The sequence below is a fragment of the Lactuca virosa genome, chromosome 7, assembly GCF_052849685.1.
Source record: "Lactuca virosa cultivar CGN04683 chromosome 7, Lactuca_virosa_CGN04683_v6, whole genome shotgun sequence".
NCBI lineage: Eukaryota > Viridiplantae > Streptophyta > Magnoliopsida > Asterales > Asteraceae > Lactuca > Lactuca virosa.
The window spans coordinates 107208960-107281048 of record NC_136432.1 but is presented as its reverse complement, the minus strand read 5'-3'; positions in this window follow the sequence as shown (position 1 = coordinate 107281048).

Below are 72089 nucleotides of genomic sequence, written 5' to 3'. Positions count from 1 at the left end.
TTCTTTATATTCAGTTTTTCATTTGATCTTTAAATGTGGTTTGTGTGTATTACTCAATCTTGAATGTGACTCTCCAAACATCAATGTTTTGCTTGGAATAGCTTTCTGATTCTTCTTTTTCAAGAAAAACATTTTGATTTCAGGTTAGTAAAGAATTGTCATCAAGTTTCCATGGTTGAATGGTGTTAAATGAAGAAAGAAGATTCAGAAAACGGATATAGGTTTTTTTTAATAAAGTAGACGAATGTTAGTTTTTCCTTTTGATTTAAATGTATTTTATGTAACATTTTTATTTATATATTCAACCATCTAATGTTCTTATTTATTTGATTGTAGTTTTTCTATTTTGATTATGTTTATTTTCTATTATTATTTTGTTGGGTTATCTTACACAACGTATTTACAAGACAATATTTAAAAGATAACATAATTTTTAACATTTGATATGTAATTATGATTGACTTATCATGATATGTTCTTCATATGAAAGTAATTTATCCATATTACTATGACAAGAATTACATATGACATTTACGAAAATATATATTATATGTGATTTGTTTAACATATATATGCACCTATATATGTTATAAATTTATAATTAAATATCTTTATGTTTAATAATTGAAGGGATTAAAATGATGCATCAAAACCAATTATTTAGACGAATGTAATAATAATAATAATAATAATAATAATAATAATAATAAATACACATTTCAAGTACCGCATTCATTTGAAACTCACACTACAACTCTAGACTTTTCTAATTTATGTATATTTGTTAGTTACAACTCAAGAGTTTTTAACTTATGATTATTAATTAGTAATCACTAATAACTTTTTATTTTCTTTTATTTTATAAGGTTGTAAAGTTTTGCTTATTACAAGCATTAATGTATTTGAAGAGATTTGTGATTTAAATATGTAGAGGTAATATAAATGTTATAATAGATGTTTTAGTGTTTTTATGTTATTAAAAGTTATAGTGTTTATTTTTCATATTCTTTATTATTCGTTGTATATATATCTTTTTTAATACAAATGTTATAATAGATGTTTTTGTATTTTTATGTTACTAAAAGTTGTAATTCATATTTTTGTTCATACATTTTGTTACCTGCTATATATAGATTATCATACGTTTGATATATAATTTACACAATTTTAAACGGTTTATAAAATTATCAAAAAATTGTATATATCACAATGACTTCAAAATTAAAACTATAATAAAAGTAATATGTTAACTATATGTTTGCTTTACTACTAACATTTTGTTTCAAAATAAAAATATTAAATAATAATTTGGTAATAGTTATTATTTTAACTATATAATTGTATTCTCGCGCAATGCGCGTGGATTCGCTTAGTAATAATAATAATAGAGGCATATTTCCAAACACCATATGCATTTGAGACTCTCACTATAACTTAAAAATTTTCTAATTTATTTAGATTTATTACTTATAAGTAAATACTTTTTAACTTATGGTTATTAATTATTAATCAGTAATGACTTTTTATTTTCCTCTTATTTATAACTTTATAACTTGTATTAGTAGTGTATAAGTAAGGCGTTGCTTGTTATTCTTAAAAAACCTCTTCAAAACTTTTATTGCTGCGCGACGCAGCACACGCGCAACACTTTTTGTCCCGCAGCAGATTGTTTTCCTGAAGTCTTCGGGGCTTAAAACCTCTGCCCGTGTGCTTCTTGGTGAATTACTTGTTGTACCTCTTCCCACCTCCTCCCATCCATTCAAACCTAAACCTAAAAAAAATCCAACCCAAAAAAACAATCGGACGCTTTTTTTTTTCCAAAAATAGAACAACGACGGGTGTTGTTAAACACACCCATTAAGTATATTTAATATTACGTTTATGGTCCTTTACTTATATACTATATTCTATTTTCATCCCTTTAACATTTAATACATTAAATTTATATCACATTAACTGTTTTCTCCCATTTGATTTACATAAGTTAATTCATTTTAATGTTGTTTTTTAAATAAATGTATATAATTTCATTTTTTATTTTCATTTTAAATAAGTGTCTATTATTTTGTTTTAATGATGAAATAAAAAATAAAATGGAAAAACATATTATAACAAAAACATATAACATATTATATTTTACTACTTTTATTTTTGAACATATTTATCTTGTGTAATTTTGAAAAAAATAATCTATCCTATCTATAAATAAATTTTACATCTATAAATAAATGCAGTCGTTGATGATGATGAAGATGAGATTCCAACACATAATACTGCAGCGGACCGTGAATATATGACCCAGTTACGGGATGAAATTGCTGAGTAATTGATGCAAAATATCGAATGAGAATTATTAAAGTTTGGTTGTATAACTTTATTGCAAAATGTTATTGTAAGACTAATTTGATTGTGTGAAATTTATTTCAATGTTTTAAAACTACAATTATTAAATTTTCTCTGTTTAAAAATCATTTTCGGTTTATTAAATTAGTTTATTTTAAAATTTTAATGTCTGCAGCAGTCTGCAGATGTTAACAAAAACAAACACGCTTCTTATTACAGTCTACAGCCGTTTGGTCCACTTCTTCTGCTGCAGAGGTTTGCAGAGGTAGTCCGCAGACTTTTTGAATTTTTGCTTCGGAAAAACAAATAGCACCTAAGTTTGCTCACTACAAATGTTTATTTGTTTAAAGAGATTTGTGATGCAAATGTGAAGAGTTAATACAAATTTTATAATAGATGTTTTCGTGTTTTTATGTTATTAAAAGTTATAATGTTTATTTTTCATATTTTTTTGTTATTTATTGTATATAGATCTTTTTAATATAAACGTTATAATATATTTTTTTGTATTTTTATGTTATTAAAAGTTATAGTTCTTATTTTTTTTCATACATTTTGTTATTCGTTATATATATATATATATATATATATATATATATATATATATATATATATATATATATATATATATATATATATATATATATATATATATATATATATATATATATATATATATATATATATATATATATATCATAATATGTTTGATATATCAAATTATATATATCACAAAGACTTACAACAATAATGTTTAATAAAACCAATAGTTTAACTATACGTTTGTTTTACTACTAACAATGGTTTTCAAAATAGAAATATTAAATAATAGTTTGATGAGAGTTATTATTTTAACTCTATTATCGCGCAACACGTGAGGATTCATCTAGTTTTTTTATATAACGAATAACAAATTATATAAAAAAATAAATATTACAACTTTTGGTTATTTTGTACATCGTTTTAAGCTGTGTAAATTATCAAACATATGATGATTTCTATATATAAAGAACTATATATAGCATAAAAATATTATAACTTTTAATGGCATAGAAACACTACAACATCTACGATAAAATTTATATAAAAAAGAACTTATTAAGCATTTATAAATCCTACAAAAAGAATAGATAGAAATCAACATACATTTGACATATAGAAACATTATTATCCCAACAAAAAATTGAATTACAATAAGCATTGATGCGACGAGTCTCATTTTTTTAACTCTTCATATTTGAACCACAAATCGCTTTAAACACATGATTTTTTTATGACCAAAACTTACTTATATACTACTAAAATAGTTAGAATGTGTATATTTATGTGGAAAATAAAAAGACATTATCAAGTAATAATCATAAGTTAAAATACTCTAGAATTGTAGTGACTAATTACTAAGTTTTAATTTGAAATCATAACTATACATAAATTAGACAACACTTGAGTTGTAATGGGAGCTTCAAATTGATTTTGTCTAGTAAATTTGCCTCTATTATAATACAGTTTGGATGTTGGAATATAAAATGGAATCTGGAGTGCCAATAATGGTAACTAACATAACTATCGTTGTTGATTTTCAAAAATTATTATTTATTTTATAATTATATATCTTTTTGAGAATTATATCTACGTAATTAAATAAACGACACTATAATTCTTGCTCGTAAGTTTATAACTTTACTAATAAAATCCAACGATATACATTAAACCTAATATTGCATAAAAAAGTCAATGTCTTGCCTTACAAAATTAGCACATTAGTTATATTATTTTCCAAATACTAAATGTAAGCATATATTTTAATGAATGAATTTAAAAGTAAATAAAAAAGATGAACTCTTGAAGGTTAATGCGTTGTTCTAGAAAAGATGAAAAATGGAGTTTAAATTATTTTGGTATATCTAAACAATTGATTAAATCCATTACTTAGATAGTTCGATGGAATCTATTTCCTTAGTTTTTCAACCACCCTTGTTATTAATTAGAGAATTCTACGAAACTTTTCAACAGTTGATTACATCCATTATATATATATATATATATATATATATATATATATATATATATATATATATATATATATATATATATATATATATATATATATATATATATATTGATGGAATTTATAGGTTACAAAATCAATGTCCATCCAGAAAATCACTTAACACTTAAGGGTATATGCAACCTATTGGATCTATGTCTTTTAACAACCTAATAGCAACATACTTATGAAACTAAAAAAAAACCCTAGGTGTAATCGAAAATACTAGTTAAGATCACATATCTTTGATATTGCACTAGTAGACAATACCCTTGAATCACTTCCTGATCTTTAGAAAGTTCGCAACAAAAATATGGCTGCCTCTATTGGCTCACACCCAAAAATCCGAGAAATCTTAGAATGAAGAGGAGAGAGGAGAGATGAGGAGAAATTTGAGCTCTACCTTGTGTGAGGTAAAAGCCACAAAATTTATGACCTAAGGGTCATATTTATAACTATTGGATCTCCAAGATAAGCACTGATTTGAATAATTAAATATTCATATTTAATATATTCATGTCCTTATCATCATCAGCTATCAGGAGGCTTCTTCCAGACCTCCCAAAACCGTCCACCCCATAGTAGGTTCTAGAGTTGCTTCTTTTGTTCAACTATTGAACAATTATAGTTCAACCCTTGCATATTTATTTAATTCCATTTAATCCCGAATTAATTGTAGATTAATTATGATCAATAATTAATTAATTACACTTACTTATAATTAATTTATTATTCATATAATAAATTAACAAATCATTTTATCTCTTTCCTAATATCATTCTTAGTTATTTCTAGTTATGAGGGTAACCAAAAAAAAAACTTTACTATTATTCTATAAAGTTATACCAGTTTAGTTTTGACTTTGACCAATTTAGTTATAACCTTGAACACCTATTCCAACAGTCTCTCACTTGGACAACTCATCAACGTCAATTTTAAATATAGACTTTGAATAACTAGCAATGTGCGCTTTCCAAAGCCGCTATCAAACCCTACTATAATCAAACGTTGGCCCTTAGATAAGGGATCAACTATTCTTTCGTTCTTCAAGATATTGAATGGACACGAGACATGGATACGAATCAATCTTATAGATTAAGATTCTGTTTCCCAATTTCTGATTTATGATGATTGGTTTCAGACAACTAATCGAACACATCAATTTAGTCCGGGCAAGGCCTTGCACACAAATGTCAACTTCAAATCATCGAGGGGCCCAAAGATATCGCTTTTCATTTTTAAGGAAAAAGGAACGAATAAACTTCGACTTCATAATTATACCTTTTACTCATCATGCCATACATGGAACTACGTTTTATAACATTAAGTTATGGATGCGTTTACGTAATACCAATGCCCAACGGACTTGCAAACTATAACTTATGTATCTCCATTTGAAGAATAAAAGATATTATCGTCTTAGAATCGCGATTAAATCCATGAAGTACTCTCTCTATCCCATATTTATCGTCCACTTTTGAATTTTGAAGTCATTATTCTTCAATTTTGACCTTAAATATTTTCTTTTTCTGATATATAATAATTGATACAAAATATATGAATGGATTGTGTTTTAAATTTCTTTTCGTATTATAAGTTTCATCAAGTAATATATAACACAAATAAAAATATTTAAGGTCAAAGTTGAAGAATAAAGACTTCAAAAGTCAAAAGTGGACAATAAATATGGGATGGAGGGAGTAATCTCTAAGCGTGGGTTTAGCTAATACTTAAAATCCTCACTTAAGCACTCAAGAGTATAACACCAATATCTATTCCATGTCCAATCACTATGGACAATCTACTAATACTCCATGAAAATCTTAAATCATTACCTACTCCCAAAAGTATGACCGACCGTGGAGTTTCGAATAAATTAATTACGCAGGAAGTAAACATGAAAAATGAAACATAATAGTAAACTATTGTCTATGGTATCATACGGTCGAATATTAATAAATACCTATTAATTAATCACCATACAATTACATATTTATTGATTTATAAATGTTTCGGGGTAATTCACTTAACATCTAAATTATTCATCATTTCTTATACCTATGCCCTTAGCATTCATATCATGGTTTCCTTTGGTCATTACTATCACAAATGCATCATCGAAAGTGTAGAGTCTTATGTTGTTGAGTGAGAGTTGAAAGCCAAATCTTTCATTTGTTGTCTGTATGTGTCAAAAGCAGTTGCACTTTCGACATAGTATCTATTTACAAGGCATTGTATGTTTCGTTATGTCACGTTTAGTCCTTGTACTTTTTGAGTCTATTGTATCCTATAAATATGATAAGTACCTAGAGTTAGAGGAGTGATTAAGATATTCAGTCAACATATTGTACTCTCTCTCTCTCTCTCTCTATATATATATATATTCTTCAGACAATATATTGAGCCAATCAGATCTTATTTATATCTCGTGTCTTTTATTACTTTTTCTGAATCGATTACCACTTTAATCAATTAGAAGACACTTCAATCGGTATCAGAGCAGGATTCATATCATCGGTTGAAGTTTTCTTGTATTTTTCATCTTTTTGAACTGATTGTTAAAATATTCCGCAGATTGAAACTAAAAACTTGTGTCAATCAATTGATTTGTATCGATTCTGTGTTTTGTGTGTTAAATCGATTGATCTCTAATTGATTTCTGGTTCATTTTTCCTTGATTTCTCTTCGATTCAGAAATTTCTTTCTTCTAAATCCATACAATAATGGTGAACTTCAACATGAATACGATGACTAATTTCTCTCATCTGGTTGGATCTGCAACAAAAATTCCTATGTTGATCCCAGAGTACTATGAACAATGGGCTTACAGGATGGAGGATTACATGAAAGGTATTGATGAAGATCTGATGAGATCCATCAACAAAGGACCATTTAGTCCAGGGATGTTAGTCACTGTTGGAACGTCTGCAACTTCTGAGGACATGATCACAAGAGGAAACAAGATGACGGAAAACGATAAGAAATGCATGTGTGAATTATGTGGTGCTCTTCCACCAGTAGTTTACAATTATGTACAAGGATGTAACTGCAAAGAAAATTTGGGATACTCTGAAGGTGAAATATCAGGGTAATAAGAAGTCGAAGAAGAGTTTTGTAACACAGTGTTTGTTGGAATTGGGTGATTTCAAGAAGAAAGAAGGTGAATCAATGGAATCATTTTATGATCGATTGAATGAGTTTATCTTCAAATGCTCTTGATATGGAGTTGCACATATTGGGTTTTGAGCACTATAACACTCCTATGGTGCACATGCAACCCTAAATGCTTTGGATCTATTTTTTCTCTATTATACATGAATATTGAAGGACTTGTAGTTCTTGACCCTTGAAAGCTTGAGCACCTCAAGTGTGACGCCTCTAATGGTTCACAAACACCAATATGCAAGAGGATGATTTAAGAGAATAAGTTACTAGTCTCAATGAGAGGGTGCATGTATGTGTAGCCGATTTTGGCTCATGGAGGGTTCTATTTATAGTGTTGGACATGCTAGGGTTACACTTGGTAAATCCTAATAACCCATGACTTTCCATTTTCTCATGTTCCATGGGTTTAACCTCCATGGACTATCTATGGATTAGTTTAGCCCATAATCATGGATCATTAGCCCATACTACAAGAATGATTAATTTACATAATAAATCCCAATATATTTAATTAGTCTCTTTTGATCACAAAATTAATAAATTAATTCTTGATCAATACTAATTAAATAATTCCGTATTAATATATTATACTTGTATTATATTAATAAACCATAAATAACCTTATTCTCAAAATCCATCCTATCAAATTGCACTGGTGAAGGCAACCCAAAAGGACCATGCTACAATCGGGTCAAGTATATACCAGTTATAGTTATGAGCTTAGACACCAAATTCAACAACACGTTCGTCACTAGAGTACAATTTGACATTTCTCATGGGATTGAGAAAAGAAAGGAGGAACATAAGTTTGATGATAAAAGCACAAGACAACTTTGATGTTTATTTACTCTCGAATGTTTACAATATCTTGAAGGCTCATGAAAATGAAGTTAAAGATATTGCTGAACAAAAAAAATCAAGTCTGGGTGGACCAATGGCATTGATGTTGAAAGTTTCTATGAAGGAGGTTAAATCTGATGAAGAATCGAAAAATGGTGAAGAAGGATTTTTGTTTAATTTTGATGATGAAGCCGTTGCATACTATTCAAATAACAAGGTGAAGAAGTTATTTAAGAATCCATTTAATCCAAAGTTCAAGAATAGCTATGTGGTTAAAGGAGGTTGGAAGTCTGGAAAAAGTGTGTAGGAGGATTCGAAAGTGGAGAAGAAGGATGTCGAGAGTTCGCATGAGAAGAAGAAAGGGTTGAAATTGAAAGGAGACTCAGGTTACAACTGTAATTATTGTAATGGGTCTAATAATCTAACAAAATATTGTATGTTGAGGAAGAAGGAAGAAAAGAAGGAGAGAGTTAAAGACAAAGATTACTACGTGGAGAGGCTAGAAGAGATTCGATCTTAGACGAAGAACATTTCGTTAGTTGCAAGAGGAAATGATGAGGAAGATGGAACCTATCAAATTTGGTCTTCGAGATCAGATGATGAGGAAATGCACCATGCAACTCATGGTGCAATTTATGCGAAACTGGAAGAGGATGAAGATGAGAAGGTTGTTTCAGATGAGGAGAATGAAGAACAAAGGATTTCAGGAAGGTGTTTCATGTCGACAGACTTGACTAAATCACTAATGACTGCAAAGGTAAGTGATATTCTTAACTCATTTAAAATACCTTCATCTTCTTATAATGATATTTTGTCTGAGTTTTATAATACTTGTGCTTATCTTTATGACATGTTAATCTCCATGAGTAGTGAAGCAGAAAATTCCAAATCCATATTATATGAAACTAGGAATAGACTTGAGAAAATAAGGTATTAGTGGAGTCTGTAGACTTAAGAATAAAGAATCTTTTAGTAGATAGAGACACACTTAGAATGGACAATATGATGCTTGTCAAACAGAGGAACATTTTTTTGTAATTCGGATAAACGTCTGTATGGTAAATTGGCTGAATTTTAACATTCTGCGGACATCTTTGATGAACATCAGTGGAGGTTAGTTCATTTCCTTTCATATAAAAGAGAAGAAATTGATGAAACAACATATGATTGTGAATGTAAGATAGTTGATTTTGATAAGATACCTAATGACTCGTATGCGTATGGTATTGTCAATATTGATGAATGTTTGAATGCTAATGATCTTGTGAAAATTGTGAATGAGACAGTAACCAAAAATGAACAAGTTAAGATTTTGAAATGACTGAGAAGTTGACATAAAATTCTTCACAAAATTTTGCTGATATTGAAGATAATTCTGATAATATTAGTGAAATTGAGGAAGATGAATGTGTTGATTGCTCACGATTGTCAGTGATTAATGTCAATTTAATGGCTAAAGGCAATGATAATAATGATCCAATGACAAAGTCAAACAATGATCAATCTGTGACTACCAAAAACTATGATTTTCATGATATTGTTGTTGTTGAGGACTATGTGAGTGATGATGATGATGTTTCTAATGAGAAACCAATTCCACGAGTGGTGGAAGATCAAGTCTAAGAAGACTCGAAAGAATATACAAAAGTGTTGAAAGACAAAGGAGCACGTTATCTTGAATTAAATTTTGTTGTTTATCCAAAGTTTAAGGATACTAATAATGTTGTTTTTCCAAATCAAGTCTTCGTAACCAAAGGAAATGGAGACAAGGTTAATCCTGAATTGAGCAAGTTGGTAAATGAAGATAATTCGAATGTGACAGATGAAGGATTTTACTCAAATAAACGAACTCTTGAAAATGGTCTGAACAAACCAGCACAAGAATTTCAATGTCAAAACAGAATAAAATGTGTTTTGAAAATAAAACCAGAAAAATCTGTTATAGAAAATAAAAATAAAGAAAAATGTGTCGAATCTTTATCTAGTGATCCAAAACATCAAGAAGCAAAGACACAAATTTTCAAAATAATAGTGGAAAAATTGGCATCTAAAAAAGGAATTTTGAAACTAATAGCTCGAAACAAAGTGTATTGGAAAAATGAAAAAGATTTTCATAAACAAAGAGTTTTCAAACAAAAATCTCATGAGGTTTTGAAAAATGGAAAGAATTTTCAAAACAAATCTTTTCAATAGAAAAATGGTTGTCAACAAAATTAAAATCGTGTTCAAAATAACTTTCGACGTCAACATAAAAATTTTCAAAAGCAAAATTGTTTTTTAGGATTTGCTCAAAATCATGGACAAAGGATTTTTTCTCAAAATTAGAAAGTTTTTCAACAAAATTCACATTTTGGTTGCCAAAATAGATATCAAAATTGTTTTTAAAATTCATCTCACAAAGATCATTAAATCATTGGAACTTCTTCACATTGACTTGTGTGGACCTTCAACTGTTGAGTCACTCAAAAATAAGAAGTATATACTAGTTATTGTTTATAATTTTTCAAGGTTTACTTGGGTTTTCTTTCTTCGACAGAAGTCTGAAACTGCTTAAGTGATGATCGATTTTATCAAAAAGATTGAATTGAGCTTGAAAAGAAAAGTTCGAAAGATAAAAAGTGACAATGGAACAAAGTTCAAAATTAGAATCTTTGATTCGTTTTTTATAGAACTAGGAATTTCACTTAATTTTTCATCTCCATACACACCATAACAAAATGGTGTTGTCGAAAGGAGAAATCGGTCATTATGTGAAGCGGCGAGAACAATGCTCACTTATGCGAATCTGCCTGAATACTTCTGGGTTGCGACTGCTTTCTTTACAAAAAAATCGCTCTTTTATTCATCGTCGTTTCAATATTACACCCTATGAGATTATAAACAAAAGCAAACCTAATGTTAAATTTTTGCATGTTTTTGGGTGCAGATGTTTCATCATGAATCTCAAGGATAATCTTTCCAAATTTCAAACGAAAGTTGATGAGGGAATTTTCCTCGGATATTCTCATAATTCTGTAGCCTACAGAGTGTTGAATAAGCAAAATAGGAAGATTGAAGAAACTTTCAATCTCACATTTTATGACTATTATGTCAAGAGAGGTGAACAACCTTTCATTCAAAAACCAATAAATTCTGAATCTAATGATGAGTCTGAGCAAATATTTACATTTGATGGTGATCTTGATTTAATTTTAGGTATTCCTGATAGGTAATTTAATGCAGAGATCAATGCTGCAGATAATCATATTCCGGAGGTAGTGAAACAACATCAATGGGTGATTTCGCCGGCAGCAGGCTCGTGGTGGTGGCTTCAGTGGTTGGCGACCTCAACGGAGGTGGTGGTGCAGCGCCGGAAGTCGAAGGAGTGAAGGTGGCGGCTGGAAATATGTTCCTTAGGGTTAAGGTTTGGACGAGGGTGACGGGTTATATACCCCGATCCCCCATAAACTTATTTCCATAATGTCACAAATGGTCCCTCCCTTCACCTTTTCTTTCAAAGTCAGTCCATAATTTACGCTTTTAACCTCCAACATTAAAATCCAATTCAATTCAGGTACAATACTTACCAAACAACCCTCCGTTTTCGAAATTCTTTGCAACGCCAGTCCAGAAATTACACTTTTAACCCCCAAGATCTCAATTATGACATATTCAGCCCTTCCTTCTCTTTTTCTTTCAAATTAACTTCAAATTTACCCAAATAGCCCCTCATCTGCAAAATATTTTCAATATAAGTCCACGAACTACAAAACGAGCCTAATTGATTATCCTTTAGCCATATGTTCAAGTATTCTTTCCACTACGAACCCCGAAAGCACTCTTTAGTCCTCCAAAAAAAATTATAATGCCAATTGCACACTTTTTCACTAACCTCTTTATTTAAATATATTCATATATCGGAATAAAATAATACTTAAAACACATCTTCAGATTTTAGGGTTTGACTTGGAAACGGTGTGTTACAACTCTCCCCCACTTAAATTAGATTTCATCCTCGAAATCTTTCCTTGCCCTCCCTTACACGCCAAACCACTCAAGTAACATGGCCACAACCCCGGGCACGCCCTAACCTTCCCAGGGTAACTATAACCAACCTTCGCAGGGTTCTAAAACCCGAAGATAAATGAATTCCTTGTATTATGATCACGTGCACTCCGTCTGAGAACTGTAATCTCGAGATGGTCTGACTCCCTGACAGACCGGACATACTGAATCATTATCGTTGAACCCAGTCAACTTGTCTCTCAACTGACTACTCAACTGCTGATAACTCGAGGTACCCACTGGAAAAACAGAGTCACAGAGCTAATTATCCTTTCAGATCACTTATACTTGGACAAGGCTCAGATAATCCCACTGTGAGTAACTTAGCATAACCCAATCAATTTGTTACCCATCCATACCTGAAATTCTAAAACACTAATACTAATACTGCCAAAACACTTAAACTGCCCGAAACAGTATGCTGCCACATGGCTACTTTCCAAAATCTACTGAGACCTCCCTGGCCTCAATTCGTTCACCATTTCTCTGAAATACTGGGTTCCGGCCCGGCTGCGGAGCCAAAGAACTCCCACATAGTCGCCTCACACGACTTCCAAACAAAATCCTTCGCTGTAACTAGTTGCCACTAGTTATCATGCCACTGTGGCTCTAACGACCTTCTGATCCAACCGTGCGGGTTCATACATCGAGTCCTGACGTCACCAAATCCAAGGCCAAAAGTGATTGCTACCTGACCGAATGGTAGCCTTATATCATAAACGACCTTAAGCAGTCCATTCCTTCCTTGATCTCATATCTGCAGTGGCGTTCCTACAGTCTTATCACTGGCTCAACCAGGTCTAATCCCTCTAGGGAAATCCTTTAACCAATCTGTGGATTTTCCACGCCCTCACTGCTTCACCCAAACTGGTGGGTACTATTGTTCCTTCCGCGTTCTACCAACACGCTCATGCTATATACCAACCTTATGTATGATACGGCTACACCCGCAGACTTACAACACTCTAGCACTATCTGCCAACCTTGTGAATGCTACGGCTACACCCGCAGACTTACAACACTTCTAACACTATCTGCTTCTAGTGAATGCGACGGCTACCCCCGTAGTCTTACAACACTTTCCATACTATCTGATTGCTAGTGAATGCTACGGCTACCCCCGTAGTCTTACAACACTTTCCATACCGGGTCGAACACGCACTCAACCTAACACTCAACTGAACTTGAATTCTAATTAGACCTCTAACCTGGTTCCCTAAATCTGTGATCCGATGCCAAGGAAAAGCGTGAACCAAATGTTGGAACGTATTCCGAACTCCTAACTCACCCAATCCTCAACCTAGACGGCCACTCGACCGCCTTCCTCCCTGACGAGGATGTGAAACTCATCCTAGTCTCACACCTATTTCTGCTCCTGAATACCTGATCGGTTCTCCCCCACTTAGATTCAACTAAGTCTTCACGGCACGTGAAAATTGAAGGATTCCAAATCATTCTTGCTTTATAATAATCCACTGATGACAACCTGTGCTTACTAATGCTAGCGATCACTTATCAGTTAAACCCTAAGATCGCCCATCCTCTGAAATCTTGAAGAGTACTCTTGAAAAATGGTCTAGTCTGACACCTCAATCCACCTCCTATGCTGACAACTGGAGGCCTTAACCTTCACCCTGGCTTACGAATCCTCGCTCTCACTTCCACGCTCGCAGCACCACTGAACTCTAACCAAACACAGCCCATGCGTAAGTATAATTCTCTTGAAAATCTAATAACCAACCACTTATGCATCTAACACCCGCAACTGACACTACCATCTTCATGCTACCAGTCCTGTCTTAGCAACAGTAGTGCCTTGAACTCCAATTTTCTTCCATAGGCAATTGTCCACCATACTCGAATAACTGATAGAACCATTGAACTCTGACTTTACTGCAGAACTATCACTCTAACCCTGACCTAATATCCTTTAAATAATGCTCCTGCACAGATCCCGATAAAAGTCTAGAATGATAACGGTACATGCGGAACCCACTTCGCAAGATACATCCCTCTGTGGTTCATCAAGGACTTTTAGGCATGCAGAAAAGCATACAACAATCCTTGATAACCCAGACAATAGTAGAGAACCAACCCGAGATCTGACTTATCCAAACTCACTCATAATTTGAAAGCGAAAGGAATTCTCGACATCCACCTGGAAGTAGTAGAAAGTACACACCCGTGGTCATCTGAAGGATTCCTGATCACCTCCTCTTGAGATACCTGGACCATTCTGAGGACATGGTGCAAAACTCCCTTCCAATCTTGATGACAGGAACTAATAATAGGATCCTCCTTTGTCACACCCCCAAACCGGAACGGCAGAAACGTTCGGGGGTGGAGGACGTCATGTACAATATCATAACAATGCACATTAGTAAAACAAGCAACAACATCCATTGCATTAATAGAATAGTTAATACATGTGTGTTTCTTAGTATAGATGCAAGACACCAAAAATGTATATATCAAAATAAAAGACGAGTCTTGAACATGCTCCGTCTTCTCAAAACCTGGTCCAGTGTACCTGTCTACTGGTTCCCTGAGAATACAAGTTATTTTGAAAGAGAGAATCAACATTTAAGTTGGTGAGTTCATAAGTATTTAGTGTCAAATGTTTGTAGTTGTATCATGAAAATGTTTGTATTTGTTTAGTGAAATGTTTGTATACTTCCCAGAAAATCCTATATTTTCTTCTAAAAATGAAAAGTAGTCTTCAACCCAAGACCCAACTCTTTTGTATGTTTGTTCTCTTGTAATAGTGTAAAATGTATGTTTGTACTTGAAATAGTATAAAATGTATGTTTTCCATATTTATAAACCATCTTTACTAGAAAAATAGTATGCTTTGGTCATGTGGGAATATCACTGTATGAATGTAATGGAAAACGAAGGTTTACAGTAGAATTGTATAAAATAAAATACTGATGCATTAACTGTCTTGTAACCAAACTGGTTTATTAAGGTTAAATGTGATTAGGTTATAACCATGCTTGATTAACTAGTATAAAACACGAGGTTCTTCAGGCGTCGAAAATTATATGACATTTGTCACCCATAGACCTACAGGTCCCACTTTAGCAAGCAGCAAGATGTGGGATCTTCAATCCAGTATAGATCTATACACAAACTCACGCTCTACCTCCAAGAGACTCTGGTTACAAAACGTGACATAGCAAGAATATTGCTATGCCATGAAATAGTATCTCACATTCTAGTTATCTTGTTCTTGTTATAGTATGTAAGTTCCTTGCTGTTCTTGTAAATGAATAGTATACTTGTAATGAATAGTAATAGTATGTATGTATTGATTCATGTACTGTTCCTCTGTTCTAGAAGATAGTATGTATTGATCCTCTAAACTATACCTATTATAGTTTACTAGTATATTTTTTTGTACTGTAATGATTTGGAGAAAAGACTCAATTGCCTGACATATGCAACCGAGTTAAGTATGTTCTTTAAAAATGGGGTTTAATATTCATGTATATATTTAGCATGCATAATTACGATTTAACCGACAGTCGGACTAGTGATCCTACCCTAAGCCCACAACCAAACAACGAACAGGAGTCAAGGTATTTAGCAATAGTCCTAAGTCTGTTAAAGCATACTTATACATAAATATATAAATGAATACGATTTTGATAATAAACAACAATCTAAAATAGTTTAAAAGAGTTTTTGAAACGATTCTAACAACTTATAAGAGCATAAGAAATCCTTTGTTTTTTTCACATGTAAATGATAACACAATTCTATTGTGTTCTACTTGTATTCCCCCCCCCCCCCCCCATCCCCAAAAAAAAACATTAAAAAAAAGTAAATTGTGGGGGTATGAACTCACCTTGTGCGAGTGATTCGTTTGGATGTTCGATATAAGATGATTGTTTCCACAAGTTAGATCCCGAAGCAAAACCAAGGCCTAAATAGTAATTCACGCGATATATATATATATATATATATATATATATATATATATATATATATAATTAGTGAATATAACCTCAAAGGTGTTAAGGAAACAACCTAGGATGTAAGAATTAGTTACAAAAGACGTGTGAGAAGCGAAATCGAGTGACTGCTTGGAGTTCACGGCTGGGCTTTGGTGTTTACGGCCGTAAACGCTTCACGGCCACTTGAATATTCAAGTGTTTTCTGCTAGAAACACAAGTGTGTGATCTTGGTGTTATTGGTGAAACCATGGAGATTCAAGGGTTTACGACTGTAAACCCAGAAATGAAGGGTGTTTGATCGATGAAAAGAAGAACACTAGATGTTCTTATCAAGATCCGAAGGGGAATCAAAGATCCTCAGATGCTAGTTGAGAGAAAACTAGGGGTTTTCGGTTGAAGATCTTGAGAGAAAAAGCTTGAGTTTTCGGCTAGAAGTGTAGAATTGAGGATTAATTCAGTCCAACATATATATATATATATATATATATATATATATATATATATATGGCAGAGTTTGCGTTCTGAAGGGGTTTACGGCTGCAAACCGTTTACGGTCCGAGGGTTTACCGCCCATGCGAGGGTTTGCGGCTCATGCGAAGGTTCTCTGTTCCAAATGTTTCCCTTCTTAAACACACAACACCTTTGAATGTATGGTCTATACACCTAGCTCATTAATCTAACCATATTAATATAATTAAAGAAATAAGTTTGACCTTTATTTGATATGTTTGACTTTTGTTGACCAATATTGACTTTTACAAGAATTGAAATTACGGGTTGTCACATCATCCCCCCGTTAGAGGGAATTTCGTCCCGAAATTAAGTCTAAGAGATACACATGGAGTAAGGGAAAAGGAACGGATACTTATGTTTCATTTGATCCTCCCGTTCCCAAGTGAATTCAGGTCCCCGCTTTGCATTCCAACGAACCTTCACTATTGGGATATGACTTTGTTTTGTTTGATTGACTTCCCTATCCATGATTTCTACTGGTTCTTCCACGAAATTGAGGCTCTCATTGATCTCGATTTAATCGAGTGAGATAACAAGAGTCTCATCAGATAGGCACTTCTTTAGGTTCGATAAGTGGAAGGTAGGGTGTACGTTGCTAAGTTCTTGTGGTAGTCGAAGTTTGTAAGCTACAGGGGCCGATTCTAGCGAGAATCTCAAAAGGCCCAATGTACCTTGGATTCAGTTTTCCACGCTTTCCGAAGCGTATCATACCCTTCGAGGGTAAGACCTTCAATAGAACAAGGTGACCAACCTGAAATTCTATGGGTTTCCGTCTTTTGTCAGCGTAGCTTTTCTGTCTGTCTCTAGAGGCTTTCAATCGTTCATGAATTTGTACAATATTTTCAGTCATCACCCTGATGATTTCCGGACCAGTAAGAGTGTTGTCAGGAACTCGTCCTTTAGCTAGTTGCATGTCACCCACCTCAGCCCAGCACATAGGGGATCTGCACTTCCGGCCATAGAGGGCTTCAAATGGAGCAGCTTTGATACTAGTATGGTAGTTGTTGTTGTATGAAAACTCGACCAATGGTAATGGATATTCCATGCTTTACCAAAGTCGATCACACAAGCGCAGCATGTCTTCCAACGTTTGTATAGTCCTCTCACTCTGTCCATCTGTTTGTGGGTGGTAGGCTGTACTCATGTCCAGCCTAGTTCCCAGGGATTTTTGTAGTGACTGCCTGAACCTTGAGGTGAATCTACTCTCTCTATCAGAGATAATAGATATGGGAACACCATGCAGTCGTACTATCTCCCTAATGTATGTTCTTGTCAGTTTCTCCATCTTGTCGGTTTCTTTGATTGGCAGGAAGTGTGCGGATTTAGTTAACCTGTCAACGATCACCCAAATGGTATCGAGACCACCCATTATCTCGGGAAACTTGGTTATGAAGTCCATTGTAATCCGCTCCCACTTCCACTCAGGTATCTCCGATTGTTGTAGTAAACTTGAGGGCTTTTGATATACTACTTTAACTTTGGCGCTAGTAAGACACTTTCCTACAAAGGTAGCAATATCTGATTTTATGTTAGGCCACCAATATAACTTTTTGAGATCCAGATACATCTTGTCTGAACCTGGATGAATGGAGTATCGAGTATTGTGTGCTTCGTTCATGATAACGTATCTGAAACCACCGTACTTCGGTGTCCAGATCCGATCCATGAGGTATAAGACTCCGTCACCCTTGACTTCTAAGTTCTTATCCATCCCTCTTAGGGTTTCACCTACCACATTTTCAGGTTTCAAGGCTTCCTGTTGAGCCTCCTTAATTTGTGTGGACAGATGTGAATGGATTGTCATAGTCAATGCCTTGATTCTACGACCTGAGTATTCTTTCCGACTTAGGGCGTCAGCTACTATATTGGCTTTACCGGGATGATAATGAATTTCACATTCGTAGTCATTTAGTAGCTCGACCCACCATCGTTGTCTCATATTGAGCTCCTTCTGGTCGAATATGTGTTGGAGGCTTTTGTGGTCTGTAAAGATGGTGCTTTTCGTACCATACAGGCAGTGTCTCCAGATTTTCAGAGCAAATACCACTGCTCCTAACTCAAGATCATGAGTAGTGTAGTTGATTTCGTGCGTCTTGAGCTGTCTTGAGGCATATGCGATAACCTTTCCTCGTTGCATAAGAACACAACCAAGCCCTTGGTTGGATGCATCACAGTACACCACGAAATCCTCTATCCCTTCTGGGAGGGACAATATCGGTGCGCTGCATAAGGCTTGCTTCAACGTTTGGAACACCTTTTCCTGTTTCTCTTCCCAGTCACAGGTCACACCTTTCTGGTTCAATGTGGTAAGTGGTTTCGCAATCTTTGAAAAGTTCTGAATGAATCTGTGATAGTAGCCAGCGAGGCCTAGAAATTTACGAATTTCCGTAGGCGTCTTTGGTGCTGATCAGTTCTCAATGGCCTTGATTTTGGAAGGATCCACGTGAATCCCGTCTTCGCTAACCATGTGACCCAAGAATTCGACTCTTCGAATCCAAAATTCGCATTTAGAGAACTTTGCATAAAGCTTCTATGCTCGTAGTATTTCCAAGATCTGCCGTAAGTGTCGACTATGTTCCTCCTTACTGCGTGAGTAGATGAGTATGTTGTCAATGAATATAATCACAGACTTATCTAAGTAAGGACGGAACAATGAGTTTGGAAGGCTGTTTTGGGAACATCTTCCTACAAACTCGTAGTGACCATAATGAGTTCGGAAGGCTGTTTTGGGAACATCTTCCTCTAAAACGCGTAACTGGTGATACCCGGATCATAGGTCGATCTTTGAAAAGTAGATCGTTCCTTGTAGTTGGTCGAACAAGTCGTCTATCCATGGTAGGGGGTATCAGTTCTTAATGGTAAGTTTGTTTAGCTCGTGGTAGTCGATGCACATACGGAACGATCCATCCTTCTTCTTCACGAACAAGACCGGTGCTCCCCAGGGTAAGAAACTCGGTCTAATGAATCCCTTGCTTATCAGTTCGTTCAGTTGACTGGATAGTTCCTGCATCTTAGCTGGTGCTAGTCGATAAGGCGATTTGGCTACTAGGGTATCTCCTGGAATGAAGTCGATTCTGAATTCAAATTGACTTTGTGGTGGTAATCCTGCAAGATCTTCGGGAAAGATGTCGGGAAAGTCGCGTACTTCTGGGATGTTCTTTATGTCATTCACCTTTTGGCTCATATCTACCACGTGAGCAAGGAATGCATTATATTTCTTTCGTAAGTACTTCTGGGCTTGAATACTCGAGATGATTCGAAGGTTCGTGCCTGGTTTGTCGCCATAGATAACTAGGGCTTCACTATTTGGTAGATTAAGACGAACGACTTTCTCAAAACACATGATGTCAGCACGATGAAGACTCAACCAATCCATGCTGATAATGACGTCGAAAATTCTAAGTGAGACATGCATGAGGTTGATTTGAAATGAATGTCTATCTAGAGTTAGGGGTCATCCTATGTATATTTCGTTAGCGCTCTCAGTCTTCCCGTTAGCCATTTCTACGATGAATGTTTCTTTTAGTGCTTGTGGTGGTTGTTTAAGTAAGTGTTTAAATTTTTGATTCACGAAACTCCTCTCCGATCTACTATCAAATAGTATGCATGCATAAGAGTTATCGAGGAGAAACGTACCCGTGACCACCGTAGGGTCTGCCACGGCTTCATCATGACCAATAGCGAGTACTCTCGCTACTCCACCAGTATTCCCTGCTTTCGGGTAGTTCCTCTTGTAGTGTGCAACTTCACCACACCCGTAGCATGCCTTGCCTACTCCAACACCAGGGACCTGGGTGATTGGTCTTGCCGGAGTCTTACAGAAACGGGCCGTGTGCCCCTTCTTGTTGCAGTTAGCACACTGCATCTCCCGACAGGGGCCGTTATGGTGGAAGTTGCACTTGTTGCACTTCGGCAAACTCCCAGCGTACTGTTTTGCTGGTGCAGGGACAACAGGGTTCTTCTTTCCGTCCCAAAACTTCCTCTTGTTGTCGTTCGTTTTGGCTAGTTCTGGGACAGGGGTTGTTGTTGGCGTGCGGACTCCATGGTCAATGAGTTGTTGTGCCAATCGTTTGGCACTGTCGAATGTAGCGGGGTTTGAAGACATCAAATTCCCCTGAAATGGAGGTACTACTCCCCAAATGTACCTCTCGATCTTTTTTCTCTCTGTAGGGACCATCCCCGGACATAGAGCCACTAGATCACTAAACCTAGCCGTGTAGGCTACTATGTCAGAGCCTTTCATGGTCAGGCTCCAAATTTCCTGTTCGAGCTTCTGAACTTTGCCCTTCGGGCAGTATTCTTTTGTCATCAGTGTCTTTAGATTTTCCCAGCCCAATGAGTTAGCCACTATGAGAGTTAGCGACTTAACATGGCCATTCCGCCATGTGAGGGCCCTGTCTGAGAAGGTGCAGGCAGCAAATTTTACTTTGCTTCCTTCTGGGCAGGAGCATATCACAAATATAGACTCTGTTTTCTCAAACCATTGCGATAGAGCAATGATTCCACCACTACCGTTAAAGGCTTTGGGTTTGTAGTTGGTGAAGTCTTTGTATGAACACTCCCTAGGGTGCCCGTGACTTTCACATTGGGTGGAGTTAGTACCCGTTCCACCTCCGCTAGTACCGCTAGCGTTGATCTGAGTTAAGGCTGTCGTTACAGCCGCAGTCACTGCAGCTTGAAAAACTACAGGATCGAATTGTGGAGGAGGTGGTGGTTGAGTTGAAGTTATTGGTGGATTGCGTCTGCTTGATCTACGAGGAGCCATCTTTCAACTATAAGTTTATATACAAAAGAAGATAATGGTAAGGTGTCAATAGTGAGAATAATGAGAGTGTTCCTTGAACTAAATCACCATAGTTCAACATGTAATTGTTTGAGTGTTTTCAATAAGGAATTACCACTAGAAAGATGAAAGAATTTGGATAAAAATTTTCTAAGAGGATTGGATGTCTGTCAATATCGTTGGAATTATAGATGTATATACTGTTGGCTTAGTGTGTAAGTCCATAACTATATTTGGTATGTACTTGACCCGGTTGTGAATGGTCCTTTTTGGGTTGCCTTCACCAAAGCAACTTGACTGGAGGAATTATATAGAAAGAGGTGATTATGGTTTATTAATATATTATAAGACTAATATATTAAAAGAGAAATCATATTTGTTTAATTAACATTGGTCAATAATTAATGAAGAATTAATTTTGTGATCAAAAGAAGTTAATTAAACTTAAGGGTCTGAACTGTAATTATAAGATAGTTACTAAGTTGGGCAAGGAAACCCTCATAGATAGGGTGGATGAATTCTAGGGATAAAGCCTTAAGAATTCGTCCATGATAGGGATTCTAGAATTATCTTATGGGCTGCTTAGTGCCTAAGTAACTAGATAAGGATAATCATTGAAACCCTAATTCCTACACCTATATAAAGGATCCCTTGCCATGGGAATTTCGGCCACTTGAACCCCAGAAATCCTAGAGCCTAAATTCTCCTCTCCCCTCTCTCTGTTGTTTCCTCCAATTGCTATTGGTGTTTGTGATTCACTAGAGGCACAACACTTGAGGTGCTAAAGTTCTCAAGCCTTCAAGATCTTCAATCAACAACAAGGTAAACATCTAGATCTGATTTGTGATGTTAATTTCGATTACATACACTAGATCTAGGGTTAGAAAGTCTTGGATGAATTACATGTACAATAGAGAAACCTAGATCAAAGCATTAGGGTTTGCATGAGCACATAGGATGTTTTTTTGTCTCAAACCCATCAGTGGTATCAGAGCCTAGTTTGGTTTCTATTGTATTGATGCCTTGTATGTTCATTCATGCCTTAAAATTGTTTTTTGGGCTTTCTGTCTGATGAACTCGATGAGTTCCATTTAGAACTCGACGAGTTGGATGAACTCGACGAATTCCAATGAGAACTCGACGAGTTTAGCTGTCAGACAGAGAGATTTCCGGGATTTCTTGTTGTTTTGCTTAAGGATAATTACCTAAATCATTTTTGACTAATAAAATCCGAATTTTATTACTGTTTTATGATTATCCTTACCAAATCAAAAGATAATGACCAATTGTTTGAATAATAAATTCCTTATTTGATAATATTTGATTATTTAAATTAATTGTTGAATTATCTTGCAAATAAAATTGATTAGGTCAAATTTAGATAATCATTAAATTAAATGTTTAATTTAAATTATTTGCTATTTGATCCTCTGTGTTTTGAAAAGTTAAAAACTTGCCCTCAAGTTTTGAAATTTAAATTTTGATTAAAAGTTTAATTTAAACTATTTAAATTTCAAACCCTAGAATTTTACAAGTTTAAAATTCAACCTTATACTTTATAATATTATAAGATTAATATATATATATATATATATATATATATATATATATATATATATATATATATATATATATATATATATATATATATGTATAACTTAAATGCTAGTCTTACCGTTAGTAGGCCTCATTCACGAAGCTGATCTATAAGAGGGGTATAAGGTTATGGCCTATGAATTGGCCGTTTAATGGGTGTCCACTATCACCCGCCGCTTCCTTGATTGGTGGAGGGTCGTTAGCCGAACGGGTAGGATTGGGCAAACCCTTTCGTCATTAAAAGTATAATGAAATTATAAAAGTAACTAAATGTTTTTATAAAATTCTCATTCTTAGTTACTTTAGGCAAAAGTGAATTGATGCAATTCCATGAAATTACACTTTGTATCCTTGCTAAGTCGTTAGTGGAGCGTGTGTGGTTAACCAGCACACTAATTGGGTTCTAAGAAAACATGGCAAAGGGTGACTCATTGTTTGTCATAGTTCGATGGAGCGTGTGTGGTTAACCGGCACATCGAATAAGTGACTGTAACATTGAGGGCACCATGTACATTTGCATGGTTATTCATACCTGCTTTGTGATCCTCGGCATCCCAGTCACAAAATAGAGGGGCATATCGATATTTAAACATGCCATTGAAAAGTTCAATGAATCTCAAAAGATCTAGGAGTTTTCAATACATTTAAAACATAGCTTTATTTGTTTTACATGGTGGAAAATTAGTGAATCGTCATTCACTTACCTTCAAATTATTTGCTTGTTAGATTACGGCATCCCTCTTCTAAATTTGTAAATAATGTTGTTGGATCCCAGCCCTAATTTTTCATTTGGGTGTTTAATTGGGGATTCATTTCTAATCAAACTTTGTTCTTTGTTCCTTTCAGATGTCGAACGTCAAGAACAATGCTTCTGGTTCAACTTCCTCTGGCTGATTCTCACTCATGAACTTGTGTGAGAGAGTGATCTTTGACGGGTCCAATTTCAATGATTGGATCCGCAACATTCGAATGGTCACTCGTTACGAGGACAAAGAGTATGTCCTCAATGAGAAGCTAAAGGAGATTGACATCAACACTGCCTCTGATGAAGAGATCGCGGCCTTTGAGGCCCATGAGCATGATGTCACGAAAGTCCATTGCATCATGCTAGCGACTATGACAGCAGAACTCCAGAAGTCCTATAAGGACATGTACCCCTATGAAATGCATCAGGATCTGCTGGACCGGTATCACCAAAGTGATAGGCGAGAAAGGTATGAGATCATCACTTCGATGATCACTACCAAAATGGGTAATGGAGAGTCCCTTACTGCTCATCTGAAAAAGATGCAGAGATATGTCGATCGCCTGCTAAAGTTGAATGTGAACTTTGATGAAGAGCTGGCAATTGATATCATCCTTCATTCCTTGCCTCCCTGCTATATCCAGTTCCGCATGACCTACCACATGAACAAGGAGAAGGTCTCTTTGAGCAAGCTTCAGGGCTTGTTAAGGATTGCTGAGAGCAATCTCAAAGATAAGTCTGTTGCATCAACTCCAACTCTCGTTGCTGCCCCAGTCTTGGCAATAGGGCAAGGGAAGGGTAACAAGAGGAAGGCTCCCTCGAAGAGCCACCACAAGGGAAAGTCCCAAGATGGTACCTCTTCTAGTGGAACCAAATTTGGTTCTGCTAAACCCGACTCTAACCCTAAGGAGGCAGAGTGCCACCACTGCCACAAGATAGGGCATTGGAAAAGAAGTTGCCCCCAATATCTACAAGCTATCAAGGATGGGAAGATCAAGATGTCCTTCTCAGGTATTTACACTATTAAATCTAATGATTCATTGCATGCTATTTCTTGGTTTCTTGATACAGGATGTGGTTTTCACATATGTTCTGATTTGTAGGGACTAAGAAGAAATAGGGATGTGGATTGTGGAAGGATAAACTAATCATGAGAAACAGAAGATCGTCGCATGTCACCAAGATTGGAGTATATTCCTTAGTGCTTAGTAATGGATTAGGTTCACATTTAAATAATTGTTGCTATTCGCCAGATATGGCAAGAAACATCATTTCATTTCATGGTTTATATATACAAGGAGAGTGTTGGAGTCATTCGACCTTAGGGACGATGATGTGTGCGAATCTTGTTTACATGGAAAGATGACCAAGTCACTCTTCACTGGCACTTGTGCGAGGGGTGAGGGTTTATTGGACCTCATACATACAGATGTATGTGGACCATTTAGATCCACCACAAAGGATGCCTGCCGCTTCTACGTGACTTTTATCGATGATTATAGCAGATATGGTTATATCTACTTAATCAGGCATAAGTCAGAAACCTTTGAAAAGTTCAAAGAGTTCAAGCAAGAACTGGAGAATCAGTTGGGCAGGAAAATCAAGATGCTTCGATCTGATCGAGGTGGAGAATACCTATGTCTTGAATTCCACGACTACCTCAAGGAATGCGGAACTGTTTCGCAATTGACGCCACCTAGGACACCACAGTTGCATGGTGTGGCTGAGAGGTGTAATCGAACCTTGCTAGACATGGTTCGTTCCATAATGAGTCGTGCTTCGCTACCTATCTCATTCTGGGGGTATGCCTTAGAGACTTCCGCACATATCCTTAACTTAGTCCCTACGAAGAAGGTTGCCAAAACACCTCACGAGATGTAGACAGGTAAAGCTCCCTCATTGTCACATATCAAGGTTTGGGGTTGCAAGGCTCTCGTAAGACGAGAGACTCACGATAAGCTCGAACCTCGTAGTGAGTGATGTATTTTCATCGGCTATCCACAAAAGTCCTTTGGATATATCTTCTACAGACCGAGTGAAAATGTTGTCTTCGTTGCGAGGAGAGGGATTTTCCAAGAGTGAGAACTCATAAGCCAAGGGGACAGTGGGAGACAAATCGATCTTGAAGAGATTCAAGAATCAAGCGATGAAGGAACCTCTAATGCTGGCGCTCAACCCGAGGAGGAAACTCCGGTTGAACCGATTGACGAGTCATTACCTCTTAGACGTTCCGAAAGAGTTAGGTTTCAACCCCAGTTATATGGTTTTCATATTACTACAGAAGGGGATACGTATATTAGTGATAGTACACTAATAAATTTGGATGAACCTAACAACTAAGAAAGCCATGGCAGGCCCGGAGTCTGTGAAGTGGAAAGAGGCGATCGACAACGAGATTCAGTCCATGTATGACAACCAAGTTTGGAATTTGGTTGATAATCTACCAGGTCGTAAGACGGTCGGGTGCAAGTGGATCTTCAAGAAGAAGACCGACATGGATGGGAATATACACACCAATAAGGCGCGATTGGTTGCGAAGGGTTTTACTCAAACTCCCGGAGTTGACTATGATGAAACCTTCTCACCAGTTGCGAAGATAAAGTCTATCAGGGTGATACTAGCCATTGCCGCATTTCATGATTATGAAATATGGCAGATGTATGTCAAAACCGCTTTCCTTAATGGGAAGTTGGCTGAGGATGTTTACATGGCTCAGCCAGAGGGTTTTTTCAATGTGAAGCATCACAATAGAGTGTGTAAGCTTGAGAAGTCCATCTATGGACTAAAACAAGCATCTCGGAGATGGAATCTTTGTTTCGACGAGAAAGTCAAAGAGTTTGGTTTTCTACGAAGCGAGGATGAATCATGTGTATATGTCAAAGCCAGTGGGAGTATAGTAAGCTTTCTCGTATTGTATGTCGATGACATACTACTCATAGGAAACGACATCCCAACCCTGAAGGAAGTTAAATCCTGGCTTGGGAAGTGCTTCGCTATGAAGGACCTCGGAGAGGCTGTCTATATTATGGGAATAAGGATAGTGAGAAACAGAAGTAAGAGACTAATAGGACTTAGTCAGAATACTTACTTGGAAAAGGTACTAAAACGTTTTAGTATGGAAAATTCCAAGAAGGGAGAGTTACCAATCCAAAGTAATGCCAAGTTGAGTAAGACTTAAAGCCCGAGTACCGAAGTCGAGATAGCAGAAATGAGTCGAGTACCATACGCTTCTGCAGTTGGCTCGATTATGTATGCTATGACTTGTACTCGCCCTGATGTGGCCTTCGCTTTGAGCATGGTCAGTAGATATCAAGGGAATCCTGGCAAAGCACAGTGGGCCGCAGTCAAGAATATTCATAAGTACCTTCGGAGGACCAAGGAATAGTTTCTAGTCCTCGGTGGGAGTGATGACTTAAGGGTGCGAGGGTATAGTGACACTAGTTTTCAAACCGGTAGAGACAACTATCGTTCGCAGTCGGGATGGGTTTTTACCTTAAATAGAGGAGTAGTGACTTGGAAAAGTTCCAAGCAGGAGACCGTAGCTGATTCAATGTGCGAATCAGAGTATATAGCGGCGAGCGAAGCGTCAAAGGAGGCGATATGGTTGAAGAACTTCATCGGAGACGTTGGAGTTGTGCCAGCCATAAATGAGCCCATGAAAATTTTCTGTGATAATGAAGGAGCGGTTACCTTGACCAAGGAACCGAGGGATCATGGCAGATCTCGACATATCGACATAAAATATCACTTTATTCGACATCAGGTGGAAGAAGGACTCCTTGTAGTGAAGAGGGTATCGTCAGAAGATAACCCAGCAGATCCCCTTACGAAGGGACTGGGTAGGGTTAAGCACTTGTAGCACGCTAGGAGCATCGGGCTGAAGGACGATATTAGTTTAGATTAGACAGTTTAGAAACGTGTAATAGATAAATTGTAATTAACATTCGATGATTAAATAAAAGAGTATTATTTATTAGTAATGTTACAATCTTATGTTAATTGTTTACCTATTGTTTCATTTTTTGCATGTTTTGACTTCCTGAATAACAAGATTGTTCTAACGGTCCACAGTCGTTCATATGTTGGAAGTAGGTATGAATGAAGACTGTCATGAATTGGTGTGTAGATTGTCTAAAGAGTATTAGGTGTTGTTTGTTTTTTCGAAGCGAAAATTCATCAAGTCTGGGGACCAACTCTGCAATCCACTGTAGCAGAAGAGGTGGAACAAACGGTTGCAGCCTATAATAAGAAGCATGTTTGTTTTTTAACATCTGCAGACTGCTGCAGTAAACTGAAATTTAAATAAACTAATTTTATAAACTGAAAATAGTTCTCAACACCGAAATTTTAATAATTTTAGTTTTTAAACATTGAAAGAATGCTAAAAAGAACATGTAAAAAAACAAAAATATAAAACTATATAAAAAAATTAAAAGAAGTTAACAGTTCTATTCTAGAAAAAAACTAATTTTAAAAAACATAAAAAAAAAATAATAATAAAAACTTAAGAAAGTATTGCAAACGATGTCTACAAAGTTCGTAATTTTTTTTTAACAAAAACGGTAAAAAAATTAAAAAGATCAAAGTTTTTTTTTTTAAAAAAAATCAAGTTAAAAAAATCTATGAAAACTATCAAAAAAAATTGTATTGAATCCGTAAATAAAAGTTTAAAAAATCAAAGTTTAAAAAAAAAATTAAAAAAAAAAAATAAGTTATACCAAAATTCTAAAAAAAACACTTGGAAAAAATGAAAGTTGAAGAGGTTCAAAGAGGCAAGTCAAGTGTTGTGCCACGCAGCACACGCACAAAGGTTTTGTAGTCTGAAGCCTTCCAAAAAACAAACTGCTGCGAGAAGGAAAGTGTTGCGCGTGTGCTGCGCCGCGCAGCAGAAAGTGGTTTGAAGAGGTTTTTTTGGAAAAACAAACAACACCTTAGACATAGCAAAAGTTTTCTACAACGTTCATGAGTGCTTATGAACTTGATTTGAGCATTGGAATAAACCCACGCTTGCTGGAATAAGTTCATGGAATTTATCACGAGTGATCGCAAGACGATAATATCATATGGTCTTAAAACCTAGATATATGGTTTATTGTTTGCTAATTAGTTATGCATTGATAATGTGTAAACGCATCAGTAACTTGATGTTATAAAACGCATTGTTGTGTATGATTTTATTAGTGGATAATAAATGCATATAAGTCGAAGTTTATCTGTTTCTTTTATCCTAAGAGGGTAAAAGCGATATCAGGGCCCCTCGATGATTTTGTTTGACTTATGTGTCGGGCCCGGTCAGGACTGAATTGATGTGTTCAATTAAGTTCTATGTCAAATGAATCAGAGATCGAGAAAACAACTGTTGGACAATAAGTATGACTATGTTCCATGTATTTGTCTGCACGATATCTAGAACAGAGGATTATACCATCCCTTATCTTAAGGACAAGTTATTGATAAGATCAAGAGTTTTGAGAACTGCGATTGCTAATCGGATCAAGAAGTTGCCTTTGGATTTATAGTTATTAGACTTATCCAAGTGGGAAACTGTTGGATTAGTGTCTAAGTCCATAACTATATTTGGTATGTACTTGACCCGGTTGTGCATGGTCCTTTTTGGGTTGCCTTCAGCAAAGCAACTTGACTGGAGGAATAATATAGAAAGAGGTGATTATGGTTTATTAATATATTATAAAACTAATATATTAAAAGAGAAATCATATTTGTTTAATTAACATTGGTCAATAATTAATTAAGAATTAATTTTTTGATCAAAAGAAGTTAATTGAACTTAAGGGGTTGAACTGTAATTATGAGATAGTTACTAAGTTGGGCAAGGAAACCCTAATAGATAGGGTGGACGAATTCTAGGGATAAAGCCTTAAGAATTCGTCCATGATAGGGATTCTAGAATTATCTTATGGGCTGCTTGGTGGCTAAGTAACCAGATAAGGATAATCACTGAAACCCTAATTCCTACACCTATATAAAGGACCCTTTGGCATGGGAATTTCGGCCACTTGAACCCTAGAAGTCCTAGAGCCGAAATTCTCATCTCCCATCTCTATCTTGTTTCCTGCAATTGCTATTGGTGTTTGTGATTCACTAGAGGTGTAGAGACCCAATTTTATACGAACGGTGAATGCGGAAGTAAGATATCTCGAGATTAATCGTGTTTTTGTAAGTATGAACACGAAGAACATATTATGAGTTCATGGAAAAAAAGGCAAAGAACAAGAGAGAATAATAATATTAATGCATAAAGAACATGGTGGGAGAGAAACTCTCCCTGGGTGGGAGAACCCACCACTTTTCTCTCTCTCTCTCTAGATTACATTGTAAGAAGTAAAGTAATCTCTAATCTAAGAAAAAGTGAACTAGCTTAAGTAAGAAATGACCAACTCTCCATTTATATAGGAGGGAGAGTATTTACACCATAAATACAATAAAGGGAAAATGCAACCTAACTATCACTCATTATTTGTAGAGCATTTCCATGCTCCAACATTCTCTCCCTAAATGCTTACAAATTATGAGAGATCCAATAAGTGATACAAGGCTATAATACAGTAATCCGACTAGCAAGTGTGGTAATAAAATGAAATCAAGTGCTGAAATGTCTTTGAAACTCTGGAGTGTCTGTGAAGTCTAAAACTGACCATGAATCTCTAACAATGAAGGTCTTCGGCTTCAAAGCACAACCAATGAAGCAGAAAAAATAAGATCCAAATCTTCAAACCAGTCATAATCACCCGAAGAAGGAGGCCACCATGAGCAAGTAGAAGTACCAATAAAAGAAACACTTCGGCTTCAAAAGTCTGAAAAACATCTCGAGTTCTCGAATCATAATACACCGAAATTCTTCAAAGAATAACCTGCTAAAAATGTGAAGCATCCATAAAATGAAGTCCGGATAAAAATAATGTGAGTCCAAAAACATGGTCTAGCAATGCCGAAAATTTGATCCAAGGACCAAAAATAAGTGCCACGTCACATTGCCAAAATAATCTTCATCTTCAACATATCACAAATCCAAACTCGTGAAACCATAAGATCTGAACCGGATGCGAACACAAAATCATCCTGTGGTAGAGTCCGAATAATAAATAATCTGAATCGGAAAACATCGAGTAATGCCAAAAATTTGATCCGTAAAGACCAAAAATAAGTGCCACATCGCATCACTAAATAAATAATAGTCTTCAGAAGTCTTCAAAATCCAAACTCAAACAATCATAATAACCAAATCCGGATGATATTCTCTCCCTATTTTTGATAACCAATGACCGGATATCAAAAATCAATAAATCATCTGATGGAGAGTGTCGGATACCAAGAGCTAATAGAGAAGCTCTTCTTAGATGTATGAAGGGTCTCGATAAGAAACGAGAAAGAGTAAAAGAGATACTCTTGCGGTCATGAGGAGACGGGTGACATAGTTGCTGAAGTTGTGCTGAGAATAATCTGTTGTGCCAAAAATATATCCAAATATCCAAACTGCGGTGCCGAAACACTTGAAGTGGTCTTCAATAGAGAATAAAGTCCACATGCTCAAGATACATGATTCGTCAACCAAAAATCAAGAGCGACAAGTCATAAAATCCCATAAAGTGAAGAATGCGAAACAACTTTGTTGATCAATCGCTGTTGCGGTGCAAGCATCACAAAAAATAATATGAAGTCCGACTGCGGTAGTAATATTCTTCCAATAATAACCGGCATGAAATGAACCAATGTGACAATCCAAGGTTCGGTTGTGGCAAGAATTGGTGTTAAAAAAAAAATTGGTGTAAAAAAAATAATTGGTTTTGATAAAAAAAATTGGCTAAATTAAAAATTGGTGTTCAAAAAAAATTGGTGTTAAAAAAACTGAATGAAAAATAATTGGCGTAAAAAAATTGGTGTTAAAAAAAATTGGCTGAATAAAAAAAATTGTCGTTAAAAAAAATAATGCAGAAAAAAAAAGCTGAATAAAAAAAATTGAAGTTTAAAAAAAATAAGAGGGTTAAAAAAAGGGCTGATGAGAGGGGAGGAAAAAGGAGGAAGGAGGAAATAAGGAGGGGGGGGGGAGGAAGAAGGAAGAAGAGAAGAAGAGAGGAGGGAGGGGCTGAAGAGGAGAGGGGGCGAAGTCTGCTGATGGACCGGTGGCAAGAAGAGGAGTCGGAGTCATGGAGGTTCCGGATGTAGGCTGATTGCGGGTCTGGGAGTTGACTTCGGATGGAGCTTGGTTGCGGATGGAAGGGTTCTAGGGTACGGACGGTGACCTGGGTGCGAACACAAAGGAAGGCGGATAGAGGGAGCTGGCTGCGGTGCAAGCGAGGGCAAGTCAAGCAGCGGTCCGAGCTGCGGTAGCAAGATGCGGTCCGAACCGAATGAAGTGCATGCGGTGTGAGGACCTCGGTCCGAGTGGAGTCTGCAAGAGGAAGACTTCGGTCAGCAGATCAGCAGGAAGGGGGTTGCGGTCTCTCGGTTGCGGACCAAGAGGCTGCGGGTATGGGCTTCGGATCAAGGCTTGAGAGGGGCTGCGGGTAGGCTTCTAAGGAGGCTCCGGTAGGCAGTTTTTTGGCTGCGGTTCGGGAGTCCGAGAAGGGCTGAACAGGTGACGAAAAATGCTATTTTTTCATGAAAAATGGTACCGCAAAGGCCATTTATTTATATTTCAATGAGGGAATCTTTTTATAAAGCATTCTAAGTCAAAAAGTGGTCTTGGGAAGGCAAAAAGAAGAGTGTACAGGTGGGTTTTAGGGACAAAAGGTGATGGGAAAGGACAATGTCACATGGTTTTTGCTTGGGAAGGCAAAAGTGAGTGGAGTACTCTTTACCCAAAAGAGTAACAAGGAAAATATGCTTTATACAAACATATATTACGTCCATATTCACTAATTTGAAGATTCACAGCAACAAATAAAAGGTAGAATGTATGAATATCATACCTTTTATGATGATCATAATAAACATGCTGTAGAAAAAAATCTTCTAGAAAAAGTTGCTTTCCTCCACTATCTTCAAGAATAATAAGCCCATAATTTTTGTGTCTCATTTTCAAGGCATAAATAAAACGCCTGGAGCACATCTTCAACTTTTTGGAGACCACAAAATTAATTTCTTCTCCCATTTTTCTTCATTTCTTCAACAGCAACAATAATAATCTTTTAAGAACATCTTTTTCCAGCAACAAATAGAACGAGCAGCAACAACAACAATTTATTTTATTAAGTAAGAATCACCCAGAAAATAGAACTAAGAACGAACTTCATAAAAAAAATTCCGGTAAGAAGCCGGAAAATTTTTCTTGCAGAAACACGGAAAAATCACAAGATAATCACCGAACGGGAGTCGTTCCCTTGAACTAATCGTGAGATCTTCAAGGTACGGCTTTGATACCAATTGTGAGATCTTGCAAAGTCACAGACGTTAGAACAAGTATAGTTGCAGAATAGTTTATCTCAAAGGATCTAAAAGCTCAACAATAATAATAAGTTAACGAGTTAGATAATTAGAGAGTTAGTTGCGGAAATCTAAGGAAATATAAATGACAGCAGGTGATATATCAAGTATACACATAAGTTGATTCATAACATGGAATGCATTTAGACCAAGTTAGTAAGTGAGATCAAACTTAGTGATTAAGTCACGAATGACTTGCTCCGAAGAGAAATAATATTCAGTTATGTTCTAGAGAACTTTGAGAGTAAGGAGAGATTTAATGCGTAATCAGATAGAAGTGAAGTTGTAGAAGTTGTATTGAATAAGAAAGATTAAGCTCTATATATAGAGACTCATGAATTACATTGGATCAAATCTCTAAGAGTAGCCATGCAAGGCATACTGGACAATAGAGAGTATTACAACAAAAGTAGATAAAGTAAAGTAATCGTCTAAGTAAGAATGAAGTGAGCTAGCTTAAGTAAGAAATGACCAACTCTCCCTTTATATAGGAGGGAGAGTATTTACACCATAAATACAATAAAGGGAAAATACAACCTAACTATCACTCATTATTTGTAGAGCATTTCCATGCTCCAACAAGAGGCACAACACTTGAGGTGCTAAAGTTCTCAAGGCTTCAAGATGTTCAATCAACAACAAGGTAAACATCTAGATCTGATTAGTGATGTTAATTTCGATTATATACACTAGATCTAAGGTTAGAAAGTCTTGGATGAATTGCATGTACAATAGAGAAACCTAGATCCAAGCATTAGGGTTTGCATGAGCACATAGGATGTTTTTTTGTCTCAAACCCATCATATAGTTCAGGAAAAAATTGACCTTGAAGTCGGTCTACAACATACCAACATAGGGAAAACTTTTGACAGCATAAAGACCTAATAAAACGGAAAGTTGAAGGCCTAGATATAAACAGGAATATAATATTAGAGTCTAGAACTAGACCTAATCTATATCCAAAAGAGTGACTAGAGTATGATCTACTCGCGAGGAGTGTTTTTCTGGTTGGTACTAGATTCTGCCCTGGACTCAGCCGGTTGTTGTTTTGTTTCCCACACACGCCTTTCCAATGCAACTTGACCCTGTTGAAGTTCTCTTACTTCGGATCGGCTGGCATTCAGTTCCATCTGTAGTGCGTCAGTGCGAGTCCTTATTAACTCCTGGTCATCGGTTAGATGGCGGAGGCGGACTGTGTTGACTCCTGAGTTAGCCATAATTTCCATGACTTGGTCGATGGTCGCTCTTCCTTGTTCAGCATTGCGAGCAACACGACGAACTAAGATAGGAAGGACTCTGTCTGCTAAGCCTCCCTCGCTCAAGTTGTATAAGCTTCGGTCTCCATTATAAGGAGGTGGTTGTCCCTGTTCATGGCTCCACCTTCCCAAGTTCACTGCCCATAGAGGCGTCGGGCCTTGAAAATCCTGTTGAGGCTTAGGATTTTGGGCAACTTGAGGTGGATTGTAGACCTCGGATTCTAAGTTAGAGTCTCCTTGAACTTCATCTTCGTTCTCTTCCTCAGAACTCTCCTCGGTGTCTTCTTCTACTGGGACCACTGGGTTCTCTTCTTCTTATCCAGCTTCAAGCCAGCCACCGTTCCTTTGATCGGGAAAGTACGGGTCGCTAGGTAGATGGAATCCATCCATGTTATCTAAGCGAGAAAAGGGGTGTAAGAGACGTATAATAGATGTATTACTAAAGATATTTATAAGATGATCCTTACCGGTTACTTCAATACTTACGTAGTGGATACCAGCTATATATAACCAAGATAGAATAGACCTTCGAATAAGTGATCCAACTCTAAGACCACAACCAAACAAGGAACAAGAAGTAAAGCGAAGATCACAGATTCTAAGTCTATAACATCTTAGTCACATATAACCTTAGCGCATCCACTCAGCAACTATTGACCTACTAGTAAGGGTCGTTTTTAGTTTTCACATAAGTAATTATAGTACAACAAAATACTCCTATAGTATTTTAAGTTTATGTTATGTTCTAGTGTTTCATTGTAGTAGGTTTGGTAAGTTTTAGACTTGCAACACCACAACCACTCCTAGGCACATGCTAATCACTTCTCGGATAGATATAGTTGATCAAGCTATATCAATCCCATACCTGATTATATGTCCCCAAGCCTACTTGTGTTGTTCAACAACCACAATACTTTTGTTCTGTTCTAGTATGACACTGTTCTTCATATGAATGCATGTATGTATACCTTAGTAAAATATTTTATTATTTAATAAGTATAATCTCTTGGTCAGAGTGTTTTAATCTCGTTATGTTTATAGTTGTATATTTTTAATGGGTTGATATACTTAGTTCACTATAAACAATGCTCTGATACCAATCTGTCACACCCCCAAAACGGAACGGTGGAAACATTCAGGGGCGGAGGACGTCATGTACAGTATCATAACAATGCACAATAGTAAAACAAGCAACAACATCCATTGTATTAATAGAATAGTTAATACATGTGTGTTTCTTAGTATAGTTGCAAGACACCGAAATATATCAAAATAAAAGACGAGTCTTGAAGATGCTCTGTCTTCTCAAAACCTTGTCCAGTGTACATGTCTACTGGTTCCCTGAGAATACAAGTTATTTTGAAAGAGAGAATCAACATTTAAGTTGGTGAGTTCATAAGTATTTAGTGTCAAATGTTTGTAGTTGTATCATGAAAATGTTTGTATTTGTTTAGTGAAATGTTTGTATATTTCCCAGAAAATCCTATATTTTCTTCTAGAAATGAAAAGTAGTCTTCTACCCAAGACCCGACTATTTTGTATGTTTGTTCTCTTGTAATAGTGTAAAATGTATGTTTGTACTTGAAATAGTATAAAATGTATGTTTTCCGTATTTGTAAACCATCTTTACTAGAAAAATAGTATGCTTTGCTCATATGGGAATATCACTGTATGAATGTAATGGAAAATGAAGGTTTATAGTAGAATTGTATAAAATAAACTACTAATGCATTAACTACCTTGTAACCAAACTGGTTAATTAAGGTTAAATGTGATTAGGTTATAACCATGCTTGATTGACTAGTATAAAACACGACGTTCTTCAGGCATCGAAAATGATATAACGTTCTTGTAAATGAATAGTATACTTGTAATGAATAGTAATAGTATGTACGTATTGATTCATGTATTGCTCCTCTGTTCTAGAAAATAGTATGTATTGATCCTCTAAACTATACCTATTATAGTTACTAGTATATTTGTTTGAACTGTAAATGATTTGGAGAAAAGACTCAAGTGCCTGACATATGCAACTGAGTTAAGTATGATCTTTAAAAATAGGGTTTAATATTCATGTATATATTTAGCAAGCATAATTATGATTTAACCGACAGTAGGACTAGTGATCCTACCCTAAGCCCACAACCAAAAAAGGAACAGGAGTCAAGGTATTTAGCAATAGTCCTAAGTCCGTTAAAGCATACTTATACATATATGTATAAATGAATACGATTTTGATAATAAACAACAATCTAAAATAGTTTAAAAGAGTTTTTCAAATGATTCTAACAACTTATAAAAGCATAAGAAATCCTTTGTTTGTTTTCACATGTAAATGATAACACAATTCTATTGTGTTCTACTTGTATTCCCCCCCCCCCCTAAAAACATTAAAAAAAAGTAAATTGTAGGGGTATGAACTCACCATATGCGAGTGATTCGTTTGGATGTTCGATATAGGATGATTGTTTCCACAAGTTAGATCTTGAGACAAAACCAAGTCCTAAATAGTAATTCACGCGATATATATGTATACAATTAGTGAATATAACCTCAAAGGTGTTAAGGAAACAACCTAGGATGTAAGAATTACTTACAAAAGAAGTGTTAGAAGCGAAATCGAGTGACTGCTTGGAGTTCACGGTTGGGCTTCGGTGTTTACAACCGTAAACAGTTCACGGCCACTTGAAGATTCAAGTGTTTTGGCAGAGTTTGCGGTCCGAACCGTTTGCGGTCCGAGGGTTTACCGCCCATGCGAGGGTTTGTGGCTCATACGAAGGTTCTCGGTTCCAAATGTTTCCCTTCTTAAACACACAACACCTTTGAATATATGGTCTATACACCTAACTCATTAATCTAACCATATTAATATAATTAAATAAATAAGTTTGACTTTTATTTGATATGTTTGACTTTTGTTGACCAAGATTGACTTTTACAAGAATTGAAATTACGAGTTGTCACATCCTTCCTGAAGGATTCTAAGGATCCACAGGCTTTGGGCTCGGGGTGAGCCCCTAACTGCCTCGCGACTATTTTCGGCCCGGTAGGCCCCGAGACGACTATCGAAGGCTCCAAAATCCATTCCTTGGATGAACGAAAGACCACCGAGGTCAATTCCCAAAACTCTGCGAGTAATCTCCGATGAGATGAACTCCCACGATTGCGCATTAATTGGTACAGGTCTTGCTCCTGAGCCGGAACCAGAATCTGAGTCCTATTCTTGAGAGCTCATCACCATACCGAACTGACATTCATTAGACCCGAATATACCCTAGAATCCTTATCCCACAGGCTTCCTGGATTCTTCAATACTCTCCCCGATTCGAGTATGGATCTTGTGCTTTCAGTAGTACTGGCCCAATACTACCTTCCACACCTATCCATACTTTCCTCAAGAATCATCATGAATCCTCCAAGTCACCTTCTCATGCTGATACCCTGAATGATTGCTAACAATGCAACCATTCCACTAAAGCATTTCCTAGGCTTTCCTAGGTTCTCAACCTCACCTAGCCCTCAACTGCTGAAAGACTCCTACCAATGTCAACTAACTACCTCATGGATATAATCACACGCAACAGAGATCAGATAATCCTTCGAGTAAGAGGCTCAATCCTAGAATGGTTGGACTCAAACAAGAGCTGTGCAATAGGTCCAAGTCCTTCACTTTGAGATTATCCCACCTGTGCCCCATGTGACTTTGCATATCCATTTAGTAGTCAATTCACATCACCAAGAGCCCCACAGAGCACAAAGTAAGCATCATTCAGACAATGGGGAAAATCTAACCAGTATATCACTATTCATACCATTCTATCCCCTAATCAGGAATCTGTACGAGAATGTAATTCGAAGGCTCATACAATCAGGCATAACCAAAACAGGTCATCCTATCACTGACTGATCAGTACTAACATGCAGTACAAGCACATACAGTAGGCATATAAGGCATCCTTCCTAGATCCTTAGCCCTAATCTAGCATGCATTTCTCATAATCATATCATATCATAGCATAAAATGTATGGGTATTTTGGGGAAAACTTACTTGAGCTCGGCTGATTGCACGCATCACACACCGTGTTCTTTTGAAAGTTCTTTTCTCTTTTCAAATTCTTTTCAAAATTCTTTTTATAAAATGATTCTTCTTTTGTAAATTTTCATACCAAGTCCTCATTTTGGGTCCAGAAATAGCCAAGATTGTGCCCGAATCCCTCAAACCAAGGCTCTAATACCAACTTGTAACATCCCAAAATTCAAGACCAAAAATTTCATTTTTAATTAGGTTATTATAATCCAACAGTAAGAAAACATCCATAATAACATCCCATGTCAAAACCAAAGTGTCAATAATGAAAACATGTTATCATAAACAATATCAGAGTGTAATCCCAAAGATCTCATATGCGGAAAACATAGTGTGATGCGCTGCGATCGAGCCGAATCCTTTCCTTTGAAAACGAAGTACCTAAAACCAAAACGGAAAACCGTAAGCACAAAGCTTAGTGAGTTCCCCCATTGTAACATCCATAAAATTCGAGCCAATTTAAAACATTTTAAATCATTTAAAACCATTCAGTTATTACAATTTGTTTTCAAAATAGTTTAAACATCAGAGTTCCCAGAAATCATAATCATCAATCGAGGAAGTGTACGGTCACGCCTACGCCTTCCTGTGGTCATCCGCTGAACCTGAAACAATAAACTGAAACTGTAAGCTCGAAGGCTTAGTGAGTTACCCCCAAAATACCAATGTCATACCAATATAACCATAACATATAACATATAAGTAAACAGAACAGCCATGCATCTCGAGTCTACAGTGTGCATAATGAGTCTTCAGCCTGACCGGACCGCCTCACAGTCCTTCAGTCTATCTGAACCGCTCTCCGAGGCTTCGGCACGTCTGGACCGCCTCGCAAGTCCTTCAGCCTATCCGGACCGCTCGCTGGGCCTTCGGCCTGACTATGTGCCCTCCTGGGCCTGCAGTCTATCCGGTCCGCCCTGGGTATGTTGGCCTTCAGCACAAAGCAGGACCGCCTCAACCCAACCCCCAATCAAACAACCATGTGCACATATAACAGATAATCACATAACAGTCTATAGACAACAAACCGATCTAATAGATCATATAGCATAGCAACATCCTATAACCAGGATACCGACCTAACCGGTCACTAACATAACATCATCCTATATACCAGGATACCGACCTAAACCAGGTCACTAAACATAATGTCATCCTAACTACCAGGATGCAGATCTAGCAGATCAATAAACATATCAAGCAAATACCTGGATACCAATCAGATAAAGGGCCGGCCTTGGTGTCTTAGACCCTGTTGATATAGTGAGGATAACTCACCTCGCACTGCCGATCTGAACTGAAGAATCGAACTCCCGAATCGCTGCCTCACCAAAAATCCCGAACTGCTGATCTCTCGACTCCCAAATCTATCAACACCAAAATATCACTTATTTCAAAACAATAATCCTCCTTAGGGTAAAATGACCATTTTACCCTTAGTCCAACTTGGTCCATAGGCTCAAAATCATAATATAAAAAAAAACCAACATTGGATGGGCTTCCCAAACCACTAGTGGCCCACTAATGGCCCAATTTGCTAAATTGGGCCCAATCCCTCTTATGGGCCTTACCCTAAGCCCAAACATCTTCTTGGCCCACATTATCTGACTCTTGATGGCGCACTAAGGCCCAAAGGACCAAAATCCCACTGCATGGCCCAAATCGAGGCCCAAAATCCATAAGGCCCATAACTGATGAGTACACTGGGCGTACTCCTATGTACGCTAAGCGTACTAGCTAAATGGTGCGTACGCTGGGCGTACCTGCTTGTACGCTTAGCGTACTCCCTTGTTAATTCATTTTCCCATTAAGTGCTTAATCTCAGATTCAGAAGCTACAATCACAGATCCAAGTCCTTTCCAACGTCTTAATCCATAAAGTCAATGACTTGGTGACTTTGCATGCCCCAAGCAAGTCCAAACTGCAAAAATGATATTCTACTTCCATGAAAGTGGTCTTAACTCTTGCATGAACCCATTAAGACCACCAAGATGACAACTTTCTGTCCTTGGGAGTCATTTAGCACTAAGGGTGGCAACCCTTAGCCTAGAAGCCGGATTTGGACTAAGAAAGCTTCAACCTTTGGACCAAAATGACTTCAAAACTAAACCACACTAGATCTAAGCACTCTTAGATAAAGTTTATAGCTTTATATCTCCAAGTGATCTGAAATGGAACCCTAAACTTGGATCTACTGCTTCCCCTTGATCCACCACCTTGCGATACTCTTCACTTGCTTGGAAATGGCGTCACAATCCCAAAAATGCTCTCTAATGACCTCCCAAGCTCCAAGAACACTCAAGGGAGGGTTAGGGTTTCGTGGTGGCTGTATGAAGATGAGAGGGAGGCTGATAATTGGGGTGTTATGCTCTTTATATAGCGACATGCTCTAAAAATTAGGTTTTAGGGTCTCTGAGAGTACGTTGGGCGTACCTCTCGTACACTGGGCGTACTCCTCCCCAAACCCGCGATCATTTACTCCACTACGTTGGGCGTACACCAGCTTACGCTGGGCGTACCCATCCGGACACGTGCATGCTTCCCTTGCATGCACGAGACTTGCTTGGCAAACATTTCCATTAGGGACCATTTATGCCAAAAGATTTAAAGTGCTATAACTTCTTCATTCTAAGTGCGTTGCCGATGAACTTTATATCCACGGAAAGGTGACGAGAAGCCCTACGCTCCTGACTAGACACCCAAGCCTTAAACCTTCCGAATAAATCTCGGGACCCTAAAAGCCCGAATCGCTCATACCCTGGGCCTCCGAGACCGCCACAAAGTGCTTTTCAAAAAGGGGTGTTACACCCATAATACCACATACCATACAACACACATACTGCCAAGCATATCCGGGTGCTGGCCTACCCACGGTTGTAGAACTCGCTACCCGGTACCTGCTCGGCCGACTGGGGAGTAGCGAGTACTCGAGAGTACTCGGGAGTACTCGGGGAGTACTCGGATTCGGTAATTCATGTAGAAATATTTTTAGGAAAATTATATATGTCAAAATCATAAGTTAAAATCTTAATTTGATTGAAATATATAATAAAATTAGATATATGTGAATATATAAAAACTAAAATACTCACAAATGTCTCACTTCATAAATAATTACTGAAAATTTAAGATATATATGTAGTAATAATCACATGTGTGTGTTAAATAATAAATCATTAAGTGTATTATACATATTAATATTGAAATTCTTGATATTTTTTCTCTTTTTATGACAATTTTGACCCTTTGACCGAGTTTGACCAATTTGACCGAGTTGGACGAGTTTAACCGAGTAGGCCCGAGTAAGATCGAGTAAAACCGAGTAGGCCCGAGTTAGAGATATTTTGACCGATTTTTGACCGAGTTTGAATTAATCCGAGTTTTTTTGCCGAGTTCACATTACTCGCCTCGGTGGAGGGCCGATTCCGAGTAATCGGCAGAGTACTCGGCCGAGTAGGCCGAGTTTTGCAACACTGGGCCTACCCCTTCGGTATCTTTCAACCGGTAACTGCCTAGCATATCTGGGTGCTGGCCTACCCCTTCGGTATCTTTCAATCGGTAACTGCCTAGCATATCTGGGTGCTGGCCTACCCCTTATGTATCTTTCAACCGGTAACTGCCTAGCATATCTGGGTGGTGGTCTACTCCTTCAGTATCTTTCAACCGGTAACTGCCTAGCATATCTGGGTGCTGGCCTACCCCTTCGGTATCTTTCAACCAGTATCTAGGGACTGTTTGACCCCTACCACTACCACATAATAACATACATAAATATACTGTCAGGCATATCTGGGTGCCCGACCTATCCCTTCGGTATCTTTCAACCGTTATCCGGGGACTGTTTCACCCCCTACCACTACCACATAATAACATATCATGAACATACTACTAGGCATGCATGGGTACTGTCTACCCCTTAGGTATCTTTCAACCGGTATCCGGGAACTATTTCACCCCTACTACTACTAACACATATATCATAGCATCCTAGAACATAAAGTATATCAGATAGTGGCAAACGAGACAATTATCACAAAGATAATCATCTCAAACATAATCACCTACTGGTGGGCCGATATTGGTGCCTTAGACCCACCTCTACTAGAAGGTAACTCACCTCGCACTTTTGAAGTCCCACAGACAAAACTCTAGCTGTTGGATGACAGATTCCCGAACTGTCAACATCAAAATAACACCCAATTAATAATTGGGTTCCAACACATATCCATAACTCCATGTTTGAGGTAAAAGACTACTTTACCCCCATCTTAACTTGATTCAAACTCAAGACCCAATCCAAAGGCACAAAAGTCAAACTATGAATAAAATGCCAACATATGGCCCAATTTTCCAAATTGGGCCCAAACCTCTATATGGTCTTACCCTAAGGCCCAACCATTTAGTCCAGTCCAAACATTTGGCATTCCAATGGTCCAACCTCTCATAATCCTCATGGCCCAGTTATGGCCCATCTATGCCTAATTTTTCAAATTGGGCCCAAACCCCTTACATGGGCCTTACCCTAAGGCCCATTAAATTATTCTAGTCCATATGCTTGTTCTTGGATGGCCCATTATTAGCCCAATCACCAAAGCCCAAAAGAAACGCCCAACTCAAAGCCCAAGTGAAATTAGGGTTTTCACTTTAGATGACGATTAGGGTTAAGTGTTTCTTACTTAACCCATTAAGGACTTAATCCATTAAGTGCATCAATCTACTAGGTCAATCATGTAGTTTGGTCGGGCTTAATACATAATCCCAATCCGGTCATCCAAAATGCGGGTCCCGACACTGCAAAACCCATATATCCAAAATTAGGGTTTTCTAAACCCTAACTAGGGTTTCCAACCCAATCACCCTAATTAGACCCAAAAGCTTAGTTTTTAGATCAATTAGGGTTTCATTAGGCCCACTAGGGTTTCATAAGTAGGGCACCACCTACTACCACCTCGGGTAGTGGTGGTCAACGGCGGCTCACAGCGGCAGCCACCACTTCACGGTGGTGGTTATGGTTCTAGTCAATTTATGTCCAAGCATCCCAAAAGTAGTCTAAACATAAACAAAAGCACACCGCCACCCAACACGGCAGCATGTGGCGGTAGAAGGCGGCAGCCACCACCTCACGGTGGTGGTTATGACTTTTCTTTGATTATTACGTCACCGATTACAACATACAACCCAAAATCCCAAATAACATACATACACATTAAGATAAACACATACACAGCCACCCTTGTGGTGGCCGGCGGTGGTACCTGGTGGCATCCACCACCTCATGGTGGTGGTGGTGGCCTTTTCTCGGTTTTCCGGCCAAACAAACCACACACAACACACATTATAATAGAAAACACACCCACACACTTGCTTTGCCCAGAACAGGAACACATCCATCCTCTTGGTGGCGTCTGACGACAGCAATAGAAAACTAGCGGCAACAGCGGCAGCGCCAACAGCCAGGGAAGAACGCCAGTCGCAACAGCCGCACAGAATGGCGACTGCGCGGGTCGTGCAGCGGCAGAAGAAGACGGAGAAGGGCGCTGTGGATCGGCCAGTCCATGGGAGCAGCGGGTTCGTCAGTCCTTACGGTTCACAGCTCCGTTGGCAGAAACGTGGCGGTGACTACTTATGGTCCTTGCCGGGGACGGGAACAACGGAAGAGCGGGATGGTTGACGACACTCATTGACGGAAGCGACGTCGTGGTTCTGCCTTCGTTGGCAGTGAGGCAACATCGATAGGTGATTTCACCGACAACAGGTTCGTGGTGGTGGCTTCGGTGGTTGGCGACCTCAACGGAGGTGGTGATGCGGCACCGGAAGTCGAAGGAGTGGAGGTGGCAGCTGGAAACATGTTCCTTAGGGTTAAGGTTTGGACGGAGGTGACGGGTTATATACCACGATCCCCCATAAACCTATTTCCATAATGTCACAAATGGTCCCTCCCTTTACCTTTTCTTTCAAAGTCAGTCCATAATTTACCCTTTTAACCCCCAAAATTAAAATCTATTTAAATTCAAGTACAATACTTACCAAATAACCCTCCGTTTTTTTAATTCTTTGCAAGGCCAGTCCAGAAATTATCCTTTTAACCCCCAAGATCTCAATTATGACATATTCAGCCCTTCCTTCTCTTTTTCTTTCAAATTAACTTCAAATTTACCCAAATAGCCCCTCCTCTACAAAATATTTTCAATATAAGTAGACGAACTACAAAACGAGCCCGATTGATTATCCTTTAGCCATATGTTCAAGTATTCTTTCCACTATGAACCCCGAAAGCACTCTTTAGTCCTTCAAAATAAATTATAATGGCCATTACACACTTTTTCACTAACCTCTTTATTTAAATATATTAATATATCGGAATAAAATAATACTTAAAACACATCTTCGTATTTTAGGGTTTGACTTGGAAACGAGGTGTTACAAGGAGCATATGTCTAACCATTTTGATGTCAAGGCGGAGCATATGTCTAATCATCCTGATGTCGAAGGGGAGCGTGTGATGAATCCATTGGTTGAGGGGGAGCCAAGTGGATCGAATCATGATGAGGGTAATGATTAAAATAATGATTTCATGATTTTGCTGACAATATCTCAATTACAGGAGAAAGACATGAAGCTGAAGAAGTTTATGAAAATGAAAAACTGGAATTTTATCCTACCTTTCCACCGATGGAAAAAAGGACAAAAAACCAACCAAAGGAACAGATTCTTGGTGATCCAAGTTCTGGTGTTTTGGCTCGAGCCCAAATTTGAGCCAATAATGAAGTTTTAAATGTACATCCAGAGTTTTGTATGTTTAATGTCTTTATTTTGAAAATTGAACCAAAAACTGTCAAGGCTGCATTAGAACATTCTGATTGGGTTGTTGCTATGCAATCTAAGTTGGCAGAATTTGAACGAAACAAGGTTTGGAGATTAGTCATGAAACCTGATAATGTTTTTTTATAGTTGGTCTCAAATGGGTTTTTACAAATAAAACTGATAAAGAAGGCAATATTGTTCGAAATAAAGATAGATTAGTCATAAAAAGTTATTGTCAACAAGAGGGAATTGATTATGAAGAAACCTTTGCTCCTGCCGCAAGACTTGAAGCGGTATGAATTTTTCTGGCTTATGCAGCTCATAAGGATTTTGATGTTTTCCAGATGGACGTAAAATGTGCATTCCTCAATGGAGTTCTTAAAGAAACGGTGTATGTCGAACACCACCCGGTTTCGTTAACGAAAAGTATCCAAATCATTGTTATATTCTCGACAAGGCAGTTTATGGGTTGAAATAAGCACATTGTGCCTGATATGCAACTCTTTCCAATTTTTTGAAAATGGATAAATTTAAACAAGGATCTGTTGATCCTTCTTTATTTCGAAAGAAAGTAGGGGATCATTTGATGCTTGTTCAAATTTATGTCGATGACATTATATTTCGTTTAGCTGATCCTTTATTGTCGAAAGAGTTTGAGGAACTAATGAAAAGTCATTTTGAAATGAGCATGATGGGTAAGATAAATCACTTTTTAGGTTCAAATATTCGTCAAAGAAGGGAAGAAATCTTTATCAATCAAGAGAACTACACTCGAAACCTGCTTGAAAGATTTGGGATGACGAATTGCTCGAAAGTTGAAGTACCTATGGTTGTTGGCACGCGCTTAAGTTGTAACATCTAAAATTCTTGTATGTCTTGAAACCCTAAGAAATGATAATTTTTGCATAATTGGTCTCTTAAGTACGCTGGGCGTACTTAAGTGTACGCTTAGCGTACTGCATAGAAGTGGTCGCGGAGGATTCAGGGTACGCCGGGCGTACCTTGAGTTACGCGGGGCGTACGTGCCAGGGACGCAAAACCCTAATTTTCCAGACTTGAGGCCTATTTAAACAACTTTAAGTCCCTTGGACTAAACCCTAGAGAGCCACCACACCCTTAGAATGTCCATTTACTCCTAGAAACCTTGTGAGATCATTCTTGGGCCTTAAAGAGTGCATTTGTGGCCTTTTGTGTGTATTTCAAGAAGAAGAGGTGGTCAAGCAAGCTTGGATCAAGATGGTGCTTCAAGATCCTGCACCAAAAGCATCTTGCAAAGCTTCTGGAGGTAAAAAGCTTGCATCTTTCCTTTCTAATCTATAGATCTAGCTAGGGTTTTGGTGGTTTGTCCCTTTTATGAACTTTGGACCTCTTTTGTGGAGTTAAGCCTTCCCTTTTGATATGAAAGTCAGATCTGAGGTTCCCTAGTCATTTACAAGTATAAAAATGGAAGCCTGATGAGAGATTTGACCTCATGCTTGGGTAAAAGACCTTGACAAGGTCTTAATGGAGTGGTTGGGTATGTATGAGACATGCAAGGGCATAAAGTTGCCAACTTTATGCCTTAGGACACCTTTTAAAACTTAGATCTAGCTTTTGGACGTGAGGGATTTGAGCATTAAGCACTTAATGGGAAAAGTGCTTAATACGGTTGTACGCTGGGCGTAACTGTCTGTACGCAGCGTGTAGCCGCTAAATCTTCAGTACGCTGCACGTACCAGGGAGGTACGTTGGACGTACGCAGCTCAGTTGGGCCCTAAGCTGTTTTGGGCCTTTGGGCCTCAATTGGTTGTTGAGCTTGATTGAATTATGTAAGATTGAGGCCTTTTCATCTGTTTGGGCCGAGGACTTATTGGTTGGGCCTTATTGGGCCAAGGGACCCATTAAGGATATTGGACTTGAATTTTGGGGCCCATTTGCAAGAAAAGGGTAATTGGGCCTTGGGGGTAGAGTTTGAAGGTTGGGCCTTTCCTTGGGTAATTTAAGGTCTTATCATTGATTATATATTATTGTTATTATTCAGCTTGGGAGGTTGCGGATTATTGGGAGGGCAGTATTTGTATTCATCGGACAGAGGTGAGTCTTCTCACCATACCTATGGGTCTACGGCACCAAGGTCGGCCCATTATGTGATCATGTTATGTGTGTGTTATTCATTTATGGATTGATATGTTATGTGATATTATGTTGGTATGGAAGACCCCGGGGGGAGCCCATGGCATTGGATATAAGACCATGTGGGGTAGCCCATGGCAGTCCTAGGTAAAGACCATGTGGGGTAGCTCATGGCATTGGATGTAAGGCCATGTGGGGTAGCCTATGGCAGTCCTAGGTAAAGACCATGTGGGGTAGCCCATGGCATTCTTGCTGAATCATATTGCATAGTTTATGTGTCATGTTTATAGCTTATTTAGCTATCAGGATATGTGTATGTGAATGTGTGTGGTATGCTCTGGGAAACTCACTAAGCATTTCGCTTACAGGTTGTTGATTTGTTTCAGGTACTTCTGAGCCTAAGGGCAAGGGCAAGGCGTGATGACGTGGCATGCACTCTATCTCTCTTTTGATGTGTATGGGACCCTCTGATGTTTTAAAAAGGAAAAACAATGATGTAATGAATGTTGATTTGAAAACAAATGTTTTGGGATTTTATGGTTTATGAGATTGGTTTTGGTTAACTAAAAATGAAAATTTTTCTTGGTAAAATTGGGTCGTTCCAAGTTGGTATCAGAGCCTTGGTTTGAGGGATTCGGGCACATCCTCGGGTGTGTCAGGACTCAAACTAAGAAGGTGATAAAATGTTTTCAAAAGTAATCAAAAAGGAATTAAAAGAAACCCAAAAGATGAGAGTGCGACGCGCGTGATCAGCTGAGCCAAGTAAGTAATTTCCCAATTTGAATAGCCATGCTATACTGATATTTGAGTCTTGTTGCTTATATGGAACTTGCTATGTGTATGCTTTTAGAATTATATACGGTTAGGAGCTTATAGCCTCAAAATGATTGATTTGGCCTTATTTTCTTTTCCTTGTCTGGATGTGGTCTTAGGGTAGAATCTCTTATTCGAAAGTCTATTTGATCCTTTCAGTGTATAATTTGCATGCATAAAAGCAGCCTGTTGTGATGGGTTTGATTGTCATGGGTAGGACGAATCATAGGGCAGCCCAGGATTTGTTTCGGGTGTTAGTTATGGATTATGGTATTGTATTGGGTTGTATTGGAGTCATTAGGTAGAGAAGTGGGGGAAAGGTACAGGTAGGTGTGGAAGGTAGTGTTGGGCCCGTACTACTGGAAGCGCATGACCTGTACCCAAAGCCATGTTTTACCTGGGGCTCCAAAGGGGAGGGAAAACAGTGTGAAAGAACCCTCGTTATAGATATCCTGATCATTATGTTTTGATATTTTAGTTCAACATGGTGATGACACGGTTTGGAGCAGGGGGATCAGGATCGGGATCTGGGTCCGGGGCTGGGTCAGGCGGCCCTACTGATGGTATGTATGAGAGGCTGCGTGAGTTGATTGCGGCCGAGGTTACGAGGGGCATCCTTGACGCTACCCCAGTCATCTTTGGGACAGTCAAGAAGGGAATAATGGAGATCATGGAGGAGAGACTTAGGGCATTCAGGTCTGATGTTTCTGCAGGTCAGGGTGGAGCCCGAACTCCCTAGTTTCTGGAGTTCATGGCATGTGGAGCTCCAGAGTTCTCGGGGGTCAGGGACCCCATTGTGAGCAGACGCTGGGTAGCGGACATTGAGAATGCCCAGTGCACGAGTTCTTGCCCGGAGGAGGCAAAGGTTGGATTTGCTTCCTGTATGCTGAGGGACAGGGCCCGAGATTGGTGGGGTGAGGTTACTAACCAGGTGGGAGCATCCGGTGTGGCTGAGATGTCGTGGGCTGAGTTTGTTCGACGTTTCGATACGGAGTTTGCGCCACCTATTGAGGTGCAACGGTTAGTGAGGGAGTTTCATGGGTTGCAGTAGACCACCGAGACGGTGGCGGAGATCACCGCCAAGTTTCGAGAGCGAGCTTTGTTGATTCCGCAGTATGCTACGGATGAGGAGATGAGGCAGACCCGATATCATGCTATGTTGAGGGATGATATTCGGGAGTTTGTGAGCTTTACAGGGTGCAAAACCCTGAACGAGATGGTGGAGAAGGCCCGTGAGAGGGAGATGGAGTTGGAGTCCCGTACGAAGCGGAAGACTGAGCAGGTACAGGCCGCAGGGGCTCAGGCTAAGAAGCCTAAGACCTCTGATTCTTCGGGTAGGGGCCAGCAGGGTCCGGGCCGGTGTGCCAAGTGCAGGAGGTTTCATAGTGGGGCTTGTCGGACAGCCGGGACATCAGGATGTCACTCTTGTGGCCAGCAGGGCCACATGAGTAAGGATTTCCCCAAGAAGGGCTTGATATGTTTTCACTGCAACCAGACAGGCCATAAAAAGGCCGATTGTCCGAAGTTGCAGGGAGGAAGAGGAGGATCAGTGGCAGCGCCCGCACCCGCCACTATGAGGATTACTGACTGTCGCCCTGTCAGGGCGGAAGCTCCAGCAGTGAAAAGCCGCGCTTTTCAGCTAACTACCGAGGAGGCTCAGGCAGCGCCAGACGTTGTGGCTGGTATGTGTCTACTTTTCTCTACCTTGTGTTGTTAAATGCTTATATGTATGTATTATGTTTTGTATAGGGACCTTTTTGGTCAATGGTATGTCGGCTCATGTTTTATTTGATTCGGGTGCTACCCGATCGTTCGTGTCTCTTGCACTTAGCAAGAAGTTCCGAGATGCGCCGGGGACTCTGGATACCCCGCTCGAGGTGGAGATTGCAGATGATCGCACGGTGAGTGCTGCGAGGGTATATCAGGACTGTGTCCTGAATGTGCATGGCTAGAGGTTTCGCGTTGATTTAGTTCCCATACCGTTGCGAGGATTGAAGGTGATCATTTGGATGGACTGGTTGGGGGCCAACGGGGCCATGATCGATTGTGAGCGGCAGTTGGTCCGGGTTCGAACCCCAAGGGGGGGAGAGCTGATTGTTCAGAGTGAGAGGGCCTCGCAGGGCCCGACCCTCTGTTCAGCCGCGAGGGCTAGGAGGTTTTTGCAGCAGGGCTGCGCGGGATTTTTGGCTTATGTTTCGGATACACGAATAGAGGCGGTAACGGATATTGATAGTGTGCCAGTAGTGCAGGACTTTCGGGACGTTTTTCCCAAAGAGTTGCATGGGGTGCCTCCGGCGAGGCAGGTGGAGTTTCGCATCGATTTGGTGTCGGGTGCCGCTCCGATAGCCAAGGCACCGTATCGCTTGGCACCACCGGAGATGCAGGAGTTGTCTACGCAGCTTCAAGAGCTATTAGACCGGGGGTTCATCCGTCCGAGAAGTTATCCATGGGGAGCACCGATCCTTTTCGTGAAAAAGAAGGACAGATCGCATAGGATGTGCATTGATTATAAGGAGCTGAACAAGCTGACAGTGAAAAACCGCTATTTTTGGGGCAGTTTTTGGGGCATGTCATCAATCAAGAGGGTATTTCGGTTGACCCAGCTAAGGTGGAGGCTGTGATGCGATGGGAGGTACCGAGGAATGCCTCGGAGATTCGTAGCTTCTTGGGTTTAGCGGGTTACTATCGGAGGTTTATCCAGGATTTCTCCAAGATTGTTGTGCCATTGACCCGTTTGACCAAGAAGAACGTGAATTTCCGGTGGGATGAGGATCAGCAGAGGGATTTTGAGACCCTGAGGCGGAGATTATGCGAGGCTCCAGTCCTGGTACTGCCTGGGGGGTTGGATGATTTAGTGGTATACTGTGATGCATCGATATCAGGGTTGGGTGCAGTGTTGATGCAGAGAGAGCATGTGATTTCTTATGCCTCGAGGCAGTTGAAGCCTCATGAGGCAAATTAACCCACGCATAACTTGGAGCTGGGGGCGGTGGTGTTTGCCCTCAAGATTTGGAGACACTATTTGTATGGAGTGCGGTTCATTATTTATACCGATCACAAGTCTAAAGTATTTGATGGATCAGCAGAACCTCAATATGCGGCAGAGGAGATGGTTGGATGTACTGAAGGATTATGATTGCGAGATCCTATACCATCCAGGGAAGGCCAACGTGCTGGCCGATGCTTTGAGTCGCAAGGCGACGGGGTCCCGGATTAGGGACATTTGTATGAGGATGACCGTGATTTCGCCTTTGTTGGAAATGATCAAGGGGGCTCAGGTTGAGGGGGTGAAGAAGGAGAACTGGAAAACAGAGAAAATTCGGGGTCAGTATCGTTTGTTTGTCAAGGATACCCGCGGTCTTTTGACTCAGTGTGGCCGAGTGTGGGTACCATTGGCAGGGGGAGTGAGGCAGAGGCTGTTAGAAGAGGCGCACAAGTCCAAGTTTTCTATACATCCAGGTGCAACAAAAATGTATAAGGACTTGAGACTGAGTTATTGGTGGCCCTACATGAAGCGGGAGATCGCCTGGTTTGTGGAGCGGTGCTTGACCTGCAGGAAGGTCAAGGCCGAGCACCAGCGGCCTCATGGAAAGGTTCAGCCGTTACCCATTCCTATGTGGAAGTGGGAAGAGATCACTATGGACTTCATTACGAAGCTACCGAGGACGGCGAGGGGAGTGGATGCCATATGGGTTATTGTGGACAGACTGACGAAGAGTGCCCACTTCATTCCGATCTCCGAGAGTATATCCGCAAAAACGTTGGCAGACATCTATGTTCGAGAAGTGGTGGCTAGGCACGGGGTGCCGGTGTCAGTGGTTTCAGATAGGGATGTTCGGTTTACATCCAGCTACACTTCAGTACAGCATATCACCCTCAGACTGACGGTCAGAGTCAGAGGACGATCCATACCTTGGAGGACATGCTGCGAGCATGCGTGCTGGATTTTGGAGGAAGTTGGGATACGTACCTCCCACTGGCAGAGTTCTCATACAATAATAGTTATCATGCCAGTATCGATCGAGCTCCATTCGAGATGTTATATGGTCGGAGGTGCAGGACCCCAGTGTGCTGGGACGAGGTTGGTCATCGTGTGATGGGGAGCACGGAGGTGGTACTCAAGACCACCGGGTTGATTCAGCAGGTGCGCGACCGGTTGCGGGTCGCGCAGAGCCGTCAAAAGAGTTATGTTGATCGACGACGATCAGATCTGGAGTTTCAGGTGGGGGATTTTGTTTTGCTGAAGGTGTCACCCTGGAAGGGGATTATCAGGTTTCGTAAGAGAGGCAAGTTGGGGCCTCGATTTATAGGCCCGTTCAGGATCATAGCCCGAGTGGGCAAGGTCGCCTATCGCTTAGAGCTTCCAGGGGAGCTTAGTCAGATTCACAACACCTTCCACGTGTCTCAGCTTCGGAAGTGTGTTGCTGACGAGTCCGCGGTTATATCCTTGGACGATATTCAGGTGGATGGGGGCCTGAATTATGTCGAGAGGTCGGTTGCCATTCTAGACAAGAAGACGAAGTGACTTCGGAACAAGGAAGTAAAGTTGGTAAAGGTGCAATGGCAGCACCGAAGGGGCTCCGAATGGACTTGGGAGCCAAAAGAGGAAATACGGGAGCATTACCCCGAACTGTTCTCAGCTGCAGACTTCGAGGACGAAGTCTAGTTCAAGTCGGGGAGAGTTGTAACATCCAAAATTCTGGTATGTCTTGAAACCCTAAGAAAATATAATTTTTGCATAATTGGTCCCTTAAGTACGCTGGTCGTACTTAAGTGTACGCTTAGCATACTGCATGGAAGTGGTCGCGGAGGATTCAGGGTACGCCGGGCGTACCTTGAGTTATGCGGGGCGTACGCGCTAGGGACGTAAAACCCTAATTTTCCGGACTTGAGGCCTATTTAAACAACTTTAAGTCCCTTGGACTAAACCCTAGAGAGCCTCCACAGCCTTAGAACGTCCATATACTCTTGGAAACCTTGTGAGATCATTCTTGGGCCTTAAAGAGTGCATTTTTGGCCTTTTTGTGTGTATTTCAAGAAGAAGGGGTGGTCAAGCAAGCTTGGATCAAGAGGGTGCTTCAAGATCCTGCACCAAAAGCATCTTGCAAAGCTTCTGGAGGTAAAAAGCTTGCATCTTTCCTTTCTAATCTATAGATCTAGCTAGGGTTTTGGTGTTTTGTCCCTTTTATGAACTTTGGACCTCTTTTGTGGAGTTAAGCCTTCCCTTTTGATATGAAAGTCAGATCTGAGGTCCCCTAGTCATTTAGAAGTATAATAATGGAAGCTTGATGAGAGATTTGACCTCATGCTTAGTAAAAGACCTTGAAAAGGTCTTAATGGAGTGGTTGGATGTGTATGAGACATGCAAGGGCATAAAGTTGCCAACTTTATGCCTTAGGACACCTTTTCAAACTTAGATGTAGCTTTTGGACGTGAGGGATTCGAGCATTAAGCACTTAATGGGAAAAGTGCTTAATACGGTTGTACGCTGGGCGTAATTGTCTGTACGCAGCGCGTAGTCGCTAAATCTTCAGTACGCTGCGCGTACCAGGGAGGTACGCTGGGCATATGCAGCTCAGTTGGGCCCTAAGCTGTTTTGGGCCTTTGGGCATTTGGGCCTCAATTGGCTGTTGAGCTTGATTGAATTCAGTAAGATTGAGGCCTTTTCATCTGTTTGGGCCGAGGACTTATTGGTTGGGCCTTATTGGGCCAAGTGGACCATTAAGGATATTGGACTTGAATTTTGGGGCCCATTTGCAAGAAAAGGGTAATTGGGCCTTTGGGGTAGAGTTTGAAGGTTGGGCCTTTCCTTGGGTAATTTAAGGTCTTATCATTGATTATATATTATTGTTATTATTCAGCTTGGAAGGTTGCGGATTATTGGGAGGGCAGTATTTGTATTCATCGGACGGAGGTGAGTCTTCTCACCATACCTATGGGTCTACGGCACCAAGGTCGGCCCATTATGTGATCATGTTATGTGTGTGTTATTCATTTATGGATTGATATGTTATGTGATATTATGTTGGTATGGAAGACCCCGGGGGGAGCCCGTGGCATTGGATATAAGACCATGTGGGGTAGCCCATGGCAGTCCTAGGTAAAGACCATGTGGGGTAGCCCATGGCATTGGATGTAAGGCCATATGGGGTAGCCTGTGGCAGTCCTAGGTAAAGACCATGTGGGGTAGCCCATGGCATTCTTGCTGAATCATATTGCATAGTTTCTGTGGCATGTTTATAGCTTATTTAGCTATCAGGATATGTGTATGTGAATGTGTGTGGTATGCTCTGGGAAACTCACTAAGCATTTCGCTTACAGGTTGTTGATTTGTTTTAGGTACTTCTGAGCCTAAGGGTAAAGGCAAGGCGTGATGACGTGGCGTGCACTCTATCTCTCTTTTGATGTGTATGGGACCCTCTGATGTTTTAAAAAGGAAAAACAATGATGTAATGAATGTTGATTTGAAAACAAATGTTTTGGGATTTTATGGTTTATGAGATTGGTTTTGGTTAACTAAAAATGAAAATTTTTCTTGGTAAAATTGGGTCGTTACATAAGTCCTTCGCTGGATAAGCCTGCTGTCGATCTTACAACATATAGGAGCATGATAGGTTCGCTTTTGTATTTAACTGCAAGTAGACATGATATTATGTTTTCTGTATGTAATTGTGCAAGGTATAAATCGAACCCAAGATAACCCATCTTACTGCAGTGAAGAATATCTTTCGATATCTTCATAGTGCAAAAGCATTAGGATTGTGGTATCTAGCGAAAACTGGATTCTTTTTTCAAGCTTTTTATGATACGGATCTTGGGGGTTGTCAATTGGATCGACAAATTACTACTGGAGGATGTCAATTACTGGATGGGAAACTTGTGAGTTGGCAATCAAAAAAGCAGACATGCGTTTCTATTTTGACAACTGAGGCTGAATACATTGATGTTGTTGCGTGCACATCTCAAGTGATCTGGACACAAAGTCAATTGCATAAATATGCAATAAATATGAAGAAAATACCTTTGTATTGTGATTTACAAAGTGTTATTCACATTTGTCACAATCCAGTTCAACATTCGAAAACCAAGCATATTGCTCTTCGTTACCACTTCATAAAAGATAACGTTGAAGATGGAAATATTGAAGTTCATTTCGTCAAAACAACAGATCCACTTGCTTGTATTTTCATGAAACCTTTAGATGAAAAATCATTTTTAAGGATTTTACATGGTTTAGGAATGATGGATGCATGTTTTGTTCCATATTTAACATAATTGCTCTAGATATATGTTTTACCTTACCGTCGATTGTGTACATCACTTTCGATTCGTAGGTATGAGTTTTGAGTGTTCTTTTAACTTTTGTTTCTTGTTTCATTCGTATTCAGAGGTTACTTATATGTTAAGCGTTCGATTGCCTTCGCATTCGAGTTCATTCTGAATCATTCAGTATCCCTTTCGAGTATGGAGGATGATTTTCGGCAATTGACTTTCTTTTTGCTTTCTATAAATCAAAAATTCAAAAAGATTTTCTTATTTTTTTTACTTTCTATAAATCAAATATCCAAAAACATTTTCTTATTTTTGTTTTTGCTTTCTACAAATCAAAAATCCAAAAAAGATTATCTTTTTTTTTTGTTTTCTATAAATCCAAAATCCAAAAATATTTTTGTTTTGTTTGACTTTGGGGAATCTCATTGTAACAATATGGTGTACTGTCGCATGCCACATAAGTATATATAAAATGGAACAGGTATGATTCGAAACTATGAACTAGTTCAGTGTCCCTACAAGCATGCTGCAACATGTTGTCCTCAAGCCTCAAAGACTCTATGTGTTCGAAGAGTTAATGAAACTATCAACACGAAAGTTTCTTCCTAATCAAGCCACATTCACATTATTCGATGAGCTACCTTTCTCTTCTCACGATGAGTAAAGAGATTTTTGTTAACTCCAAATTTTTTTGTAGAGGTATATTGAGTCTTTCTAACCAATCTTTTTCACCCAACATTCTTTCACTTTCACACACAATAACATATACCCAATACATCTCTGGTCGAAATCTATCAGGATATAGGTATGTCTCAACTCTGTGTTAATGATCCTGAATCATTTTTCCGTGATGATGGTGAAACCCAACAAACTTTAACTTCAATGAATTGACGGTGAACATTATTGTTCAAGATTTTAATGAAACCTTTGTTTCAATGTACCACTTTTTAATATTCTAAATCTCATTTCATTCGTATTGCGTGATCATGATAAAATGTACTAATCCCTAATTATTTTTACCCAAAAGATCCAGATTTTTATTTGAATATGATATGAGATTTCAGTTTGAATATCTTTTTCTCATTCTTAGTTACTCGAAATTTTCACAAACCGACTTGTTCACTACACTGGTCATCCAAGTATTTTTCCATATTGTATCACACTTATGTTAAGTTATGAACTTATGTGAAAATGAAACTACCTTTGAACCTAACAAAAAATAGGCCCTTCGATGCTCCTCAAAGAGTTTTTCGATTGTACTTCACGTGAAACCACACAAGCAATTTGCCATCTTTCTTGATGTCGAATGAAGAGATCTTTGCCCAGGATCACTCTATTTTCATATCAAAGGATCTTTGATATCACGATACCTATATTTTTTCTTGCTTCTATCTCATTCTTTGGCACACTAAAGCACTGAAATCCTTGAGGTTTTGGGTATTACCAACTTGAAACTTACATTTTGCAAAGACTGGCAAATGGTTTTACTTATCCTTCCCATAAGTGAAAGAGCCTAACCTCCATGCTGAAGGATGGTTCTCTATTGGTCACAAAACTTTTACTATCTCTCTTGGTATCGAAACTTATGACGGTTCTTATCCGATTGGGGGAAGCAAACGATCTCGTTGAAGTGACGGTTCAAGATTTACACGAGAACTTAGGGGAAAAGTAATCACCACTTTTCCACGTGGCATTTTTCCATTGGGAAACGGTTTGAATTCAAAATTCAAGCCAGTTATATAAGGAAAATTGGTCTTCCGATTTTTGGTTCATGCTCTCTGAAAATTTCCAAGAAATCTAACTGTTCATTGGCGGTTTTCATTCCAAATTTCTTCCAAAAATTATCTCAAATGGATGCTACTCAACTCAATGTTAATCCCGTTAAACCAATGAAGATGAAATTTCCCAACCGATGATGAAGATTTCCCGCACCAATCTTCGTCTTATTCCATCTCTGGATGTGTATCCGAGTGAATTTCATCTGCTTGTTCAGATTTTGAACAATAGTGTTCTTTCGTTTGCTCTATCTATAATGTTTTCTATTCCAACGGAATGGTTATCTCTTGCTGCTTCTACGACTCTTTTCAACAAGACAACCAAAGTTCTCACTTTCCAGATTTCCTCTTCAAAGAAAACGAAGTTTACTCGGAAGAGGTTTGCCAAAATATTGAAATTACCAACGTCAGGTAACTTTTACAAAGTCTCTAATGATCAGGTTGTTCACATGTTTAATGAGATGGGACATCAACCTTCTCTGGTGAGTATTAGTTCCTTTAAGAAGTCGATCCTTCCCAGTATTTGGAGTTTTGTGTTTGGGATTATCTTATGGTGCTTGACAGGGAGGATTTCTGGGCTGGATAAAACTAAACTAGAAGTTTATTCAGTGCTGGTGGGTCTGTATTATGGTCGGAATGTAGACTATGCTTCACTACTGTAGGAAGAATTTGGGACCTCGATTTCGCATTGTAAACTAGCAACTAGAATGGCGAGTGCTAGGTTTTGGGGGTTAATTTTGAAGGAAATTTACAGCCAGTAAAATATTCTTATTCCATCAGGGGTTGTAACAACTGAATTTCCCACAATGACAGTTCCTAAGATGATTGTGGATGATGTTACTATTTTTCATGTTGTTGCTCGAATCCCTGATTCGATGATCAATCTAGTGGACCCTAAGAATCATTTGCTGGTGGAATATTTGGCTTCCATTGATTCGACTCCAACTGGTGTTCTTCCACCAAAGGCTTCTCAAAAAGGGAAATGTTCGTCAAAATGGTCTAAAGTTTCCAAGACGAAGAAACATACATCAAATCTAAAAGATGTAGAGGAGAATTTGGTTAAAGAGACAATATCAACGAAGAATGGTAAAAGGGTACTTAAACAAACCAAAAAATCATCGAAGAAAACTTATGATTCTGCAATCACGAAACCTACTCAAGATCCAGAGCCAATTGTCGAGACTCTAGAGCCCATGGTTGTTGAAACTTCTGTTCTAAATATATATATAATTACACGGAAAGTGAACTAGTTGGGAAAAAGAGTGTTTCAAAACGAGTTAAGAAGTTACAGTTTACTAGAAGGGGAGTTGTAATCCGTGAGATTTCGATTCCTGGTTCCTAGCAACAAAGAAGCATCGAGCTATAGATGTTGTGCAAAAGATAAAAAAGACAAAGAATAATCATTCTGAAGTTCGACTTGAGGAAGTAACAGTCGAGACTGAGAATGATAGTGATAGCGATAGGTCATACATTCGAATTGAGGATTCTTTTATTGGATCACCACGAAAGGATACCCCTGTCAAATCGACTTTTGAGGAGACAAGGATTCCTAATATCACTGTAAACGTATCTGATACAGATGCAAACATTGATTCGTGTAACCAACAACAAACCAATATCCATGAGAAGGCTTTAGTCAAACCATTCGGGGTTTCGAATACCGAGTCATTTAGGGAGGATTTCAGAACTCCAGACATCACTGCGAACTTATCTAATAAGGACAAACATGTCAACATGGATGTAGGGAACTTCCATTGCAACTTCAATAGTTTTTCCACCACCAACATCACCCATTCCTACTTTCGTTTCTATTTCTACTGTCTCACCAACATTTTTTGGTGTTATGCAAGAACCTATCACAACTCTTTTCTCCTCACAAGTAACTAGGAAGTCACTTCCAGGAGACGAGGATGATGATGAAAATGTCATGGTTTCGTTTGCAGAGCTTCAATTCAATCCAGAAGAAAATGATATTCCTGATGAACTAATCATGTCAGGTAAGCAATTAAGAATTATAAACTCAAAGATCAATTCTCTTCTTCAAATTACAGTTGATACTAGAGGGAAGAATTATGTGACTGGGGTTGAGATGGATTATTTGTTGAAATCTCAAGAATCACGATTGCGGAATTTGATTGAGGTTGTTGAGCCAAAACAAGAAGAACGATTGGTTACTCATTCAAAGAGTTTTTATTATGAGATTCAAAAGCTTCGTGATGTTGCTCAGGAACGTCATGAATTTTTTATGGAAAAGGTGAATGCAACGAAGGAGTCTCTTGATCTCAAGGTTTCTAAGATAAAATCTTTGATGTCGGAAGAAGTCAAGAAGCTGGAGGAAAATTACAAATTGTTGCATGGAAAAGTGGATGTTATTATTGGTGCTATAACTCATTTGGTTAAGTTCGACAACGAGTATACAAAGGAGTTTCAAGCTAATTCTAAGCCGGATGAAAAGGTGTTTGAGAAAGTGGAGGAATTCTTGTCTGGGATTAAAGACACTTTCTTGAAGGTGGATCTTTCGAATCAATCTAACATCTCTCAAGAATCTATCTCAATGATGGTTTCGAATATTAAGTCGAACATCAAAGATGAGTTGGCTACAATCCTTAGTTTGGTACTTCGTTTACCAACAAATGCTCGTGCTGCGCAAATTTTGCAAGGGGAGAAAGAGGAGGTGGAGGAGATAGATCTTCAAAAGTTTATGGTGATGATATAGGAATCGTTGTTGGGAAGGTTATTTCGACTCAAATTCCAACAACAATCCCTATGTAGCCTATAATTGTATCTTCGACAACAACTTCTACAACAACAAATGTGCCAAAAGTTCCATTGAAAGGGATTTCGATCAAGGAGAGTGAAGGAGGTTTGTGTACTGCTCTTATCAAAAAAACTTCAACGAAAGACAAAGGAAAGGTCATTCTAATTGCACAATCGGATGAGGAAAAAACAAGTTACAAGTAGTAGAGTTGGAACGTCAAAGACAGATAAACAACATTCTTCGACAGAGGGAGAACGACCCACCAGGCTTGAAAAATGTGATCTAAACAAGCATTGGTGTTATGAAACAATAGGAATAGTTGTTTTAAAAAGAGTGATGAATTTCTCAAAAGACCGAAGAAGAGTTTTTAGACTGAAAATTCTGATTTCAATCAACTCGATTTTCCGATCAATCACATGCTTTTCACATCTCCACAGTTCAAATTGGCAGAACAATTCAAATACAAAAGCGAATACAAAAGGCTGAAGATTCGATTTCATGTAATCTAAGGAAAGAATGAAGATGATGTATGGTCTTTGGTGAAGACCGTGAAGGTAATGAAAATTGAAAGGGATACTTTGTTCTAGGGTTTACTTTAGAACTTTCCGTATTCTGTTGTAAGAGAAAATAATGTGGAGTTTGAGTTCAGGTTGCTAATTTTCCCCTGATGAATATGAATGATCTTATCTCAATCACAAAGATATTGATCAATGTGGATGTGTTGAAGTTTCCGGAGATGAACAAAAATGAGTTCATTCTCGGATTTGGTCATATTAAGGTTTTTCAGTATTGCTACTATGATTACATGGCTATTACCGATATTGATGTTGCCTTGGCTATCAAGAAGACTGCAAAAGTGCCACAAACTCTATTGAAGGAAAAATTAAATAATTATGAATTTGAAGACAGAGAAATCATACATCGGCCTTATGGTGCGGTATTCTGGGGAAAGAACAAAAGAGGGAATATGATGAAGTTTTTGTTTTAAGTCTTTGATCTGGAAATATATGCAAATTACCATTTCACAAATATCTTGATTCGAATCAACAATTGCAACAAGAATGATGATGGAGATAAGGCAGAGATAAAGAAGATTATCTTGTGGTATATGGAAGTTCGAAGAGAGCTTTTACAGACAATAAAGTGTTGGATAAGGTGTCTAAGTCCATAACTATATTTGGTATGTACTTGACCCGACTTGGCATGGTCCATTTGGGTTGCATGGCATCGGAACAATTTGGATAGACTTTTGTGAGAAGAGGATATTTATGGTTTATTAATATATTATAAGTTCTAATATATTAATATGAATTATTTAATTAGTATTGATCAAGAATTAGTTTGGAATTAATTTTGTGATCAGAAGAGACTAATTAAATAAATGGGGATTGATTTAGTAAATCATGCATTCTTGTGTAGTGGTCTTATGATCCATAGTTCCTCATGTTGGACTAAACTCATGTGGTGACCCATGAATACTCCATGGAGTCTAAAACCCATGGATCATGAGGAATATGGAAAGACATGAGTTACATGTGAAGGGCCAATATATATGGTTTGGCCTAGGCAACAATGTATAGATGAGTTAGGGCATTTGCCAATGTATTTTGGAGTCTTTTGTGTGTATTTGACGTTTTCGGTCTAGGCCATTGTTCTCGGTTGGAAGTGACCGAAAACAGGCTTTCGGTCAGCCTGACCGAAACCTATTTTCGGTCCATATTGGTATATATAGGTTGTCAGGATGTTAGTAGTAAGTTGTTGATCTACAGTTGTTCACTGCTAGTTTTCGGTCCTCCTAAGTTGTATCAGACAATTTCCTTGTGTTATTGTATGCAAGCTCGGTTTCATTTCATCTTCTACTCAATTTCTTCTTTATTTTCATTTGCTTGATTGATCATTGGTGAAGATCCTTCCATCAAGGACCTTACAATTGGGAGAAATAAACAAAACTCAAACAAAAATTAGAAAATTAAAAATCCAAAAACAATAGAAAATCAGAAAATCCAAAACCATTAGAAAAACAAAAAATTCAAAAATATCACTGAGAAATGATGTGATGGGAAGTGATATCAGCTTGTGATAACAGACAATCTGAGTCTGTGTAAAGTACCAAAGCTAAATTGTCTAGGCTTTGTGTTCGATGCGCTGGTAGGCACGAAAAATTTAATGGAGTTGACTAGGTGCAGATGAACTTAAGGAATCTAGAGATTTGACAAATTTGTGACCTAGATAGTTCCATTTAGCCTGACAATACGACGCTTGGGTAGGTTGAGCAGGGAGATATACATGAGAATCCACCAGTTACATTAAAGAACCTGTATCTAGAACTGTGGTTTAACTTTTCCTCGATGTATGGATTTTGTCCTTAATTCCGATATTCACGGGGCGACTGGGGAATTCCGATAAAGTAGGTATGTAGGAAATTATTTTCTTTCTCTCCTACTGTTAGTCATATGTTGCCTCCTCTGTGTGATCGAAAGATCCGACCTGGAATGCAGCATATGCAACTCTATTTCTCTGCATCTTCTATCTATGCAATTCTTCCTATCTGTTAGCCATATGTTGTCTCCTTTGCGTGATTAACAATTCGACCTGGCACACAGCATATGCAACCTTCTACTTCTCAATCCCTTTAAAATTCTAGTCAGTCATATGTTTCACTCTCTGCGTGATTGAAAGATCCGACCTGAGTGTACAGCATATGCAATCTAAATCTATCCTCTCTATGAATAATCGTCTGCTCACCTAAAGTAAGGAGTATTTCGGAAGTTCTTTATTATTGGGGTATGTCAGGAAGCGGGAAACATGTTCTAGTATACTTAAAATTGAACAATTCTAGATTGTCTGTAGATCTCGCTGCTCAATTTAGGTGGACAACAATATCCTTGGTCGTCGTCAGATAAATGGTCTTTAGGAATTTTTATCTAGTAACTTAGGATCAATTTGTCCAGTCACTGATAGCATTCCTAAAAACTTGTCACAATTTTTCGTGCTTAAGTGGACCACAATATCGGCGATCGACCAGATCTATTCATGAAAGGAGAGGTACTGATAAATGGAAAATGATTGTCTAACAACTTTGATCTCATATCACAAAAAGTTAATCAATTTCAAGATAGAGGATTAAAATTAGTTTGAATTAAAAAATTTGGTATTTTATCTTATTTTATTTTATTTTCATTTGTTAGGATTGATAAATTTTAGAAAATGTTTTTTATTTTATTTTATTTTTATTTTTATTCTTTAAATTTTTAGGATTGGTAAAATTTAGAAAATTTTTATTTTACTTTGAAATTAATCCTCAAAATGATTTATTTTTAAAATTTTTGAGTATTGGGCTTAATGCTAATTGAAATCGGGATCAGCCCATGGGTGAAGAACCGGGTTTGGGCCAGGTATATAAGGGAAAGGGGACACCGAATTCAGTTCTTCCCTCATTTCATCCTCTCTGACCGAATACCTCCAAGATTTCTCTCAAACCCTCGAAAATGTTTTGTGTTATTTCTTCAAATCGACTTGTTTTTCTTGAAGGTATGAAGATTCTGACCATGCCTATGTAATTTTTACCGAGAATCGACCGTGAAATCGAAGCAAAATCGCGAAAACATGACTGTCGGCGAGCTTTCGGTCCTTCTCAGCTTTTGGTCGAAGCCGAGCCGTTTTCGGTTCGTCGGCTAACCGGCTTTCGGTCAAGCCGAGCCGTTTTCGGTCAAGCCGGCTCAGACGGCTTTCTCTTGAGCTCTATTCGGTCCCAAATGGCTTTCGGTCAACACTAGTGTTCAGTCCATGAGCTTTCGGTCTGACTGTCTTGACCGAGAACCAAATTTTTGACTAATAAAATTCATATGAAATGGCCAAAATTAATTGATATAATTGAGAAAATAATTTTTAATTTGTTATTATCAAATGTTTTCTCACCTGGTCAGTTTTATGCAGGTAAAATGGCAAGTCTAAAAATTGCAGACAGTCACAACGTGTCCATTCTTCTTGATGATCCTCCAGTAGCACACAACGAGTTCAAATCAATGATGTACAGGCTAAGGGAATGCTGCATTTCAACCGCACTTACCTGGAACCCCATTGTTTATCTGAACCTGATCAATGATTTCTGGAGATCTGCAAGTGTCAAGAATGGAGACAATGGATCAGTGAAAATTGAAGCTTCTGTCAGGGGTTGCAAAGTTGTTATCTATGAGCAAATCATCAGAGATGTTTTAAAGATTGATGACAAAGCTGCTTATCCGACTGATATAGATCTGAGACTAGTTGATGAGTATCTCGAGAAGATGGGATATGAAGGAGTCTTTCCACCAACCCTAAAGAAGATGTTACCTCCCTACTGGAGGTTTCTAGCTCACGTTTTTGTCAACTGCATATCTGGGAGAAAGGGTGGTTCAGACGAAATATCCTCGAGAAATACTCAGGCGATCGTTGCATTGGCTGCCGGGATTGACTTCAACTTCTCAAAGTTTATCTTGGAGGATATGGTTACTAATGCTAACAAGAAGTCGAAGGATCAATTCCTGCTCTATCCAAGATTTATTCAAATCTTCATCAACATCCTATTTCCCGATCTGGTCAAGACAGGAGAAATACTTGACATGAAAGCTTTCGGACCAAACACTGTGAGCTTAATCAAGCAGAACCGTAAGGGGAAAATAATGTTCCAAGGGAAGTACCCTCTCGTAAAATTTGGAAAGTTTGCTGAGTGGTCAGACTCTTCAGAATCCCATGGGTCGTCTGAACAAATGTCAACTAATCAAGCATCGTCAAAACATGCAAACGTGAATGACGATGTTATCGATGCGTCAGACCATGAGGAAGAAACTGTTGCTCCGTCCATCATTGTTACTGAGGAGCATGACCTAACGAATGTGACAGTTCAGAGTGATTTTAGTGAGGGTACAACAGAAGAGTTCACTGAGACTGAAGGAGGAGAAGAGGATGAGTATGAGAATCTTGATCTGTCTGGTTACGACGAAGATGATGTTTCGATGCATTTTACTGGACTTGAGCACCCATTGTCAAATGAAAACCTCCGGTTACCGTTCAAGTGGCTGATTCTTCAACTCATATGGACACATCATCAGGGATTCCTCCCTTGATAATGTGGTTCCTACATCCGAGCCAATTACAAGTGATACCCAGACAGTCTTGACCTCCCAGCCCCCGAGGAAAAGACGCAGAATTGTTCCAAGGGTGGGAGTAATTTTTCCTGATCAAACTCAAACCATAGAGACTCCTCCATCTACAACAGTTGCCCCTTCCTCATCTGTGCCCATTCAAGAGAATCCCAGCTCTATCCATGAAGCTGGTGGTTCGTCTACTGGCCTGAGATCGTCTCCTCCAAGGCCTTATCATGATGTTGTCTCCAAGAGACTAGCCATTCATTTGGCCCATCAATCAAGTCCAACTCACTCCTCACGTGGAAAAGGAATATCCTTTGAGGAAGGTATATCTGGAGATGATGATGCCTCAGTGCCCGAGCTGAGAAAGGAGATTGGTGTGATGAACCAGAAAAATATCGAGCTTGATATCAAGGTTGCAGACCTTCAAAATGAGAACGCCAAGCTCAATATTTAAGTTGCTGATCTTCTTGAAGATAAAGCTCTGAAGACAAAGTAGATCACCGATCTTCAGACGCATTTTGGTTTGTTGACCGCCAGCTATTATGATTTGAAGAAGAAGCTGGAAGAAGAATTTGGTGACAAATTCAAATCATCTGTCGATGAGCCAAGGGTCTATCTTCCCAATCAAGACGCTCCCGTAGTTCCACCTCCTACAAGAACAACCACGATTGTCAATCGTTTTGACAAAGAACCAGTGCAGGCTCCAAATGTCGTGGCGTTAAAACGTGCTAAACTAGCCAAGTCTGCTGAGAAGGGTCAATTTTTATTCAAGAGGAGCTCGGATCAGAATGCTCCCGGGGATCAACCAAACATCACCTTTACGGATCTTGGAGAAAATCGCTTCAGGGACGTATATGGTGATAGGTCAGGGATCATCTCATGGGGATTCCACGACACTCTGAAAATGTGGATCGTGAGAAGGAAGAGTGGAAATACCGAATTGTATAAAGATGCTCACGACTTCCACTCTTGGACCAGGGTTGATCTTACGGAATTGTCTAAGGCTCCTTTTACAAATCCATCAAATGAACCCAAGGCGACACAGTTCAAGTTATTTTTGGAAGGTCAAGTGGCAAAGGGCTTTCTCTCAATGAAGACTGCAGAGTCTATCATCAAGATATACCCGAGTGTCATTGATCCCAAAACCAATCAGCCTCTTCGGTTTGTGATGTGGCCTGCTACTAATCAAGTAAAGCAGATTCCTATCCTTCAGAACCATCCAGATGGATCTCTAAAATCCATGCAATACTGGGTGTTTGATGAAATTACAGCTTTCTCTGTCATCAAACTTGAACATGGTTGTATTTGTTTGTATGACAAGAGGGATCTGCTACAGTTTGGAAGGTGGGATATACATCAGCTTTCTCATCATCAGATCAAGGTGGCTGAAGACCTTTTTGAGTCTGCTGCTAAGGAGTACACTGCCATGGTTGTTGATATTATTCAAAAGGAGATGTGGAATGGAGCCATGGGAAAGTCAGACGTGCTGGTGATTGATAAAGAATGAGTCCAAGCTAGCACCAAACCAAGGGGGAGATTGAAGGGCCAATATATATGGTTTGGGCTAGGCAACAATGTATAGATGAGTTAGGGCATTTGTCAATGTATTTTGGAGTCTTTTGTGTGTATTTGACGTTTTCGGTCTAGGCCATTGTTCTCGGTTGGAAGTGACCGAAAGTAGGCTTTCGGTCAGCCTGACCGAAACCTGTTTTCGGTCCATATTGGTATATATAGGTTGTCAGGCTGTCAATAGTAAGTTGTTGATCTACAGTTGTTCACTGCTAGTTTTCGGTCCTCCTGAGTTGTATCAGACAATTTCCGTGTGTTATTGTATGCAAGCTCGGTTTCATTTCATCTTCTACTCAATTTCTTCTTTATCTTCATTTGCTTGATTGATCATTGGTGAAGATCCTTCCATCAAGGACCTTACAACATGGTGTAACCCTAATGTGCACACTATATAAAGAATCCTCATCCAAGCAAAATCGGCACTAACACATACACAAGTGAGGGCTAGCCGATTTTGGTGCATATCAATCTTTTCTCAAGTTATTCCAAGTTGTTGGTGGTGTTGTGTGAAGCATTTGCGGCATCACATTTGGGGTGCTAGGCTCAAAAAGTCTTAAGGAATCCAAGCTACAAAAAGGTATGTCATTCTACTAGTTTTTTATATTAGATATACGCCATGATATGCTACTTAGGATGAAACCTTGGAAAAATGAATGTTTGCATGTATAATAGAGAAAACATAGATCCAAGGTTTCTAGGGTTGCATGCACACCATAGGAGTGTTAGAATGCTCAAAACCCGTCATAAAGATTATAGCTTTATGTTTCGACTGTTCTCACTAAGGGGGAGATTGTAGAGTCGAATGTTGTTTAGTGAGATTCGAAAGCTAAATCTTTCATTTGTTGTCTGTATGTGTCGAATGCAGTTGTACTTTCGACATAGTATCTATTTACAAGGCATTTTATGTTTCGTTATGTCACGTTTAGTCCTTGTACTTTTTGAGTCTGTTGTATCCTATAAATAGGATAAGTACCTAGAGTTAGAGGAAGGATTCTAATATTCAGTCAACATATTGTACCCTCGTAACTATTGTACCCTCATGCGAACTCCCTACATCATTCTTCTCCACTTTTGAATCCTCCTTCACATTTTTTTCCAGACGTCAAAACTCCTTTACCCTCATAACTATTCTTGAAATTTGGATTAAATGGCTTCTTAAAGAACTTCTTCACCTTGTTATTTGAATAGTATGCCATGGCTTCGTCATTAGAATTAAACAAAAATCCTTCTTCCCTATTTTTGGATCCTTCATCAGATTCAACTTCCTTCACAGAAACTTTCGATATCAATGACAATGGTCCACCCAGACTTGATTTGTTTCCTTCAACAATATCTTTAACCTCATTTTCATGACCCTTCAAGATATTGTAAAGATTCGATAGTGATTAACCATCAAAGTTCTCATGTGTTTTTATCATCAAACTTATGTTCCTCCATTCTTTTCTCTATCCCATGAGAAATGTCAAATTGTACTCTAGTGACGAACGTGTAACTCCATATCAACAGCATTTGAAGATCAACTCATTCAATCGATCATAAAATGACTCGATTGGTTCACCTTCTTGCTGCTCGAAATCACCCAATTCCACAAACATTGTGTTATAGAACTCTTCTTCGACTTCTAATTACCCTGATATTTCTCCTTCAGAGTATCCCAAATTTGCTTTGCAGTTACACATACTCGTACGTAATTGTAAAGTACTGGTGGAACAGCACCACGTAATTCACGCATACATTTCTTATTGTTTCCGTCATCTTGTTTCCTCTTGTGATCATGTACTAAGAAGTTGCAGATGTTCCTACAGTGACTAATATCCCCGAAGTAAATGGTCCTTTGTTGATGGATCTCATCAGATCTTCATCAATACCATTCAAGTAATCCTCCATCCTGTCAGCCCATTGTTCATAGTACTCTGGGATCAACATAGGAATGTTTGTTGTAGATCCAAGCAGATAAGAGAAATTAGTCATCGTATTCATGTTGAAGTTCACCATTGTTGTACGGATTTAGAAGAAATAAATTTCCAAATCGAAGATAAATCAAAGAAAAATCAACTAGAAATCAATCAGAGATCAATCGATTTAACACACAAAATGCAGAATCGATACAAATCAATCGATCAACACAAGTTTTCAGTTTCAATCTGCAGAATTCTTTGAATTGGAAAAATCAATTCAAAAAAGATGAAAAATATGAGAAAAAGTCAACCGATGATATGAATCATGCTCTGATACCAATTGAAGTGTGTTCCAATTTATTAAAGTCATAATCGATTATGAAAAAGTAATAAAAGACACGGGATCTAAATAAGATCTGATTGGCTCAATATATTGTCTAAAGAATACAGAGAGAGAGAGTACAATATGTTGACTAAATATTCGAATCCCTTCTCTAATTCTAGGTACTTATCCTATTTATAGGATACAACAGACTCAAAAAGTGCAAGGACTAAACGTGACATTACGAAACATACAATCTATGTCGAAAGTACAACCGCTTTCGACACATACATACAACAAATGAAATATTTAGCTTCCAACTCTCACTAAACAACATTCAACTTTACAGAACCCGATACTAAGGCATTATCTTTTCCCTTCAAATTGAAGTCCCTTTATCTTTATGCCTAATTAATTACCTACTTAGTTATGGTACTCTTTGAAACTTTTCAAAGTGTCATAATTATGCTTAATCATATAAACATAACCACATCTACTAAAACTATCATTAAATATGACATAGTTAAATATGTCGTCCCTTGTGGTGGATCTGATGGGTCTACACACATTAGTGTATATAAGATCTGACAATCATTTGTCTCCATTACATGTGCATGTGAATGGTGACAAAGTCATCTTACCAGTATATAAGGCTCACATACATCATTCAACTTAAAGTCAGACGACTCCAAGTCTGGTCCAATTGGAGCTTGGTGATGAGATTCTTACTTACATGGCCAAGACGATTATGCCATAAGCGTGATCATATCTAAACTATTTAGAGGAATCAATGTTCAATTCATCACTGATATTATTAGAAACACAAACTATAATTTCATGAATGCCAGAAGAAGTTTTAAACATAAAACATCAATCTTTATAAACTAGAACTGTCACCTTTCTATTTTCAAATGAAAATTGAAATTCATGTTTAGGCAACGCAGAAAATGAAATTTTGTTTTTCTAGACATCTCCGAAGAGTAATATCAAATAACTAGTTTTATCCTAACTCCATTACTAAGCACGAGCTCGAAATCCTTAATCATCAAGACATGTGACACTTGTCCATTCTAATGATTAGTTTTAGCTCTTGATGCCTAGCTTCCTTTTTTCCTATAGATCCTACAATGTCATCTAAATGTGATTACCAAATCATGTATCAAGGAACCACAAATTGGATGTAATTGGAGTTTGATTATTCAAGTATTGATGTAGAGTCAAACATTTGACTTTATCATCTCAGATACTTAGGGCAATCTTTGTTTCCTATAATTCTTGTCATTGCATTAATTGCAACTTGCCTCTTTTGAATCATGGTTGCATGGAATAGAGGACACGCTAATTCCATTCTTTCATAATGGGAAGTTCCGGCTGAAACTATTCCTTTCCAGTTATGATTCGAACACTTCCTCCTTTTTCCAACAAAATTCAGAAAGGCGATAACTGGAATCGGATAAGAAATCTAATTCCTTTCCACTTTCCTGAGTTTGGAGAAGTTTTAAGAATCCCATCAATTTCTTTTCCACACTATTCACATGATAAATCAAGTTGAAACTATCATAAGAACTAATTAAGGATATAATCACAAGATCTATGGAAAGACTTTTGTCAAAGGTAACATTGAGATTCTTGAATTTGTAAATGTAGCTCTCACTGATTACATACAAAACTCTCTTCTTGAATCAAAATGCATTTAGGAACTTTTGATGATTTTCAAATCACTATTGTCTTTCCTTTTGGTGAAACATTGTACTCAATTGCAAATTCATTTCATATGTTCACATGTTTACCAAATCCTTTTGGAACATCGAGGACATAGACATAATGATGCAAGAGACATTATTTGAAAAATCTACATTTTATGAGAATAACAACTTATCTAAAGTTGACACGTTATTGATTTTAGAGATATGCTCATTTATGGACATCATTCCTAATATAAAATTGAAGAAGATCCTATAACAAATGAGCCATTCCCGATAGAGAACAAAGAGAAGCTAGAACTAGAAAGTGAGTGGGGAGGTGGGAGAGAATTCCATCTAACCAAAAGGAGGAAGTTTAAATAAGTTTATTTATTCCTTATTTATTAACATAATTTTTAAATTAAGGCTAGGATCCATATTTTTTATTCGATCTTTGAAGATGGGTTTCGTAATCAAATTGCAAATCTATTTTAGGTAGGTAAGGCTTATACCAATTTCAATCTTATAAAACTCTTACATCTTTTGAGATTCATTGAATCTTATCAATGACATGTTTAATCTCGGATTATGCTCTCACTTTTGTGACTGGGATGTTGAGGATCACAAACGAGATGTGAATAACCATGCAAACCAGCATAACATACTTGATGTCATTTATGATCTCACACTAACATGTCGGTTAACCACGAACACTCCATCAACAATCATAAACGTGGGTTTGTACCATCATTTCAACTTTGTAGTCCCACATTAATATGCTGGTTAACCACACACGCTCCACTAACGACTTACAAAGAAATGATGTGTGTTTTCATGGATTAGCAAACATTTCACATTTTTTCCTAAAGTAATTAGAGTGGGATTTTGTAGAATGTTCTAGTACTTTATTTATTATACTTTTAGTGTTATCTATGTCCTATCAAACTCGTTCGGCTAACGACCCCCACTACACAAAGAAGTGGTAGGTGAAAAAGACATTCATTCAACGGTAATTTTGTAGGTTGTTTCCATATACCTCTCATATAATATGGTTTCGTGAATGTGGTCTACTATTGATTCGACTGACTTTTAGTTATACATATAGTATTAAAACTCTTATATATGTATATGG